Consider the following 72,089-nt stretch of genomic DNA (forward strand, 5'->3'; position numbering starts at 1 on the left):
AAGACAGGACCGAGGATGGCAATCTCTTCGACAAGGTGAACCAGGAGATGTGTCATAATATTGAAGAAAGATGGTGGAAACACCAACTCAAAGCTAACAAGACATTGCACCACATCCTTCTGTAACCTTGGAAGACTAGCTGGATCGATTACTGATGCGTGTGGTTGACACGTCCGTTGGGAACCCCAAGAGGAAGGTGTGATGCGCACAGCGGCAAGTTTCCCTCAGTAAGAAACCAAGGTTTAATCAAACCAGTAGGAGTCAAGAAGCACGTTGAAGGTTGATGGCGGCGGGATGTAGTGCGGCGCAACACCGGAGATTCCGGCGCCAATGTGGAACCTGCACAACACAACCAAAGTACTTTGCCCCAACGAAACGAGTGAGGTTGTCAATCTCACCGGCTTGCTGTAACAAAGGATTAACCGTATTGTGTGGAAGATGATTGTTTGCGAGAAAACGAGTAAAACGAGTATTGCGATAGATTGTATTTCGGTATAGAGAATTGGACCGGGGTCCACAGTTCACTAGAGGTGTCTCTCCCATAAGATAAACGAGCATGTTGGGTGAACAAATTACGGTTGGGCAATTGACAAATAAAGAGGGCATGACCATGCACATACATATTATGATGAGTATAGTGAGATTTAATTGGGCATTACGACAAAGTACATAGACCGCTATCCAGCATGCATCTATGCCTAAAAAGTCCACCTTCGAGGTTATCATCCGAACCCCTCCGGTATTAAGTTGCTAACAACGAGACAATTGCATTAAGTATTGCGCGTAATGTAATCGGTGACTATATCCTCGAACATAGCACCAATGTTTTATCCCTAGTGGCAACAGACACATCCACAACCTTAGAACTTTCACGTCATCGTCCCGAGATATCAATGGAGGCATGAACCCACTATCGAGCATAAATACTCCCTCTTGGAGTTACAAGCATCTACTTGGCCGAGCATCTACTAGTAACGGAGAGCATGCAAGATCATAAACAACACATAGACATAACTTTGATAATCAACATAACAAGTATTCTCTATTCATCGGATCCCAACAAACGCAACATATAGAATTACAGATAGATGATCTTGATCATGTTAGGCAGCTCACAAGATCCGACAATGAAGCACAATGGGGAGAAGACAACCATCTAGCTACTGCTATGGACCTATAGTCCAGGGGTAGACTACTCACACATCACTCCGGAGGCGACCATGGCGGCGTAGAGTCCTCCGGGAGATGAATCCCCTCTCGGCAGGGTGCCGGAGGCGATCTCCTGAATCCCCCGAGATGGGATCGCGGCGGCGGCGGCGTCTCGGTAAGGTTTTCCGTATCGTGGCTCTCGGTGCCGGGGGTTTCGCGACGGAGGCTTTAAGTAGGCGGAAGGGCAGGTCAGGAGGCGGCACGAGGGGCCCACACCACAGGGCCGCGCGGCCAAGGGGTGGGCCACGCCGCCCTAGGGTGCGGCTGCCTCGTGGCCCCACTTCGTCTCCTCTTCGGTCTTCTGGAAGCTTCGTGGCAAAATAGGACCCTGGGCGTTGATTTCGTCCAATTCCGAGAATATTTCGTTACTAGGATTTACGAAACCAAAAACAGCAGAAAACGACAAGCGGCATTTCGGCATCTTGTTAATAGGTTAGTTCCAGAAAATGCACGAATATGACATAAAGTGTGCATAAAACATGTAGATAACATCAATAATGTGGCATGGAACATAAGAAATTATCAATACGTTGGAGACGTATCAGCATCCCCAAGCTTAGTTCTGCTCGTCCCGAGCAGGTAAAACGATAACAAAGATAATTTACGGAGTGACATGCCATCATAACCTTGATCATACTATTTGTAAAGCATATGTAGTGAATGCAGCGATCAAAACAATGTATATGACATGAGTAAACAAGTGAATCATAAAGCAAAGACTTTTCATGAATAGTACTTCAAGACAAGCATCAATAAGTCTTGCATAAGAGTTAACTCATAAAGCAATAATTCAAAGTAAAGGCATTGAAGCAACACAAAGGAAGATTAAGTTTCAGCGGTTGCTTTCAACTTGTAACATGTATATCTCATGGATAATGTCAACATAGAGTAATATAATAAGTGCAATATGCAAGTATGTAGGAATCAATGCACAGTTCACACAAGTGTTTGCTTCTTGAGGTGGAGAGAAATAGGTGAACTGACTCAACAATGAAGGTAAAAGAATGATCCTCCATAGAGGAAAAGCATCGATTGCTATATTTGTGCTAGAGCTTTGATTTTGAAAACATGAAACAATTTTGTCAACGGTAGTAATAAAGCATATGTATCATGTAAATTATATCTTACAAGTTGCAAGCCTCATGCATAGTATACTAATAGTGCCCGCACCTTGTCCTAATTAGTTTGGACTACCGGATCATCACAATGCACATGTTTTAACCAAGTGTCACAAAGGGGTACCTCTATGCGCGTACGTACAAAGGTCTAAGGAGAAAGCTCGCATTGGATTTCTCGCTATTGATTATTCTCTACTTAGACATCCATACCGGGACAACATAGACAATAGATAATGGACTCCTCTTTTATGCATAAGCATGTAACAACAATTAATAATTTTCTCATATGAGATTGAGGATATATGTCCAAAACTGAAACTTCCACCATGGATCATGGCTTTAGTTAGCGGCCCAATGTTCTTCTCTAACAATATGCATGCTTAACCATAAGGTGGTAGATCGCTCTTACTTCGGACAAGACGAACATGCATAGCAACTCACATGAAATTCAACAAAGAGTGGTTGATGGCGTCCCCGGTGAACATGGTTATCGCACAACAAGCAACTTAATAAGAGATAAAGTGCATAATTACATATTCAATACCACAATAGTTTTTAAGCTATTTGTCCCATGAGCTATATATTGCAAAGGTGAATGATGGAATTTTAAAGGTAGCACTCAAGCAATTTACTTTGGAATGGCGGAAAATACCATGTAGTAGGTAGGTATGGTGGATACAAATGGCATAGTGGTTGGCTCAAGTATTTTGGATGCATGAGAGGTATTCCCTCTCGATACAAGGTTTAGGCTAGCAAGGCTTATTTGAAACAAACACAAGGATGAACGGCGCAGCAAAACTCACATAAAAGACATATTGTAAACATTATAAGACTCTACACCGTCTTTCTTGTTGTTCAAACTCAATACTACAAATTATCTAGACCTTAGAGAGACCAAATATGCAAACCAAATTTTCGCATGCTCTATGTATTTCTTCATTAATGGGTGCAAAGCATATGATGCAAGAGCTTAAACATGAGCACAACAATTGCCAAGTATCACATTACCCAAGACATTATGGCAATTTACTACATGTATCATTTTCCAATTCCAACCATATAACAATTTAACGAAGAAGAAACTTCGCCATGAATACTATGAGTAGAGCCTAAGGACATACTTGTCCATATGCTACAGCGGAGCGTGTATCTCTCCCATAAAGTGAATGCTAGGATCCATTTTATTCAAACAAAACAAAAACAAAAACAAACCGACGCTCCAAGCAAAGCACATAAGATGTGATGGAATAAAAATATAGTTTCAGGGGAGGAACCTGATAGTGTTGTTGATGAAGAAGGGGATGCCTTGGGCATCCCCAAGCTTAGACGCTTGAGTCTTCTTAGAATATGCAGGGGTGAACCACCGGGGCATCCCCAAGCTTAGATCTTTCACTCTCCTTGATCATGTTGCATCATACTCCTCTCTTGATCCTTGAAAACTTCCTCCACACCAAACTTAGAACAACTCATTAGAGGGTTAGCGACAATAAAAATTAACATGTTCAGAGGTGACACAATTATTCTTAACACTTCTGGACATTGCATAAAGCTACTGGACATTAATGGATCAAAGAAATTCATCCAACATAGCAAAAGAGGCAATGCGAAATAAAAGGCAGAATCTGTCAAAACAGAACAGTTCGTATTGACGAATTTTATCGAGGCACCAGACTTGCTCAAATGAAAATGCTCAAATTGAATGAAAGTTGCGTACATATCTGAGGATCACTCACGTAAATTGGCATAATTTTCTGAGTTACCTACAGAGAAAACAGCCCAGATTCGTGACAGCAAAGAAATCTGTTTCTGCGCAGTAATCCAAATCTAGTATGAACTTTACTATCAACGACTTTACTTGGCACAATAAAACACTAAACTAAGATAAGAAGAGGTTGCTACAGTAGTAAACAACTTCCAAGACACAAAATAAAAACAAAGTACTGTAGGTAAAAACATGGGTTGTCTCCCATAAGCGCTTTTCTTTAACGCCTTTCAGCTAGGCGCAGAAAGTGTGTATCAAGTATTATCAAGAGATGGTGTGTCAACCTTACCTTGGGCTTTACCCTTACCTTTCTTATTGTTTTTCTTTCCCTTTGATTTAGGAAATATATGATTTCCTCCCGGTGTAGAGGTGAATTCCAGGGTGCCTTCTCCCACATCAATGACTGCTCCCAATAGTTTCAGCAGAGATCTTCCGAGTGTGATTTTTCCTGTCCCTACGCATTCAATAACAAGATAATCAATGGATATTGTTCTTCCAAGAATGGTTGTATGCACACCTGCAGCTATTCACTTAGGAATTATAACAGAGTTATCAATGAGAGTTATTTCTTCTCCTCCTTCATCGACTCCCCAAAGTTTCAAAGATTTATAAATGCTCTCAGGTATAAGGCAAAATTCAGATATAATATCACAGTTGGCACGAAGAGTTCGATCACCGATAACAATTTTAACAGTAGGATCCCACAATGAAAGTTTAGAATTCACTAAAACTTGTTCAAGACGATTACGAACATGGCAATAGTTATCATCCAAGCGAGATGCACTTATCTCGAGATTGTTTAATCTATTATAAATGCTAGTGAGGGCTGAATCAAAGTTATTAGCTGAATCATGTGATGCAACCAACTTCTTTATGGCATTAAAAGCTTGATCCCCATTGCAATGAAGGAAATCTCCTCCCGATAAAGTATCCAAAGCATATCTATAGCGAATCATAAGACCAAAATAAAAATTACTAAGGAGCAAACTTAGAGTCATTTGAGGTTCGGTTTACGATAAGAAGTAAAAATTCTAGACCAAGCATCCTTAAAACTCTCCTCATCCCCTTGTTTAAAAGTGAAGACTAATTCTTCGGACGAAGAAGTAACGAGGTTCAGAGCTAGACATGGTAACAAAAGTAACTAATTTTTTTGTATTTTTAATATAGAGTGCAAGACGATAAATAAAGCAAACTAGATAAAGTAAATGCAAGTAACTAATTTTTGTGTTTTTGATATAGTAAACAAGATAGCAAATAAAGTAAAACTAGCAACTAATTTTTTTGTATTTTGATTTAGTGCAGCAAACAAAGTAGTAAATAAAACTAAGCAAGACAAAAACAAAGTAAAGAGATTGGGATGTGGAGACTCCCCTTGCAGCGTGTCTTGATCTCCCGGCAACGGCGCCAGAAATTTGCTTGATGCGTGTGGTTGACACGTCCGTTGGGAACCCCAAGAGGAAGGTGTGATGCGCACAGCGGCAAGTTTCCCTCGTAAGAAACCAAGGTTTAATCGAACCGAGTAGGAGTCAAGAAGCACGTTGAAGGTTGATGGCGGCGGGATGTAGTGCGGCGCAACATCAGAGATTCCGGCGCCAACGTGGAACCTGCACAACACAACCAAAGTACTTTGCCCCAACGAAACAGTGAGGTTGTCAATCTCACCGGCTTGCTGTAACAAAGGATTAACCGTATTGTGTGGAAGATGATTGTTTGCAGAAAACAGTAAAACGATATTGCGAGTAGATTGTATTTCGGTATAGAGAATTGGACCGGGGTCCACAGTTCACTAGAGGTGTCTCTCCCATAAGATAAACGAGCATGTTGGGTGAACAAATTACGGTTGGGCAATTGACAAATAAAGAGGGCATGACCATGCACATACATATTATGATGAGTATAGTGAGATTTAATTGGGCATTACGACAAAGTACATAGACCGCTATCCGAGCATGCATCTATGCCTAAAAAGTCCACCTTCGGGTTATCATCCGAACCCCTCCGGTATTAAGTTGCTAACAACGGACAATTGCATTAAGTATTGCGCGTAATGTAATCGAGTGACTATATCCTCGAACATAGCACCAATGTTTTATCCCTAGTGGCAACAAGCACATCCACAACCTTAGAACTTTCCGTCACTCGTCCCGGATATCAATGGAGGCATGAACCCACTATCGAGCATAAATACTCCCTCTTGGAGTTACAAGCATCTACTTGGCCAGAGCATCTACTAGTAACGGAGAGCATGCAAGATCATAAACAACACATAGACATAACTTTGATAATCAACATAACAAGTATTCTCTATTCATCGGATCCCAACAAACGCAACATATAGAATTACGGATAGATGATCTTGATCATGTTAGGCAGCTCACAAGATCCGACAATGAAGCACAATGGGGAGAAGACAACCATCTAGCTACTGCTATGGACCCATAGTCCAGGGGTAGACTACTCACACATCACTCCGGAGGCGACCATGGCGGCGTAGAGTCCTCCGGGAGATGAATCCCCTCTCCGGCAGGGTGCCGGAGGCGATCTCCTGAATCCCCCGAGATGGGATCGGCGGCGGCAGCGGCGTCTCAGTAAGGTTTTCCGTATCGTGGCTCTCGGTACTGGGGGTTTCGCGACGGAGGCTTTAAGTAGGCGGAAGGGCAGGTCAGGAGGCGGCACGAGGGGCCCACACCACAGGGCCGCGCGGCCAAGGGGTGGGCCGCGCCGCCCTAGGGTGTGGCTGCCTCGTGGCCCCACTTCGTCTCCTCTTCGGTCTTCTGGAAGCTTCGTGGCAAAATAGGACCCTGGGCGTTGATTTCGTCCAATTCCGAGAATATTTCGTTACTAGGATTTCTGAAACCAAAAACAGCAGAAAACGACAATCGGCACTTCGGCATCTTGTTAATAGGTTAGTTCCAGAAAATGCACGAATATGACATAAAGTGTGCATAAAACATGTAGATAACATCAATAATGTGGCATGGAACATAAGAAATTATCGATACGTTGGAGACGTATCAATTACCTTCTGAGATATCGCATTAAGGAATGCACATAGCTTCACAATGGGTATTCGAACATTTTCCGGCAGAAGTCCCCTCAGTGCAACCGGAACCAACTGCGTCATAATAATGTGGCAGTCATGCGACTTCAGGTACTGGAATGTTTTCTTCTCCATATTTATAATTCCCTTTATATTGGAGGAGAAGCCAGACGGGACCTTGATACTGTAAAGGACTTCAAAAAAGATATCCTTCTCTCGCTTTGGTAAGAGCGTAGTCGGCGGGACTTAAGCGACTCCTCGTATCCTTGTAATCCTGTTCTTGCTTGTCTTTTGGGACTTTCATACGATACTCGGTCCTCCCGTGCTTCGGTGTATCTTTTGTCTTCCCATACACGCCTAAGAAGCCTAGCGGGTTCACGCAAAGATTCTTCGTCACGTGCATCACGTCGATTGAAGAGCGGACCTCTAGGACTTTCCAATAGGGTAGATCCCAAAATATAGATTTTTTCTTCCACATGGGTGCGTGTCCGGTAACGTCGTCATTCGGAACAGATTGACCGCCAGGACCCTTTCCAAAGATTACTTTTATGTCCTTGACCATATCAAGTAAAGCATCACCGGTACGGAGTTCGAGGCTTCACCCGGCGATCTGCCTCACCTCCGAAATGATTGCCTTTCTTTCTGACGGGGTGCCTCTTTGGAAGAAATCGACGATGCCCCAGGTACACAACCTTCTTACATTTATGCAAATAGGCACCTTCGGTCTCATCTAAACAGTGCGTGCATGCATTGTATCCCTTGTTTGTCTGTCCTGAAAGGTTACTAAGAGCAGGCCAATCATTGATGGTCACGGAAAGCAATGCTCGTAGGTTAAATGACTCCTGTTTGTACTCATCCCATGCATGTACACCTGGTTTGCTCCACAACTGTAAGAGTTCTTCAAATAATGGCTGTAGGTACACATCAATGTCGTTGCCGGGTTGTTTTGGGCCTTGGATGAGCACTCGGCATCATAATGAACTTCCGCTTCATGCACAACCAAGGCGGAAGGTTATAGATACATAGAGTTACGAGGCCAAGTGCTATGACTGCAGCTCTGCTCCCCAAAAGGATTCATTCCATCTGTACTTAGGCCAAACCTTAAGTTCCTCGCGTCATCTGCAAAATCCGGGAACTCTCTATCGATTGTCCTCCACTGCGACCCATCAGCGGGGTGTCTCAGCATCTCGTCTTTCTTACGGTCTTCTTTGTGCCATCGCAACAACCTGGCATGATCTTTATTTCTGAACAGACGTTTCAACTGTGGTATTATAGGAGCATACCACATAACCTTGGCGAGAACCCTCTTCCTAGGGGCTCGCCCTCAACATCACCAGGGTCATCTCGCCTCGATCTTATACCGAAGTGCGGTGCATACCGGATATTTTTCCAAATTTTCATACTCGGTGCGGTAGAGGATGCGATCATTAATGCATGCATGTATCTTCAGACACCTCTAATCCTAGAGGGCAGAGAACCTTCTTTGCTTCGTACGTCATCGTCGGGCAATTCGTTATTCTTTGGAAACCTCCTCTTCATTATTTTCAGTAACTTCTCAAATGGCTTGTCACATATACCAGCCTCCGCCTTCCATTGCAGCAACTCCGGGGTGGCACCGAGCTTTGTGTTGCCATCTTCGCAATTTGGGTATAACTTCTTTTTGTGATCATCTAACATGCCCTTTAACTTTCGCTTCTCGTTTTCGTTTCGCATCTCTGTGTGCATCGGCGATGGCCCGACGAAGATCATCATCAACGGGCTCATCTGATGCCTCTTCATCTTGATCACCTCCTCTTGCATCTTCATCTTCATCATGCCCTGTTGCAGTATCACCGTAGTTAGGGTACATATCATCATCCTCTTCTTCTTCGTCGTCTTCCATCATAACCCCTCTTTCTCCATGCTTGGTCCAACAATTATAGCTGGGCATGAAACCTTTCCAAAGCAGGTGGGAGTGAATGACTTGCCATTCAGGGTATTGCTTCAAGTTATGGCAATCAACACATGGACAACACATAAAACCATCCGCCTGTGGGTTTTCCTGAGCCACACGGATAAATTCTTCCAGGCCCAATCTGAACTCGGGTAGACGTCGGTCAACGTACATCCATTGCCGCCGGTTCATCTACATCAAATAATTAATTAAGTTTATCAATAAACAATTACAAAACATCATAATATTTATAAATAGTGGAAATTAGCACCGTACAAATGAAAGGGTAAAGTTGTTGCTTAACCTTGATCGAGGAGGAAAGAAAGAGGAGAAAGCTTAAGTGTCGCTCCGGCACCTCATCTCATTTTTGTTGGGTGTAAAATCAAGCGGCATCACTCTCTCACACATTTCATCGAGCACCTTATGTGCATGCCAAAGAGAAGCAACTTAGCACTCAACACACACACCTTCTCCTAGCAAAATTGAAGTGAGTGGGCTGTTTGGCCGGGTAGCTGAGCTGAAATAGGGCTGGGGACCTTTAGCACCGGTTCGTGTTACGAACCGGTGCAAATGGTCTATCTTTTGCACCGGTTCGTAACACGAACCGGTGCTAAAGGTTCCTCGGCTGACACGTGCCTGGCGACGAACCTTTTGCACCGGTTTGTGTTACGAACCGGTGCAAAAGATAGATCATTTGCACCGGTTCGTAACACGAACCGGTGCTAAAGGTCCCTCGGCCGGCTGCGCCCCACGAACCGGTGCTAATGACCCCTTTTAGCACCAGTTCGTGCCAAATCCGGTGCAAATGATATCTGGGGCAAAAAACCAAAGCCCTTGTTTCTACTAGTGTTTAGCAGCAATTCACCTTTTTATATTTCAATGCTAAACCTAAATGCAAATTCAATTCCATGCAGAAATTAACTAAAGATTTCTCTCGTGGTAGTGCCAATCACAAACTATCATCTAAGAAACACTTAAGAATTGAAATCTGTAAATGAGAAATAGGAATAACAAATATCTTTTTATGACCGATGTAAAATCATCTCTCTTTTTTTTTCTTGGTTTTATATGTGTCATCACCGTGTTTGTTCTCAACTGGCTTGGCATAGTGTAACATTGAGAATTACATATGTAACTGAAATAGCAGGTCAATTTATAGTCACGTTATCCACGGAAAAATGCACGGCAAGTTTCCCTAAAAGACCCACAAACAAAGTTTTTCTAATCTGAAACTTCTTACGAAACAAGTGCAGACCGTGCAAATTGCAAATCATTCAAATAAAAGTTGTAGTTCCAACTTAATATGGCTGAGATATGGAATGACAGTGTCATGCTACCATATTTTGTGTTCCCTAAATGAAATCTATAGCTCACAATCCGTAAATGCATGGTAACTAAATGATGGGTTTACAATAGAGAATGAAATTCCACACCTGATTGTATTCTTTTAAACTTTGTAAGCGCATCCGGTTGGATATATTTATATAAAAATTCCACACCGCAGGGGATTCCCCAACGGTAATGTTATAAAAAAAAATAGAGAATGAAATATTGCGTAACAGGTATGACCTCATACGCTGATAGATGCAGCATACAGAAAACTCTACATACATTGATTGATGCTTTTTGGTGATGCAGTGTGCCTCTCTGCCATGATCCTATGGGGATGAGGTGTTGGAGCGAGCATAAAAAAATTGAAGTATTTTTCCCATCTATCTTTGACAATCTCTGTCAGGGTATTTGTCCTTTCTATCAAGAATGTGCAGTTAGCTGAAATGAGAATTCAGTTACAACTCGGTAGAAGTAGTCTTCAGATCATCAGTGGGTGCTATTATTTCTCTTACTGGTCTGCATACCGTTGTAATATCAATAGATCTAATGCAAACATGCTTATTACCTGGTACGAGTGAGGTAGCTAGAACCATGTGACATATTCAGAACCAGATTTGAGATTATATCTCACGTAGTTCGTAGACATATGGGCAAATCGGACTTTTGTTTACGGTTCTTTATTAATGTTGTTAGAGTTGTTCCCTTTTTTTTGTTACTGCCTTTGATCTACGTAGTTATAAGTTTGAATAGGATTTTGTGTTCTTTCATGAATATCAAAGAACGTCCACATTGGCGATCTATCTTGCATTTCTGAAGTAGACCATGTAAGTTATGAGACGTCTTCGAGGGAAAAAAAATATGATAAAATGTTTTAAAAAACAATATGTATGTATTTATTTATTTAATAAGCATGGATTGGATTTTTAGAACATAGTACTCCCTCCGTCCCAGTTCGCAAGGCAAAGTTTCAAAAAATATTTGTCCCAAAATGCTTCACCTCCTAGACACATTTGCATTTAATGTGGGAGTAAAACTGATTCATTATTGCATGCAAAAGACTCCTCATTTCGTATCCCACCGTGTAAAACGAGGCTCATTAGTACTTTGCATGCACCATGTGTAGTTAAAGGGTAGAATTTTTTTTTTTAATTTCCCAATTAATTGCAGCGCCGTGGAAATTTAGATCCAATGAGAATTCACCTTGAGCCAAGATATTTGAAAATTTTGCCTTGCGAACTGGGACGGAGGGAGTACAATATCTAGCACAATTTTTAAAAATATAAATAAAAACAAGTGGTGTGGGGATTTGAACCCAAGAACTAGGACTCAAGTGCAAAGGCTTCAACCAGCTAACCTAACATAATGTTCTATCAACTCTGGACAAACAGTATCTAAAGGTATAATTGCTGCACCTCCATGGAGAGCTCACAGCGATTTACGTTTGTGGACCGTTGGATATTGACAGCAGCTGTCAAAAGTTGAATCTCGTCCCTTCATTCTTGGAGCAGCGTGGCTTCCTGCTTGGCTGCGTGGGCGCGTGGGCGTTTTCCTATTTGGTTCCCCTCACTAGAGAAAGCCATGAAACGGCAGTGGTCTACCCGCTGCGGCTGTGCGTAGGACCCAGGCTTGGCCAGGTCCACTCGTTAGTCACTGGGTGTTTTTTCGGTTGGCCGCCCGTCGCTTCGGCCCGTGAAAAATATATTCTCTCCGCGGGTTAGTTTGGGGTTTTCGTCACGCGCCGTATCGCTGGTTCGCTGGTCAGCGCAGCTCCCCCAAATCCCCAATCCCCTACCGCAGTGCATCCTAGACCAATCCCCTCCGCTCCCGTGGTGCTCCTCCTCCCCAATCCCCTGCTGCTCCTCCTCTCCAATCCCCTACCTCCACTCCATCTCCGGCAAGCCGCCGTCGGACACGTCTTCTCGCTCGTGCAGCTATTTTCCTCTTGCAACCACGATCTCCCGTGCGGATCCCCAAGCAGCGAGCTATTCATGGCGACGTTGGTTGATGGTGCCAGGCGGAGCACGTTGGGGAGGAGCGCAGGTGGTCACCATCGGCGATAGGAGCGAAAGGCCGTTGTTGCCTATCTCCCTCCGACGATGCCTCTCCTCTCGCCCTTCCCTCCTCCGTAGAGGCGGACGTCTGCCATCGCCGTCGCGACCTCCGGCGATCTCGTCATGGCGTGGGCGGTTGGTGGTGCCGGGCGGAGCGCGATGTGGAGGAGCGGTAGGCTGACGCCCCCTCCGCCCGCGTCCTTCCCTCCTTCGCAGGGCTGGATGTCCACTATTGCCGAGCCGTTCTAGATGGCTCCATCATCCTTGCCCTCAAGCCTGCGAGTTGCAGCGCTCCGCCTCCCAGGTGCCTTCGCTGGTTCGCACGTGCAGAAAGGAGACACGGACATGGGAGTGCTTGCGGGAGCTTTGTTTGTTGGGTAGGACCACAGTCTGCATATCTCCCCTTGCTGCCAGAGGAACTGGTTGAATCTTCAGTTTTACATGAATTGTTAAAGGATATATTTGATTAAATAGCCAACCGTGATGATGACTTCCTATTTAATTTCTGCTATTTTTGATTGAATAACCAACCATTTTAGTTTTCGGTTATCAACGCCTTGTAATATGATATCTTCCTATTTTATTTCTACTATTTTGCGATGCAAGTTACTGTGAACAAATCAGTTCCGTTTATCTGTTCAAAGCATGTCAAATTTTCTCTATTAACTGAATTTTTCTATAAATAGGCTCATACAAGTGGATGTGACAAGCCTTTTGGAAATCTTCTCTATGCAGTGAGCACCCTTATCATTTTTTTGTTTGTAGTTTATACATTTGAGGTTTATGATGTTAGACTTACGAGGTTGCACTTCCCCTTGGATGAACTAGGTTGCCACTTTGTTCATCATCCTTCTCTCATCAACTATATTGTGTCAGTGAAGTATGTCTGGTACCTTTTTCGTTCTCCAATCGAAGTTCAGCAATCAGTTTGCACTATATGTTTCTTTTCGGAGCATAGATGAATAATGAATTCTGTGTCAAAGTTCTTTTGTCTTAATATTTTGTGTATCTGTCAATTTGATGTTTTTCTCTATGTCACTATTCAGACAAAGAGCCCTGCGCGGCTTGATGCTTCCCTATCATTTCTTTCTAATGTTGGTTCTGAATATTTGGATATCGGGAAGTTTGAAAAAGCATGTGGTGTAGGTATGCTTTTGCAGTAGAAGACCAGAAGTATATATGCTTCTGCAAATTATAATCAATGTATCCCTCCTTCATAATGTGAAAAAATAAATGTTCATTAGTTGGTTAGGTTGGGTGCAGGAAGGCTAAGTTTTCAGCCTTGTCCTTCTTTTTCCGTTTAATTGTCGTCGGTTTATTTATTATTTATTCATCTATTAATTTGATATATGTTTAGGCCAGGTTTCACTTTTCAGCAAGTTAATCTGGAATTTCATGTCTGCACCATGAAATTCTTACTGCCATTCTTGACTTTCTTTTTTACTTAGGTCTAATTAGGTAATAGGCAATGAATATGAGGTTCAGAGCACAGAAAAGCTTAGGGCCTTATCATGTTTTGATGTACAAGCATTTGCACTATCACATTCCAGTTACTTTGCTTTAATTTGGCTTTTCTATGTGTATTTCCTTTTACTCAAGAGTTCTTTATAATTCTTTTTTTCATATGCTCTACCTCAGGAATTTCTTCTAGACCTCTTTCTGTCCATTTCCAATTGTGAATGGTTTGTTTCAGGACCTGAAGAGGAATTTTTTGCACTGCAATTCAAATGGAGATTGATCAGGTTAGTATTTGGATTATCATTATCATTTACCACTGAAATATGTTTTTATTCAAAAATTAAGTTACTCGTTTTAATTGTGAAGATGTTGTATTGCTTTTATAGTCAAAAGTAGACTAACCGTTCCTTGCAATCTTTCAGCATGTACCAAGCATGATCAATAATAAACTAATTTAAAAAACACCACTTCTTTGTGTTCCGCTAGGCCGTCGGTCTTCTCCTACAGTCCTGCAGCAGCGATGGCCTGGCCATGCCACCAGCGGTAGGGCAGAGTAAATCGATGGTGATGGGATATCCGATGTGTTTTGCTCTCGATGGTCTGATGCATACCTTTGGGAGGAGAGGGTTGTCGCCATTGTATGAAATAGCGCCTGCCGCTGCTCCGTCGGAAGGAGACGCCGACACCATTGCTGCTCCATATGCTTCTTTACCTCTGTGTGTATTGGTATTTTTCCTAGGTGTTTGAGTTACAGTAAAATGGTTTTCCTCTTCCTTGAATTTATTTTTCCGCCATTCATGCCTCTTTGTGCCATATATTTTTCCAGGTTACTATAGGAGAAAGGCCAGGTGTATCCTTTTGAAAAATCTGATTATCAGCTGGTATATTGTTCTCCGTTTCTGATGGCTCAAATGTGACCTTGAACACGCTATACCGTACTTTAGGAATGTTCAGCCTTGTCCTGGAATTATTATTATGTGCCAATCAATCATAAATAATCTGGCCAAGAATTATGTGGTGTACAAATACTTAGTAAACTCTTTGGAGTTGATACAAATTAGAACTGATTTGTATAGTGAGCCCATGTTGCTGAGATTTGGGAGATAACTGGCCTCTTGTATGGGAGCTCGGCTTTCCTGTTTGTCTCGCCACATCCCCATCAAAGTTTCAGTATGTTTGACTCTAGGTGTGTGTAGAAGATATAATTAATTTATTAGGTGTGTGTACATGCATGATGATGTCTAATGGTATTATTCCTAGCATGTGGAAAAGTAAAATTATACCCTGGAATTTTTATGAAATTGAATTTTTTTTAGCATTGAAGGTATCATCCAAGTGGTATAAGGAGGAGTAGTTGTATGATATGTATGATATCCTCGCACTAGCTTCTGAGGCGGAACGATGCCTTGCTGGGCTTTGCTTATCTGAAAGTGAGATGCCCTAAATCCTAAACCCTAGGAGCGTGAGTGCCCACAGTCGTAGCTTTGCAAAGAGGCAGATGAGAACTTGAAAGGTGAGGTTCTGCAGCCTGACCTAGATAGCTTACAACGGTCAACACTTACACAATTGGAAAGTTCCTGGAGCTAGCTACGGTTCTATATGTGAATTATTAGTTGTGGAACTCTATTTGTTCATTACCAGGCTACCGGCCATGCCATGATTAGTTGGGATTGTACATGTTTGAGAGACAGTACAATTCACGAGCTTAATTATCAATTGCTAGAATATGGGCATTGGGAGGAGCTGTATGCTTGGTGCTACTTGGGAATATTGCACCTATGGCATTGTTTGACATTGTTTAATTACTTTCGGGTTTGTATATTTGGCCATATAAAGAGCATATGTATTCAGATAAAAAATCGTTAATTGCTGGATAACATCATTGGCATGTGAGGAAACACCAACTGTTATGCAAATTGCACAATACTGTCACTTTTCTCTTACATTCAGTTGCTGCTGATTTAGTGTTTTTTGTGAATATTATGACACCTTTTGTAGATTCCATAGTGTCACTGTTAATTTATTTGTTATCTTAGCTGGAACCTCTTGCTTTTTATCTAAATCAGGAAAGTCTTAAGACTAACACATTCAGTTATTTGTCTCCGGTGGCTTTTCACTAATGACACTCTTTTATTGGTACTTCATCTCATGGCAGGTCTTCTCAATATTATTTGCCTCCTGTGTAGGGATTCGTTGCATAGAAAACAAAAAATTTCCTACCGCGAGAACGCAATCCAAGCCAAGATGCAATCTAGAAGATGGGAGCAACGAGGAGATGATCGAGACTCACCCTTGAAGATTTCCAAAGCCTACAAGAGTAGGCTCTTGTTGCTGCGGTAGACGATCACTTGCGGCTTGCAAAAGCGCGTAGAAGATCTTGACGGTGCCACAATCGGGCAGCACCTCCGTACTCGGTCACACGTTCGGTGTTGATGAAGACGACGTCCTTCTCCCCGTTCCAGCGGGCAGCAGAAGTAGTAGCTCCTCCTTGAATCCGGCAGCACGACGGCGTGGTGGCGGTGGCGATGGAGATCTTCGGCGGAGCTTCGCTAAGTGTTGCGGGAGAGGGGGATGAATGGGGCGGCTAGGGTTTGGGGAGAGGGGGTGGCCGGCCTCTATGGGGTGCGGCCAGCTTGAGGGCTTGTGGTGGCCGGCCCCCTCCCCTATGCCCCTCATTATATAGGTGGAACCCCCAAGTGTTGGACTACAAATCTTACGAATAAGACCCCAACCCAAAACCTTCCATGTGTAGGGAAACCTACCCAAGGTGGGACTCCCACCTCAAGTGGGATTCCCACCCTTCCATGAGGGGGGGTGGCCGGCCCCCTTGGTGGAGTCCACCTTGGACTCCCCCCACTAGGGTTGGCCGGCCATGGGTGGTGGAGTCCCACCGGGACTCCGCCTTCCAAACTAATTTCTTCCGGACTTTTCTAGAACCTTCTAGAACCTTCCAAAAAATCACCGGACCATTTTAAATCTTATAAAATGACTTCCTATATATGAATCTTATTCTCCGGACCATTCCGGAACTCCTCATGATGTCCGGGATCCCATCCGAGACTTCGAACAATACTTCGAACTCCATTCCATATTCAAGTTCTACTATTACAACATCAAACCTTAAGTGTGTCACCCTACGGTTCACGAACTATGTGGACATGGGTGAGAACTCTCTCCGACCAATAACCAATAGCAGGATCTGGAGATCCATAATGGCTCCCACATATTCAACGATGACTTAGTGATCGAATGAACCATTCACATACGATACCAATTCCCTTTGTCACGCGATATTTTACTTGTCCGAGGTTTGACCATCGGTATCACTCTATACCTTGTTCAACCTCGTCTCCGACAAGTACTCTTTACTCGTACCGTGGTATGTGGTCTCTTATGAACTTATTCATATGCTTGCAAGACATTAGACGACATTCCACCGAGAGGGCCCAGAGTATATCTATCCGTCATCGGGATGGACAAATCCCACTATTGATCCATATGCCTCAACTCATACTTTCCGGATACTTAATCCCACCTTTATAATCACCCATTTACGCAGTGGCGTTTGATGTAATCAAAGTACCTTTTCGGTATAAGTGATTTACATGATCTCATGGTCGAAAGGACTAGGTAACTATGTATCGAAAGCTTATAGCAAATAACTTAATGACGTGATCTTATGCTACGCTTAATTGGGTGTGTCCATTACATCATTCATATAATGATATAACTTTGTTATTAATAACATCCAATGTTCATGATTATGAAACTAATCATCTATTAATCAACAAGCTAGTTAAGAGGCTTACTAGGGACTCTTTGTTGTTTACATATCACACATGTATCAATGTTTCGGTTAATACAATTATAGCATGGTATATAAACATTTATCATAAACATAAACATATATAATAACCACTTTTATTATTGCCTCTTGGGCATATCTCCAACAGTCTCCCACTTGCACTAGAGTCAATAATCTAGATTACATTGTAAGGTACCTAACACCCATGGCATTCGGGTGTTGGTCATGCTTTGCCCTAGGGAGAGCTTTAGTCAACGGATCTGCTACATTCAGATCAGTGTGTACTTTGCAAATCTTTACTTCTCCATCTTCGATGTACTCGCAAATCGAGTGATAACGCAGCTTGATATGCTTCAGCCTCTTGTGTGACCTTGGTTTTTGTGCATTGTCGATGGCACCCATGTTGTCACAGTAGATGACTAGTGGGTCCAATGCACTAGGAACCACACCGAGCTCTACAATGAACCTCTTCATCCATACCGCTTCTGATGAAGCTTCTGAAGCCGCTATGTACCCTGATTCTGTTGAAGACTTCGCCACCGTGCACTGCTTCGAGTTTGCCCAGTTTACTGCAGCACCATTCAATATAAACACGTACCCAGACTGTGACTTAGAGTCATCAGGATCAATGTTCCAACTTGCATCGGTGTAACCGTTTACAACGAGCTCTTGGTCACCTCCATAACAAAGAAACATATCCTTAGTTCTTTTCAAGTACTTCAGGATATTTTTGACCGCTGTCCAGTGTTCCAACCCTGGATCACTTTGATATCTGCTAGTCAAACTAACAGCATGTGTTATATCCGGTCTAGTACATAGCATGGCATACATAATAGAGCCTACTGCCGTGGCATAGGGGATCTGACTCATCCTTTCTCTTTCTTCTGCTGTAGCCGGACCTTGAGTCTTACTCAAGACCTTGCCTCGGTAACATAGGTAAGAATCCTTTCTTACTTTCGTCCATTCTAAACTTCTTTAGAATCTTGTCCAGGTATGTACTCTGTGATAGCCCTATTAGGCGTCTTGATCTATCTCTATAAATCTTGATGCCTAATATATACGATGCTTCACCAAGGTATTTCATTGAAAAACTATTATTCAAATAATCTTTTACACTGCTTAATAGTTCTATATCATTCCCAATCAATAATATGTCATCCACATATAATATCAGGAATGCTACAGAGCTCCCACTCACTTTCTTGTAAATACAGGCCTCTCCATGACACTGTATAAACCTGAAGTCTTTGATCACCTTATCAAAGCATCGGTTCCAACTTCTCGATGCTTGCTTCAGTCCATAAATTAAACGCTGAAGTTTGCATACTTTGTCAGCATTTTTAGGATCGACAAAACCTTTGGGTTGTACCATATACAACTCTTCCTCAATGTCTCCATTAAGGAACGCCGTTTTGACATCCATCTGTCAAATCTTATAATCGAAAAATGCAGCTATTGCTAACAAAATCCTCACAGATTTTAGCTTCGCTACAGGTGAGAAAGTCTCATCGTAGTCAACACCTTGAATTTTTCGGAAACCCTTTGCGACAAGTCGAGCTTTATAGACGATAATATTACAATCAGCATCTGTTTTTCTCTTGAAGATCCATTTATTCTCGACGGCCTTGCGGCTATCAGGTAAGTCTACCAAAGTCCATACTTTGTTATCATACATGGATCCCATTTCGGATTTCATGGCTTCTTGCCATTTGTTGGAATCTGGGCTCATCATCACTTCTTCATACGTCGCAGGGTCTTCATCATTGTTGTCCACAATCATGACATTTAGACAAGGATCATACCAATCAGGAGTGGTACGTTCCCTTGTTGATCTACGAGGTTCAGTAGTTTCCTCGTTCGAAGTTTCATGATCATTATCATTAGCTTCCTCTGTTGCCGGTGTATGCGGTACATGAACAACTTCCGGTACTGCGCTACTCTGATCAACGAGCAAAGGTTCATCAATCTCATCGAGTTCTACTTTTCTTCCAGTCACTTCTTTAGTGAGAAATTCTTTCTCAAGAAAGGTTCCGTTCTTAGCAACAAATATTTTGCCTTCGGATTTGTGATAGAAAGTGTACCCTATAGTTTCCTTAGGGTATCCTATGAAGACGCATTTCTCCGCTTTGGGTTCTAGCTTGTCCGGTTGTAACTTCTTTACATAGGCTTCGCAACCCCAAACTTTAAGGAACGACAGCTTAGGTTTCTTATTAAACCATAATTCATACGGTGTCGTTTCAACGGATTTTGATGGTGCTCTATTTAAAGTGAATGCGGTTGTCTCTAATTCATAACTCCAAAATGATAACGGCAAATCAGTAAGAGACATCATAGAACGAACCATATCTAAGAGAGTTCGATTACGACGTTCAGACACACCGTTTCGTTGTGGTGTTCCCGGCGGTGTCAATTGTGAAAGTATTCCGCATTTCTTTAAATGCATGCCAAACTCATAACTCGGATATTCACCTCCGCGATCAGATCGTAGAAATTTAATCATCTTGTTACGTTGATTTTCTACTTCACTTTGGAATTCCTTAAACTTCTCAAAAGTTTTGGATTTATGTTTCATGAAATAGATATACCCATATCTACTCAGATCATCTGTGAAGGTTAGAACATAACGATAACCACCGCGCGATGCTACACTCATTGGTCCGCATACATCGGTATGTATGATTTCCAATAAGTCAGTAGCTCGCTCCATAATACCAGAAAATGGAGTCTTAGTCATTTTTCCCATTAGATATGCTTCGCATCTATCAAGTGACTCAAAGTCAAGTGATTCAAGTAATCCATCGGTATGGAGTTTCTTCATGCGTTTCACTCCAATATGACCAAGACGACAATGCCACATATAAGTAGAATTATCATTCAATTTAATTCGCTTAGCATCAATGTTATGTATATGTGTATCACTACTATCGAGATCTAATAGAAATAAGCCATTCTTTTCAGGTGCTCGGCCATAAAGGATATTATTCATAAAAATAGAACAACCATTATTCTCAGACTTGAATGAATAACCGTCTTGCATTAAACAAGATCCAGATATAATGTTCATGCTCAACGCGGGTACAAAATAACAATTATTAAGGCTTGAAACTAATCTCGAAGGTAGATGTAGAGGAAGTGTGCCGACAGCGATCACGTCGACTTTGGATCCGTTTCCAACGCGCATCGTCACTTCATCCTTCAGTAGTCTTCGTTTATTCTTTAGTTCCTGTTTCGAGTTACAAATATGAGCAACCGAACCAGTATCAAATACCCAGGTACTAGTACGAGAACCAGTAAGATAGACATCTATAACATGTATATCATATATACCTTCTTTCTTCTTCTTGACAAGGCCGCTCTTCAGATCAGCCAGATACTTGGAGCAATTACGCTTCCAGTGTCCCTTCTCCTTGCAGTAATAGCACTCAGCATCAGGCTTATGGCCGTTCTTAGGTTTCACAGGAGGTGTGGCAGCTTTCTTGCCACCCTTCTTGAATTTTCCCTTAGACCTGCCCTGTTTCTTGAAACTGGTGGTCTTGTTGACCATCAACACTTGGTGCTCTTTCTTGATCTCAATCCCAGCAGCTTTTAGCATGCCAAAGAGTTCAGGTAACTCTTTGTTCATGTTCTGCATGTTGTAGTTCATCACAAAGTTTTTGTAACTAGGTGGCAGTGATTGAAGGACACGATTAATCCCCAGTCTGTTAGGAATCACTATTCCCAAGTCACTGAGTTTCTTCGCATGCCCGGTCATAACGAGCATGTGCTCACTAACGGAGCTGCCTTCTTCCATCATGCAGGCTGAAGAAGTGTTTCGATGCTTCATAGCATTCCACGGCCGCATGAGTTTCAAATATAGCTTTCAGCTCATTGACCAACTCATGAGGATCGTGGTGCTCAAAACGTTTTTGAAGATCGGCTTCCAGACTGCATAGGATGGCACACTGAACTTGAGAGTACCGAGCTTTCCGTGTAGCGTAAACATTCTTTACTTCATCGGTTTCAGTTTCTGCAGGAGGGTCACCTAGCGGTGCATCAAGCACATATTGCAGGTTTCCACCGACGAGGAAGATCCTCACATGACGAACCGATCGGTGAAGTTGCTACCGTTGCTCTTAAGCTTTTCTTTCTCTAGGAACTGGTTAAAATTGATTGGGGACGCCATATCTACAACATATATTTGCAATAGTTTAGACTAAGTTTATGACAAATTGAGTTCAAATTTTAATTCAACATAATTAAAAACTAGGTGAACTCTCACTCAAAACAATATCCCTCGAATTGTCTTAGTGATCACACGAACCAAATCCATCACACCTAAGTCCAATCATCACGAGACAAGATGTAACTTCAATGGCGAACACTCAAAGTGTTCATCATATCAATCATATGATTCATGTTCTACCTTTCGGTATCACGTGTTTCGAGACCATGTTTGTACATGCTAGGCTCGTCAAGGCCACCTTAGTATCCGCATGTGCAAAACTGGCTTGCACCCGTTGTATGCACTTGTTGATTCTATCACACCCGATCATCACGAGATGCTTTGAAACGACAAGTCTTGGTAACGGTGCTACTAAGGATGAACACTTTATTATCTTGATATTTTAGTGAGAGGGATCATCTTATAATGCTACCGTCGCGATCTAAGCAAAATAAGATGCATAAAAGGATTAACATCACATGTAGTTCATATGTGATATGATATGGCCCTTTTGTCTTTGCGCCTTTGATCTTCATCTCCAAGCACGGACATGATCTCCATCATCAACGGGCATGATCTCCATCATCGTCGGCGTAGCGTCAAGGTCAATGGCACCGTCTTCATGATTGTTCTCCATGTAGCAACTATTACAACTTCTTTGAAATACTACTCAACAAGAAATTTAAAGACAACCATAAGGCTCCTGCCGGTTGCCACAATACAATAATGATCATCTCATACATATTCATCATCACATTATGGCCATATCACATCACCAAACCACTGCAAAAACAAGTTAGACGTCTCTAATTTGGTTTGCATATTTTACGTGGTTTAGGGTTTTCGAGAGAGATCTAATCTACCTACGAACATGAACCACAACGATGATACTAGTGTTGTCAATAGAAGAGTAAATTGAATCTTCACTATAGCAGGAGAGACAGACACCCGCAAAGCCTCTTATGCAATACAAGTTGCATGTCGAACGAGGAACAAGTCTCATGAATGCGGTCATGTAAAGTTAGTCCGAGCCGCTTCATCCCACTATGCCACAAAGATGCAAAGTACTCAAACTAAAGACAACATAAGCATCAACGCCCACAAAACCATTGTGTTCTACTCGTGCAACCATCTATGCATAGACACGGCTCTGATACCACTGTAGGGATTTGTTGCATAGAAAACAAAAAAATTCCTACCGCGAGAACGCAATCCAAGCCAAGATGCAATCTAGAAGACGGGAGCAACGAGGAGATGATCGAGACTCACCCTTGAAGATTTCCAAAGCCTACAAGAGTAGGCTCTTGTTGCTGTGGTAGACGATCACTTGCCGCTTGCAAAAGCGCGTAGAAGATCTTGACGGTGCCACAATCGGGCAGCACCTCCGTACTCGGTCACACATTCGGTGTTGATGAAGACGACGTCCTTCTCCCCGTTCCAGCGGGCAGCGGAAGTAGTAGCTCCTCCTTGAATCCGGCAGCACGACGGCGTGGTGGCGGTGGCGATGGAGATCTCCGGCGGAGCTTCGCTAAGCATTGCGGGAGAGGGGGAGGAGTGGGGCGGCTAGGGTTTGGGGAGAGGGGGTGGCCCTCTATGGGGTGCGGCCAGCTTGAGGGCTTGTGGTGGCCGGCCCCCTCCCCTATGCCCCTCATTATATAGGTGGAACCCCCAAGTGTTGGACTACAAGTTTTCGAATAAGACCCCAACCCAAAACCTTCCATGTGTAGGGAAACCTACCCAAGGTGGGACTCCCACCTCAAGTGGGATTACCACCCTTCCATGAGGGGGGGCGGCCGGCCCCCTTGGTGGAGTCCACCTTGGACTCCCCCCACTAGGGTTGGCCGGCCATGGGTGGTGGAGTCCCACCGGGACTCCGCCTTCCAAACTGATTTCTTCCGGACTTTTCTAGAACCTTCCAAAAAATCACCGGATCATTTTAAATCTTATAAAATGACTTCCTATATATGAATCTTATTCTCCGGACCATTCCGGAACTCCTTGTGATGTCCGGGATCCCATCCGAGACTTCGAACAATACTTCGAACTCCATTCCATATTCAAGTTCTACTATTACAACATCAAACCTTAAGTGTGTCACCCTACGGTTCGCGAACTATGTGGACATGGGTGAGAACTCTCTCCGACCAATAACCAATAGCGGGATCTAGAGATCCATAATGGCTCCCACATATTCAACGATGACTTAGTGATCGAATGAACCATTCACATACGATACCAATTCCCTTTGTCACGCGATATTTTACTTGTCCGAGGTTTGATCATCGGTATCACTCTATACCTTGTTCAACCTCGTCTCTCGACAAGTACTCTTTACTCGTACCGTGGTATGTGATCTCTTATGAACTTATTCATATGCTTGTAAGACATTAGACGACATTCCACCGAGAGGGCCCAGAGTATATCTATCCGTCATCGGGATGGACAAATCCCACTGTTGATCCATATGCCTCAACTCATACTTTTTGGATACTTAATCCCACCTTTATAACCACCCATTTACGAAGTGGCGTTTGATGTAATCAAAGTACCTTTCCGGTATAAGTGATTTACATGATCTCATGGTCGAAAGGACTAGGTAACTATGTATCGAAAGCTTATAGCAAATAACTTGATGACGTGATCTTATGCTACGCTTAATTGGGTGTATCCATTACATCATTCATATAATGATATAACCTTGTTATTAATAACATCCAATGTTCATGATTATGAAACTAATCATCTATTAATCAATAAGCTAGTTAAGAGGCTTACTAGGGACTCTTTGTTGTTTACATATCACACATGTATCGATGTTTCGGTTAATACAATTATAGCATGGTATATAAACATTTATCATAAACATAAAGATATATAATAACCACTTTTATTATTGCCTCTTGGGCATATCTCCAACATCCTGAATTTCTGTGATCACTTATAGATCTTACATCTCATTGCAATGTGCTTAACTCTACAGGTTTTGTGGTCTTCTCAATGATTGTCCTCACCGTCCGTTCTAAAAAGAATCATCACAAAGTTTGGACAAGCTACCAGGACACTTTCCGTAGACTCTAAAGGTACATATGGCTGATGAATGGCCAGGCCTTATTGGCTATTGTTTATGATGCCATTATGGTTCAGAGTTGGGCTTCTCTTTTTAGGCTTTTTAGATTGCAGTTTTTTAATATATCTCTGGTCTCAAAAAGTTATCCTTGCTTTATCTTGATAAAATATTTGGTTATTCTTGCAATCTGTGAAGCACCAAATTTAGATAGAGGCACTGCATGTACTAACTATAACATGTAAGACCCTTACTGTGAGTTATAGTTTCGTTTTCACTCCATTAGTCATCTTTGAATTCCAACAATAGTTTGCATTGTCTGGTTTATCGGTACTATACATTTAGATGAGGTGAGCTTGGGTTGTTTTCTGTAATATTTGAGAACCTCATACTGTATTGAGCCCTGTGCTATATTAATTTCTGGAAATTGCACCCAGTTTAACACGCACTGATGGCATGCAAAGGACATAATGGTGGTAGTGATGGAGATGGCATGGTGGACGAGGGGGCAGCAGCCGGGTACACTCATATGAGGGCCAGGAGGGGTGAGGCCACATACCGCCACAAACATTGCACAGATGGAGATGGCATGGTGGACGAGGGGGTAGCAGCCGGGTACACTCATATGAGGGCCAGGAGGGGTGAGGCCACAGACCGCCACAAACATTGCACAGATGGTATGTATGTGCTTGCTTGTTTCTTCTCACGCCTAAGCTGATTGTACTGGTTGATATTTTCTATAAAAAAATATGGTTGATAATAGAAAATTGTTCAAACAGAAATAATCATTTGTTTCACCATTATAAGAAAGTATAAGCTTAATAGCATCAAGCAAAAATTCTATTGTAGATGCCAACATTTCTATTGACAAGATTGTCCATTAATTATATGGAGCGGAGGACAGATAAAAGGAATTGTCTGCATGATGTCCAGGGGTACCAAATAAAGCCCTGCAGTAGTTTGCGAGCGGGCGTTGAAATTTTGAATCGAATTGACTTCCATCTTTAGAGGAGGCTATACATGTCCTTTTTCTATGTTACTCCATGTTAAGAACGGAATCAAATTAAGCTAGCTTCAGGGTATTTGAGTGACACATGTTTTTACTTGCATATGGTTTATTTGTTGTACAGAAAAAAAAATTATCCAAGTTGACATTTTTTTTGCAGAACCCTCAAATAATTCTTGCAATTGTCACCACAAATCCTATATTGTTGCGTTCATGTATAATAGTATGTATGCTAATTCCTTATATAATGCCATGAATTACCTGCAGATAAGCGCCGCATGTGTGCCAGGACACCCAAGTTGTTTGTTCTTTGCCAGCGCCACATGTGCCATAACCATAAGCCACTTCTGTTTGTTCTTTTCCTGGACCAAAGATAGTGAAAAGGTTTGACATATTTCTCCAATGCAAAGTTGAAAAATAAAATGATAAATGCTATTCCTAAAAAACTTTTTACTGGAGGTAGTTAAGTTCCATTTTGTAATTTAAATATGGCTTACCAGGTAGGGAGTTCCCAACTACAAAATACGTTGGCAAATTACATTATGCAGATTTAGAATGTTAAGTGGTATTTTATTCGGCACCATCTTAATCACATGATAGTATTGTACTTCTGGGCTAACTACAATATATTGGCAGAAATTGTCAAGCTCTTCAATCTTAGGTTATTGATTTTACCCTCATGCTCCCTTAACTTCAAGTGATGCTCTGAATAGTGTATTATTATAGAGTAGATTTAAAGAAATTCTTGCTTACTTTCCAGGGTTTGTCCGTAGAAGATCCTGCTTTTGCTGCTGTAAACGAGCAATTTAAATTATAGTGAGTTAAACATGATGTTTAAGGTTAAAGATAAAATTTCAAGGATGGAATTAACGACAATCTACCTTTATTGGTGAACTATTACTTGCAATCCTTGTCCACTTTTCTTTAGCCATGGTAAGCTGTTCAATATCTCCGTCATTGTACAACACCTAGGCAGAGAGAATATTCGTAATTAGTATACCCAGTACAGCCACGATATCTTATCATCATGACTTAAAATTATCAACCATACAGTTGTTGCACACTGCAATATTAGGTAGCTATTCAAGATTCGTATTAGTGAGGATGAAGAAAATCCAGGAGCAGGAGAGAGTAAATTATATCAGTTCTATTTTTCATGTGTTTAAAGTCTCTGATTTGTTTAGTTTATGCATCAGAAAAATGCACTTTATTTGTAGGCTCCTACAAGTAACAATGAAGAAGAAAACTGTTTTGCTCTTCTGTTGTATAAATTGGTTTGCAAGATAGTGATCTGTCACCAATAGGATGGCCACTAATTTAGAGTTTAGACTCCCATGTCTGCACTACTTGCTAACCTTACTGAGCAGCATCAAGAACAATTTTTATTGATAATCCAAACATGCACAACAATGATTTTAGTTCTTAATTTACCATATAGTTTTGGTTAGTGTGACTATCCTAAATATATTGTTCTGACTATGGCATAAGTAAGTACTTCTCCATCTCTAAATATAAGCTTCAGAGATCTCCCATGTTTTTTGTCTAATTTTTATGCAGAGTTTTGGGACCTTCACACAGAAACAAGCATCAAGAACTCCAGATTTTGGGAGCTGCACAGAGAAACATAGCAGCAAGAGCACTTTGTTTTACTGGTAACCCAAACATGCAGAACTTTGTTTTCAGTTATTGCTTTACATGTAATTTTCATGTGTATGATCACCGCAAATATACTGTTCTGAATATGGCTTAAATAAGTAGTCATCTATCCTGAAAAGTAAGCTTGGAAGGTCAACCTTGTTTTTTTATCCATGGAATGACACACGTGTGGTGCATGTGTAACAGATGGGCACTATTTTTTCTCTTAGCCAAATGGAGAAAAGGATTAATGGGAAAATGAAGAGGTCACCTTTAATTACCTTTTTGCTGCTGAAAACTTCGGCGATTCGTCTCGGGGCAGACCTAATAGCATGACAACGGCATATGGCAACGGTCACTCGCCAATGGCTGGTTGTTGATAATGATCCAAGCCGTCAAGCTGGGATTCACAGAGAAACCTGCTCCTTTTTTTACCTTCCACCACACACCATTTGGAGGAATCTGGGCATGCCCCACGCTGGTGCTTGCACGGGCGCTTCAAGCTCCTCCAAAATCGTTAGGGTGTAGTAAATGAAGATACATTGTCAGCAACCCCATGTCGATCAACGCCGGAGTTCGCTGAATTTGGGAAGAGGGGGAGCTGGTCGTCGGGCCAAAGTGAGAAAAGGGGATCTGTAGTTCTGGGTAGGTACATGTGAGTATGCGATATGGAAAGAGATAACCCAAACCTTTTTTGGAAGAGATGACAGAACCAGACCTGTATGGCTGCATGTGAGTGGCCAGCTTGGGAGGCACGTTGTCGGTTTCTGCGTCCGTGTGCTGCTGGGCCATGTGTAAGATGCATGTGTGATTAGTGGCATCTGCATACACTAAAAGTTTGCTCCTTAATTTCTATACACAAAATAGAAGTGTAAATAACTGTTAGCTTTCATCTAATGGCAGAACATCACTTAATTTGCAACAAAGATTGCTTCTGTTATTTACTTGATTAGCTGTGTTAGTGCTTAACATGCACATCATTGTTTTCTCTACATTTACCTAGCAAATGACTAAATTACAGAAACATCAGCTTTTGTCAACTGGCCTTACATTTAATCGATAGTAATATGGACGATGTTTAAATTTGTGCAAAGTATAACAGTGTATGGCAGATGTATTCTCTATGTAGACTTCCACTGATATTTCTTATACCATGTACAAGATCAACCCTGAAAAAATAGTAGTCGATCTTATCTTTCACAAGCTCATTAGGTACCATTTTCAGCCTAAAGTTAAAAATGTTAGAAATAGCTAGATGTTTTATGCTTTCTATTGTTCCTCCTGTTAAGTATTTAACTAGATATATTTTTGTGCTTCAAAATCCTAATGTTAAGTATCAAATGGCCAACCATTTTTTCATCATGAGTGGTCGTCGATGCGGATTGCTCGATGTTGAGACCACCTGCTGAGTGGCGAGACAAGAGGAAGGGGATCATGTGCCAAGTCGTGCACCAAGATTTCATATTGCAACTGCATATATTCCCAAGGATTTTTTTTGCATGCAAATTAGGATAGGGCTCTACTGTATATATTCCGAACAAGATCCATATTACAATTGTGCACTGATTCATAGAAAATTGATTACTTAAATAATTCCAGTCTCAAACAAAATTATTCTTCGAAGTTGATTTCTTTTATCTTTGGATAATGGATTCATATTGTATGGGATATACATATGCCAAATGCTTTTTAATGTATATGGATTGCTAAATATTATAGACTTGTATAAATACTAATCTAATTCGTGCAGTGTGCCGGTTTTACATTTGGTCGTAGATTTGAATTTTCTCAGAGATCCAATCATCTGATTTATTCATTTGTTTTAGAGTCCAATCTCTTGGCCTGTGATATAGGGGATCTGCTTACACAACCAATAAGGTCTTCTTTTCGTAGCCGACAGTTTGTTTCTGTACTTGTGAGTATTGTAGAGAACTACAAGTGTGCCCTTAGATTAATAGTATATATTTAATATATGTGGTTTTGTTTCGAATGTGTGGCAGAATCACCAATTGTTAGTTGCTATAATATATTTTCTTGGTTGTATATAAATGTTTTTCCTTTGTAATTTACTATGGTTCACTACACGTTCTGTAAAACCTAAACATATTATTATCATTTTTCCATCTATACACGAGTCTCACGGGATCGTGCGCCAAGGCGCACATCTAAATATAGTATATAAAGAGTAGTGTGGTGCCTTTGGCATATGCGCCATACATGGCTTCCACGTCGGCAGCTGCACGCCACGCACGCAAAATGTGTGACGCCCCTCTCATAGGCGCCACACAAAAGGGTTAGTAGAGTGAAATATTTTCCCCAGAGGGTTATTTTGTGCTATACTTGCACCAAAGGGTTATTTTTATGTAAATCGCCTCCAGGTAAAGCTTTAGTTACCTTTGCTTTTTAACTTTCATTGCACACATTCCTTAGTTGGTTTGTTATGGGAACCATATATGATATTCTTTTTCCAGAAGCTGACTACCCAATAAATGTTAGCCCTTAAAAAAATAGAGGGTCCAGATTTGTTTTGAAAGTTTACAGCATATTTGTGGAAGATGAAGGTGTGCTTATTGTATCCTTTGGTATTTCCTTTTGCACAAATGAACCTTAGTTTTACAAAATTCAAACTTTCCCATCTAGATTTCTGAAAATGAGCTCCTTTCTAAATATGTGTACACTTAAGATTACTTCTACTATCTTGAAGTAAAGATTACATGATCGCACATTTAAGTTGATGAATACTTGGCAGCAAATCTAGCGATATTCTTGTCTGAGCTCCCCCCTTCCTGCATTGCCTTTTTGGCCTTTTGCATCCACTTCACAGCATTTCTTTTATACTCATCCTTCCTTTTTCCATCCATAACTTCACTGATGCACCTATTGACCTCGTCCCTCTTTATCCATCCATTTTCACCCGGTTGTGCTCGTACACCCATGCCCCATACACTTTGAACGTACTTTGCAATAGTGGGTTGGTCTGCCCAATGTGGAATCGCAACGAGAGGCACGCCACAAGCAATGGCTTCCAATGTCGAGTTCCATCCACAATGTGTAACGAAACAACCTATACATACCAATGAAAAAAATAGCGCGCTAACATAAATAGCGTGGGCTTCAGAAAAACGCTATAGATGCTATAGCGTGCTAATAGCGTGCTATTTTTCAAAATAGCGCTTAACAAAAAAATATGAAAATTAAGGATTTCAGCATATATATAATAATAGATATAGCACTCTGCAGCTATAAAATCTCGGATATGATATTTTGCAGCCAAACATCAACCAGAGATAGTTCACATAGTCCATAACTTGATATGACATAGTCTCAAAATCACAAACCATAGTTCATATTCACATTGTCCCAAACTAGAAAGATTGAAGGAGGGAAAAGGAGGCACGGGGAGAAGGCGTGAAGGTGAAGCTAGGCGTGGTCGCTTACCACCGACTGACAGAGGAGAAGGGGGCGGAGCTGCGCCGTCACGTCGTCGCCTGCCGGGCAGAGCAGGTGACAATGAATTGGGGAGTGCGCGATCTGAGTTTCTTAGTCTAGGGTTGCATGGATTTGGAATTTAGGATACGCAAGTGGGTTAAAATATGGAATGAGCTACTAAAAAACTACTCTGCAAAATAGCGTGCTATGCGGAATAGCGAATAGCGCCAAATAGCGTGAAATAGCGCGTCTTTAGCGCGCGTAGCGTCATAGCGTGCCTAGAATGCATAGCGTAGCGTCCAACTCGCAAATACGCTATAGCGCCGCTATTAGCGTGAAATAACGCGCTATTTTTTTCATTGATACATACACGATTGATTGTGATGTTTTCCTTTTGTACAAATATATTTGTATCTACAATACAAGATGTAAAAATAAATTTGAAAAGTCATGCTTACCGATGGACTTGTGTGCCAGAACCTCAAGCTGGGGGCACCAAGAAACAATTAAGCCGTTCTCCTCGCATTTTGCCTTGAGCTTTTCAGATAGTTTGTGTGCCTCGCTGGACCTGACGACCCATAGAAAAGGTTTGCCGGAACTGCACAATCCATTACCAAGCTCCTCTAGCCGGGGAGCTTCGTACTCGGAGAAGGTTCCATAGGATACAAATACGACAGCGTTAGCACTTTGCTTCTCCAGCCAATCCATGCACGACTCTCCACCACTAAGGTAGTTGAAACCGTAAAACTTGTTGGATGGAGAACGATGGTCGTCGAGGTAGAAGGATGGAACGGCCGGGCCTATCATCTTTGCTCTCCATGTAGACTCCATGTATTTTGCCTCCTGCTCGTTAGGCATGTTTTACATGTCAAATGATACTGTTGGCATACAGTACAAGTATGAGAGATTCTCACCTTTGGCTCGATGTCGTGGAATGAGTTCACGAGCACGTCGTCGGCGTCCTCCAGCCCCTCGAACTGCGTGATCGACATGTTACAGAACTCTGGGTACTGCTCCGGCAGCGCCACGAAAGGCGGCACGTCTTCCGGCTCCAGCTCCACGCTCAGCGCTCCTCTCGCGAACAGCGCGCGGCCGTCCGTCACCGGCAGCGCCAGCCGCCCCGCGCACAGCTCCGCATAGACGATGTTCACCGCGCACGGCTGGGAGAAGAAGGCCGCGGCGGGCACGCCAGCCGCTCGCGCCACCCGCGTCGCCCACGCCAGGAGAGGGTCGTACACCAGCACGCGCACTGGCCGCCCTGCGCGCGCCTCCGACAGGAGGAGCTCCCGTAGTGTCTCGGATCCCACGGCCTCCAGCCGGGACATGTACTGCGCGATGCTCGCGGACGAGGCGCCGCCGCTGCTGCCGGCGCCGGCGTCGAAGCCGTCGGAGATGGCGGCCACGCGGAAGGGGTCGCCGGGAGGCGGAGTGGTGGAGAGCACGTAGCGGGTCGCGACGAGGGTGGGGCGGAGGCCGTGGTACGCGAGGCGGCGGCCGAACTGGAGCATCGGGTTCGTGTGGCCCTGCGCCCCCGGGAACGGAAGAAGCAGGACGTTGGCGCCTCCACCGCCGCCGCTCGAGCTGGCGTCGGCGGACGGCGTGCTCTCCATGCTTCTGTTTGGTCAGGAATTCTTGGGTGTTCCCAGACCCAGTGGTGTTCGCATTGAAATAGGCATCGAAGCAGAGTAGCGCGCAAGATTTCTCTTCGTTGTGGTCAAATTTGTGGTACGCTCCTGTTTGTCTCGACTCTGCAAGAGAAACTGGATTTCGCACTTAGAGCATCTTCACCGGCGGTCTGTCTATTTTAAAGGCTGACATAAAAAATAGGCTCGTATCGGCGCCCCTTAAAAGCACCGGCGCGTCTTAAAATGCGCTGACGCTTTTTCGGGCCCAATAGAAGCGCCGGCAATCCCGTGTCGGCTCCTTCATGAAAGGCGCAAATTGGGCGCGTCGGCGCCTCGCGGTACGACGGTTTTTATGGATGGGAACGCCTTATCAGCGAGAGGACGCGACGGTTCATATCGGAAGTTGAAGGAGGAGGAGCGAGAGTTCTTCAACAGCGTGAACCTCGAGCACGCCGTCGAGATCTCGCGCCAGCGAGTGGCCACGGAGGAGGCAGGACGCCTCCTCATGGCGGCGGAGCGACAAAAGCTCATCGCCACGCCGAGGTGTTCGCCCGCGAGCAAGCGAAGCTCGCCCAGAATGAGGCGTCTCGGCAATGGTTGGCAACACTGAGGGGACACCGCCGCCGGCAAGCTCCTGCGACACCGGCCGCCATGCTCCACCGCCAGACGCGTGAAGCAAGGGCGGAGAGGTGGGCACGGACGCAGACGGCAAAGGGGAAGAACGACGACGAGGCTAGATTAGGATTAAGTTTAAGTTTTTATTTAGGTTTATATTCGAGTAACTTTTATATAAATTTCATATGAATTTCGGTTTTTAATGTCATTACATTTTTTTATTTTTTATTTGGGATGGTATGGGGGGCGCCGGTGTGGGAACATCATCCCCAAATAGAGGATGCTCTGCCGGCGTCCTTCATACGACAATGTCGGTATCCCTGCCGGCGCCTATTTGGAGATCGCCGGCGAAGATTCTCTTAGCTCGCTCCATGTGTCTGCATCCTGGCCGGAGTCTGGACCATGCACATACATATCTTTCTAGTAGCTAGGGACACAAACAGAACAATCTATTATGTCCACAGAAATTGCAGGAGAGACAATGACACAATTTGCCATTTGTTTGTGGTCTATTTCTGGTTCGATGGTCCCTGGTTGGCTAAGAGATCCCAATGACCTCGAATTGCACAACACCAGGCATACAAATGTGCTGCAACGAAATGTGTACTACTATGAGCAAGATTTCACTGCAATTTCCAGTCTATCCAGTTCTTGTTAAGGGTTTGTTCTTTGTAAACAATTCATTCTGCTTTTGTCTTTTTATCCTTTTGATTTTATCTTTTGGAGCTTATAAGTTAAAAGTACTACCTCCGTCTAAAAATATGTGTCTTATGTATCTAGACACATTTTAGTTGTAGATACATCCGTATCTAGAAAATGTTAAGACACATATTTTCAGACGAATAGTGTAGTAATTTTGTATTCACAAGAATCATTTCACCGTAAAGAATGGGATGATAATGGAATGATTAATTTTGTACCCACACCCTAAGAAATATGATTTCATCTATGATAATCTCGAATTGGCTAAAGCTAACTTAATACCTGGATAATGCTATTCTCGGTAGCCTGTGAAAACACATATAGCCCGCTATAGCCACCTTTTAGCAAGCTAGTATACTTAGCCACACCATGCGAAAATGTCATAGTCCCACTACAGTTGGTACTTAAAACTATGGCTAGAACACATTGAATTGAATAATTTTGTATCCACTTGCTGGCAGCGATTGTCGAGCTGATTTCGCCAAGTGCTTTTCGCATGGAACTTGACTCTGGACATCGTAGGGCCCAAACTTGACTCCGGACAACGTAGAGCTCAAGGACACATTGGAACATCAAGGACATCCTAGAGGGTAGAGACTTGACACATTGGAACATCTAATTAAGTCTCTGTCCTCTAGGATGTCCCAGAGGCAAAAAGAGATACCGACGGTGCTCAATAAATGGATTGAAATCTTGATATCGTAAAAGCTGCTCTCACTTGCCTCTGGATAGTATATGCCGAAAGAAAAAGCTGCACCCCAACTTAGAACCAGTGTATGCCTTCAAAGCTCGAAAAGAAGCTTGATAAGTATTGCGAGCCACATCTCGTTTATACCGTAGTTCGTGTAAGATGATGATGGGGGAATAGTACCGCGAGTGGCGTGTGTTCTAGAATTGATGGTGTCCACGGTGTATTCTGGAAATGCTGACTAAGTGGGACTTATAAAACGAGAAGAGCGAAAGGGATTAGAGCTAAGGATCCTATATGAGAAACATTAACATTTCGATTAGTTGGTTGGACACCATAATAAAGCGCAGAGAAGGCAAAACGGTTCAATTCCCCTTAGCTTTCTGAAGGAATATGAACGACAGTTGCTTCATGGGCAATGTTATGTTGAAAAGGAAGAAATAGGCATCGACGCAGAGTAGCGCGCAAGATTTCTCTTCGGCATGGTCAAATTTGTGGTAGGCTCCTGTTTGTCTCGACTCTGGAAGAGAAACTGGATTTCGCACTTGGCTCGCTCCGTGCCTGGACCATGCACATGCATATCTTCCCAGGGCAGGAACAGAGCAATATACTCCGTATTATGTCCACGGAAATTGCAGGAGAGACAACGACACAATTTGCAATTTGTTTGTGGCCTATTTCTGGTCCATGGTCCCTGGTTGGCTAAGAGATCCCAATGACCTCGAATTGCACAACACCAGGCATACAAATGTGCTGCAACGAAATGTGTACTACTACTATGAGCAAGATTTCGCTGCAATTTCCAGTCTATCCAGTTCTTGTTAATGGTTTGTTCTTTGTAAACAATCCGGTCCGCTGTCCTTCTGATTTTTCTTTTGGAGCTTATATCAGTTAAAAGTACTACCTCCTTCTAAAAATATGTGTCTTAGTTTTGTTTAGTTATAGATGTATCTAGATATATCTTAGTTGTTGTATCTAGATATGTCTTAGTTATATATACTTTCGTATCTAGAAGTTAGGATACCTATTTTTAGATGGATGGAGTGGTAATTTTGTTTTCACAAATTCGTTTAACCATACAGAATGGGATGAGAATGGAATGATTAATTTTGTATCCACACTACGAAATATGATTTCGTCTATGATAACCTCGAATTGGCTAAAACTAACTAAATAGCCGGATAATGCTATTCTCGGTAGTTTGCGAAAACACATATAGCCTGGTATAGCCACCTTTTAGCAAGCTAGTATACTTAGCCACACCATGCGAAAATGGTATAGCCCAACTACAGTTGGTTACTTAAAACTATGGCAAGAACACATTGGATTGAATAATTTTTTATCCACACATTGTCGCCATTAGAGCCGACGCTGCCCTCATTGTCGGCGTCGACGTAGCCGGTGAAGATGACAATGCTGATTGTATGATGATGTCGCGGATCCTGGGTGGAGTCTTCTACTCTAAAGTTGAGGCTCCCAAACTGGATTTACTTGATGGCAGTGATTGTCAGACTGATCTCGCCAAGTGCTTTTGCCTGGAACTTGACTCCGGACATCGTAGGGCCCAAAGTGGACGCTAGATTGAAAGTGCATTGAGCCCCCATGTGTGATTTTGGTTTTCATAATTCATGACAATCTCTATGGACTAATGTTTGCATTGAGTTATATTTGTAGAAGTTGTCCTTAGGTAATGCTTGAACCATATGTTGGCTTCAAGGTTGCATTAAAAATAAATTTATGAAGAATATCAAGTGTCAAGTATGTCGTGAAGATAAAGATGAAGTAAGCCCTCAAACTTAACTTCAAGACATCAACATGATGAAAAATGAAGAAATGAAGTGCAAGTTCAAGATGAGGCAACTCGAAGAGATCATATGCTTGAAGCTTTCTATCCATATGGTGATTATGGATATGTGAAGATGCGCTGAAGAAGAAGCTCTCCCATGGTGAGTTATGGGATAGCAATCCACAAGACTTCGTCAAGAAAGCACAATCAAGAAAGCAGTTCCATCTTGTTGCGATCAAGATGGTCATCATCGACCTCAAGAGGAACACACAAGGTTAAGGTTTTCTCTTGATAGGGTTTCTTTCTTACCGGTCTCATGGTGTAGTTGGAGACCGGTTTATAGTTTAATTGCCGTACTATCAAGAGGGCTCTCGAGTGAGTAACTCGATCGTATCCTTTGGAGAGCTTAAACCCATTTGCATCCTTGCATCATCTTTCTTGGTTTTTATTTGGATCTTATCCATGTGATGTTTTACAGCTTGTGCTTATTCTCATCACAATCTCTAGTCATTGAAAATGGTTTTGCACGGAAAAATTGTTGCATTTTCGAGGTTGGAGGTTTTATCGGTATGTCTTTTTTAGATAGGTCAAATCTTTAATCATTTATTTCTATCCTCCCTTACTGGAATATGATGGTTCCCTGCATGATCTTGTTACTAGCTTAGAAACGAGCACAAGATCATCAAAATCAGAATCTGGATGCTCAAGTTATGGTCTTTCTCGTTTTGCTAATTGCTGGTAGTTTTCTCCACGCTGGAAATTTGCGAAAATGGCTAAGGACTTTGCGGTCGGGCTTAATGGACCCCCCACCCCCCAGAAATTTGGCCGGAACGGTGGGGGTAGCATTTTCGGCCCTCACTTAGGCCGGAAATTCCGGCATGGTATTCCCCAACGGCTCGATTTTCTGGGGATATACCCCCCTTCTTACTCCTTGGGATATTGCTCCTTCTTTCTCTCTCTCTCTCAAGCTTGTCGCCACCATTGTTGTTCATCCTTGAGCTTGAGTTCTTTCTCCCCTTCCAATGATTGTTGTATCTATTTGAGAAAAAGATTCAGGAGATCTAGATCCACACTTTGACCAAACCAAATCATCTCTTTGTGAGTGAATCTTTGGGATCTAGATCTTGAAGAACTTTGTGTTCTTATTTCGTTCTTCCTCTTTTATTCCCCCAATAGCTTTTGTAGCTTTGTTGGAATTTGAGAGAGAGGGATTAGAGCATTGATACGTCCAATTTGCATCACTATTCTATATCATAATTTACTGTTATTCATTGATATATTTCATATTTAGAGGTGATACTTATTTATTCCATCTATTTTTGCATGTTTGATGATTATTGGAGAATTACCGCCGAAGCCAGGAATCTGATGGAAAAAGGACCATCAAGACACCATACTTCTGAAGACCAAAAATTCCCAGCAAAGATACGGAAAATCCTATTTTTCTAGATGATGGAGGAAGCTAGAAAGGGAGGCCGGGATGGGCCAGGGGAGCTCCAGACCACCCCTAGGCACGGGCCCACCCCAGGCCGTGCCTAGGCATGGTGTGAGCGCCCTGGCCCACTTCTGACGACGCCCCCTCACGTATTTCAACCCCTCGGTAAACCTAAGATCGGGGGAGCGACTAGAGAAATGTGTACTACTATGAGCAAGATTTCACTGCAATTTCCAGTCTATCCAGTTCTTGTTAAGGGTTTGTTCTTTGTAAACAATTCGTTCTGCTTTTGTCTTTTTATCCTTTTGATTTTATCTTTTGGAGCTTATAAGTTAAAAGTACTACCTCCGTCTAAAAATATGTGTCTTATGTATCTAGACACATTTTAGTTGTAGATACATCCGTATCTAGAAAATGTTGGGACACATATTTTCAGACGAATAGTGTAGTAATTTTGTTTTCACAAGAATCATTTCACCGTAAAGAATGTGTTGGCGTCCGAAACTCACCGGCGAGCTACGGCTGGCAACACGAAGAGCCGGGAACAACCTTAGGGCTGCGGCTGGCCCTGGTCCCTCCGAGCGACGGCCCGCAAAGCTCCTGGTACACACGTCCCGATGCTGGTGCGAAATATTTTTGTAGGTCTAGTTCATCTATATTGTGTATATTTTGTAATCTTGAAGGCATTTAGCCCCCGAGCGTGTCGAAGAACAAGAAGTATATCTCCACTATCTTTTTTATATTGCAGCACCGCGGGCCCGCCCCATCCCCAATTCCAGTGAATATCAACAACTAGTAGTAATTAAATAACTTCAAATTATTGACATGGATTTAACAACTGAAAATCTAAGGTGCCCAGGTTTCCATATACAAACATAGCTACTTGTGAACATGTCACAATTGAGACCTTAAGCTTCTCACATTTCACAAACTAGCATAATTGGCATGTCCAGGTTCTTCACCATGCGGGTGAAACTACCAACGTAACTCAACCGGTACCTCTCCCGCAACTTTTGATCATGTTTTGATCACATCATTTTTAAATTTACTCTTGTTTCTCCCCCACTATAACCACATTAGGTAACATTTTTTGAGCCAAACGGCTCACTTTTGCTCCTATGGCAGCATTTTTTAAACAAATTACTCATTTTGCTGCCATGGTAGCATTTTTATCAAAATGAATCATTTATCAAAATGAATCATTTATTCTGCCCGCTGCTCTGTCGTCGCGTCCTCCCAAAACTCTCTAGCCCCTGCACTTGTCGACGCGCTGATGACCGTCCAAAGCGGGACATAGACGAATCTGCAGAGAAATTAACTGAAGATTAGGAATACTGAAGCGACCGGGGACTTTCTTCCATTGCCTCGACACTGTAGCCGCCGGCCATTGCTACATGGATAACTACTAGCAAAACCAAGATCGATGAAGGCATTTTTAAAAAGTAAACCGAACAGAAAACTCCAGGATTTGACGATTCCGCCATGCTCTGCTCCACCTAAGTACATAATCAGAGCAAGCTGTGATAGGGAGTCAAATACCTGCTAGAATTCAGAGATGATCCGCCCGCTCCCCACGCCATGTCTTTGGTACTCATCTCGCCTCCGATCTGTCAGCAGAGGGATCCGGCCATAGTGCCGACACCTTCTCGCCTCCGACCCGTCGCCCAAGTGATCCTGCCGGAGTGCCACACCCTCTCCTCTCCTCTCCTCGCCAAAGTCCAAAGTCACAAGTCACACACGATACCGCACGCGGAATAGTGAGAGTGGACTGATATATATAGACGTCTTTAGAAGGAAATGTATAATTCTTTTTTAGTTTTCTCCTTGCTGGCTACTTGTTGAGAGGGAGAGATCTACACAAGATGAACGGTAGAGATGCCTTGTTACACGGATCGCTGACATGGAGTCTCCCTATTAATTTCCTCTTGTCCCTTCCACCAGCTAGGTGACGATACACATTTCAAGGGGACTGGCTCACTTTGGTAGTTCCCAATGTAGTATTAACTACAAAACGTGTGGCACTCTCTCTCAGTAACTACATAGCCCTCTCTCCAAGGGTTCTATTTTATACAGCCAGAGAACTCAATTCATACACGTAAAATCAGAACAACCAGAATTCAACTCTTGTCCAGCTTTAAATTTCTAGAATTCTCAACAAGTCTTGAGGTAGTAGTCCGGAGAAATTTTCTAGAATTCTCAGTAAGGAGTCCTCTTCTATAAAAAGTACGCGTACGTATATACCACTAAAAGCTAGCCCTGGTTGGTCTTCTTTATTCATACACCTACATATACTCACTTTTTTTAGTACGCGTACATACACTCACCTTTTTTTCGTACACGTACACATACTCAGCTTTCAAAAGGCACGTAGATAAACAACAATTACTGATAGACTCTCAAGAACAACCAAAAACAGTAATTATTATTCTGATCTACAGGATCAATAATTTTGCGCACACACCAATGTAGCATAGGCAAATGAAATTTCCAACAGAATTGCGCGCACACACACTGACGACAAAGTAAATATGACAAAGCTAGCTAGTTAGCTACAAGAACCAACACCATACTCAGCCGCTGCCGTGTTTAGCTCAACATAACATCAGCTAGTCATCAAAATATAGTCTTGTAGCTACCCTGAAACTTCCAGGACACATCCATCACCCACATCGCTACATCACATAAATCCATCAATTTCAAGAACAAGTCCGTCTCGAATGAAAATCTCACGGCCCAAACAAGCAACCATTTTAGCTCACTTGCAAAAATCACATTGGTGCCTGGAACAATCTTCTCTTCTCTTCCACCTCTTCGTACGAAATCCAAATAGACCACCACCGGTTAATTCCTTGCCAGATTCATAAACACAATAATTGAGTGCTTGTTCCCATCCAATCCAGTATACTGTATATAAGGTGTACACTAGCCAACTCCTTCACAAGTCTAACCAATCATTACCTCAAGTTCAAAGGAAGCAGTTACAGGTCCTTACTGGCATCATTACAATACCAAACTAAAAATGATGTTTAAAAATGTCAACTAGTACTCACATTACAAGGACCGAAATAGTATAACATTTATGTAGCTGTTGGGGCTGGGACAACTTTCATGGTGACACTTCTGGACTCCGCAACAGTCCGATTAGATACAGAAATAAGAAGGATCTAGCTGTGATGTGTGATCCTTCCAAGTCTTGTTCATCTTCTTACTTTAGCTGCTGAAATGCAAAGACTCAAGTTAATCTGACACGCTGGTCTACTTCCAAATTCCTTATTGAAGGATGGAATTGATGAAGCAATTAACATGATTAGAAGGTGATACTGTTATGGTCTGACCAAAACCAACATATGGTACTGCAGTACAAGAGTGGAAGGTGATTCTGTGTAACTAGAGCCAACGACAATGATGGTGCATGGAAACAAAGTTAAATAGACCCTCAGTAGCACTCATGCCTGCAAGGAGAAGTCGAGGAAGGCCAGCGAGGTCAGATGTGAAGGAGGAAATCAGATGCTCCCTTCTTGGCTATGCACACGAATAGCTTCGCCACCTAGAGGTTGGAGACCAGGCCACCGACATATGTGTCGCGCCGCAGCGCTGGTTCTTCCACCCAGCTCCAGCAGCTCCATGCTCTAGACAACGTTCTGTCACAAAAAAAAATTGTGGTCGGAAAAAGGCGGAAGATGGATAGCATTTTATCACAAATATTTCACATATTAGCACCGTCATTTGAGTATACAATGGAAATCAACTATCACACAACTATAGAATATGTAAACTTATACAATACATGGTCATTAGCATCAAGGTACCACCTTTTGATTGTAGTTCAAATTATGGAACCGAAGTAAAAAAAACATATGCTGAAAACATGACTGCGCATATGTCAAAGCGGTGCCATATCCATGCATCTGCTACTGTTATGCCAAACTGCATTGCCCCCTGACTTTCTTCCCTCGAACATATTCAGTAACTACAATATGGGAACCAGGAAGTGAAACACAACTTCTGGAGCAACAAACTAGAAAAATGAAACAAGAAACATCACTAATCATCAAGACATTGGATATAGCACCTACAACTTTTGAGGCTAAAATACCTAGGTCATACAAATTCTCCACAAAATATTCTCGGATTCTTAGTAGTATTTATGCATGATCCAAATCTAGTTTTCATCACAATACTAGGACAACTTCAACCAGGTTTGGGTCATTCATAAACATACCACACTTTTTACCCAACTATCAAGCTAATTGGGGAAGATATGAAACAAGTAAACTGGCTCTATGAGCACATCCTGGTTCTCAAACAACACGCTTATTCAAGGTGTTCCAGTAATGCTACAAGCAGGATTTCACATATATAGAGCTAAGCAATCATATCTAGAGACTGAAATTCAACACTACAGCCCCAACATAAACGGAACAAGGAACCAACATGTTGCACAGCTCGTTGAAGACATCCTGCAGCCAAAACAATACAAGAGAAGAGCACCAGCTCCATGCCCCAGGGCACACTCTCACAGGATGATCGAATTAGCGTGGGGGGGGGGGGGGGAGTGAACCTGCTGTATGATGTGTCGCTTGTTAGGAGCTAGTTACTTTGGAATGTGAGCTTCACAATTTTTAGACAACACCAACACCATGGGTAAGTTGTCTCTCCAGCAACCTACAACAGCAACAACATGAAATGGAATAAGGGAAGGTTAGATGTCATGAAAGGGAATAGAACTAGCATGTTTATGTTAGGAAAACTAAAATGCTCAAAACACATATAGCGCACTCATGCATTCTACAAAAAAAAACTCCACTTGGTTAAGATTCCAAAATAGTAAGATTATTCCGGAGTATACACAAGCTAAGGTCGCAGTAGGGAGCTAGCTGCAGCAGCTCAGGGCAGGGGAGCACGAGCTCTCCCTCCCTCCCTCCCTGCCTCCCCGCCTCCATTGTTGCATTGCCGTGAGATCCCGTGCCCCACCGGCTGTGCACACCCGCCATCAGCGAGAGACATCATCACCCCACCCTACTCGTCCCCCGCTAGTGGGAGCAGTGACATGTCGGGCAGAAATGCAAAGCAGAAGATCATTTATGTTGTTATCCTTCATATCGTGAGAATCAAATCACAACAACAAAACAAGTTTTGAGCAAGATTAAATGATTAATACACAGCACAACTCCAACGTCTACAAGAAATTGGCATGTTTAAGTCATCAATTAAACATTGACTATTAATTAGTATCCCTCCTGGAAACTCCTTGACAAGACAAGAGGTCAATTTCTCACTAGTTAATGTAATATAACCTTGTTGTTATCCTCACCAGAATCACACATTGGGATCGATGCCCTGAGAAAATAGAGCTCGTGGAGGAGATAGAAACTATAGCTCACCCCAGCTGGTTGGCCGGGGATCAGCACGGCCTCTCCGTCGACACGGTCAGCAGCATGACTTGGCGTGCAGATGGTCTGCGAAATCCCGCTCCCTGCCGGTGGTTCCAAATCAGTAGTTACTTTGAGATATCGTTTCGAGGGGAATTAAATAGCAAGCAGTGGCTTCGATTCGAGCTCGAGTAAGGGAAAAAAAATCTGACCTTGTTGTCAATGAGGAGCTCCTCCTGAACGGCGCCGTCGCGATGGAGCTTTGGGGGAGCTCCTGCATGACGTAGACGCGTCCCTCCCGGTCTTCAGATGCGCCGCTGATGGCCGCGTCGACGGGCTCCCTTCCGTCACGAAGACGGTGCCGGAGCTCCCGCGCGGCGGCGGCCTCAGAGGCAGACCATGACCGATGATGGCGAGCCGTCGACGCGCTAGATGCCGAGGACGATCAGCGCCTTACACGTCCTGTAAATGGACGGAAAGTCCTAGCCGAAGTCGAGCAAAACAACGAGGTCGGCCCCCGTCGTTGTCGACACCAGCCGGCAGGCCCGTAGCTCGAATGCTCGATCTAACAAAATTGCACAATTGGAGGCGCGTGGATGCAGCTTAGCAAGGGATTCATAGTTGTTGGATGCCGGCAAGGACCAAGAACGGTGAGTTGCGGCGCAGAAAGTGCTCGGGAGAAAGGAGATGCGAGAGGAGGAGAAAAGCCGATGGTTCGATACACTGCTGGCTGCTCATCGCTCACAGGCGAACAATTTCGTCTTGGTAGTTTTCTCTCTTGTCTCGGTATAATTATGGCCAAGATTTCCGCTCGGTTTAACTCTAATTTTCTGTGTTGTCGTGGTAGCCTAGGAGGGCAGAATCGAGGAGACATTTACTGGGTGGGGAATCGAGGAGTATGGCTTATGCCTTTTCCAATTTTCATATCAATCGAGATACTCCCGAGCTAGCCTGTACCTACCTCATTTATATAACTTTATGCGTGTGTGGGACATTTACTTAACTTCGGAAGTTGCATAGGTAGAAAAATCATGCATCAAGTTCGAGGCTCGAATCGTACATGTATAGCATGCTGGTCATTTCATGAGCATGTACATCTAGTATGACTGAACCCAGTATATTTGAGAAGAGGAGATATATATGGCTAGTCAATCAAGAACTTGTGCATGTTTGTATATAGGGTCTATGCATGCACGTGTTGTATATACTCCCTCCGTCAGGTAAAAGATATCTTAAATTTGTTAAAATTTGAATATTTATATATACTAAGATATTCTTTACAGGACGGAGGGAGTACTTCATATTGCTCTCTTGTTATATCAGATTTTTTTTACTACCGGTGCTACAAAATCACATCCAAGTATCCAACACCACCGCTCCGGTCATCGGACAAAACTCTTTGGTATAAGAAAAACTTGATGCCCATGTACTTTCTGAAAACAAGGTTGATTCGTGCCATCAAAAGGCGATCTTAGTTTGATTTAAGGGTCCGAGGGTTGATGGTCTAGGTCCTACAGATCAGTGCTCCGGGGGATGAGTATATGAAGAAACACCTGGTCCCACACGTTTGAGTGCACCTAGAGTTATTAATTAATCAAATTATGTAAACATGACTCATAAAATTAAAACGGATAAAACATGTCACTATGTAGGAGAAGCTTGGGGCGAACCCTAGCGTGGGCCATGAAGTTTTGGAATCCATGTGTTAGCACGTGACATGACATATTGAAACGAGATTGTCACGTGCGTGAAGAAATCGGTTGGGCGTCCGCTCGTACCTTTTGATGTCTAACCACAAAATTTCATCCATTCCTCTCTTAAATTTATATTTTTCGACTCTATTTTGCTACTTGTGCAAATTAGCCATCTAGCTAGGCAGTTCATGAGTCATGACTATATATCTTACCATGCATTTTTCTTAAAAAAAATAAGATCTAGTTGTATGAAACTACTATCCTAAGGTATGTTGCTACTAACCTAGGGGTGGAAACTGGTAGTGAATAATCCAAATTACCTTACGTTCGTATTCGAAAAATTGAAAATGGAAGTGGTAATATCTTGATCTAGACGTCTACGGAAATGGATTCTGGTAAATATCCGGATTCATTTTAGTGATACAAAAACATATGTGGTATTGAATTTTGAAGCAAATGTGGAGAAGAAAATGGATATTTCCGGATTTCACATTCCAGCCACTTTTAGCTATTATATCCCCATATGCCACTTGGCTAACCTAGAAAGACTAACAAATTGGTTTTATGATTGAACTTGAAACAATTGTGTATTATATCAGTATGTTTATCTCTCCACCGCTATATAGTTGACTCATTTTAAGACATGAGTCTATTATTTTTCTTTATTCATGTATATCGTAAAGTGACAAAACGTCTGATCCGGATCTGTGTCCGAGTACATCCGCATGTGTAGAATTTGACAGAAAACACGACAAGATGGACGACGTTGAATGTGATTGGTGAAACTCTCTGGTAAATATAAAATGAAATAAAGTAGGGATTATGTAGTATCTAAGCGCAAAAATATCAATTTTTCATGCAATACATATCAATTTACATGCATAATAATAATTGTAATGCACATGAAACAACATGCATTAACAATGATATACCACATGTTTAACGGCGTGAGAATAAAGATTATCAAAAGTAACATATCATAAAATAATAGTAGATATGTTCACATTATCGCTTCGTCATTAAAGCACCCCCTCCCATTCTTTCAATATTTTTGGTGTATTAGCGTTATCTTATGTAAACAAGTCTAGAACTCTAACAAATAAACCACTCCCCGCCTTCTCGGGCTCTAAAGCTACCCTCCTCTAGAGAGTCGTGACTCAGAGGAAATTCCGGAGCTCCACCACCATCAGTGTCGCCCACATAAAATCCAGTCATAACAACAATAGATCCATGCTCTTGTGTGATAGACACACGCAGACACACTCGCCATATCCTACAACGTCTGGTGCCTCCTAACTCAATCATCTAACACGAGTCCAAAAGTTCAAGATATAAATTCTACTTTCATACTCAAAATCACATAAATCGTGATCCAAGCACAATATTTCACACATACATCACATGTCCTCGCGTGGCCACCACCTCCAAAGCCTCCTCCCCGTCCGCAACATCTGCTATGGTTTCATAATCCCCAAAATTCCCCCGCTTTTAGTAGTTAAGTACTTGTATAATTTCATATGAGATCATTCACAATCATTTGATTCAAAATTTATAGTTAGATTTCTCGCATGCATGGGCTGCCTTGTGATTTCGTTGCATCTGAGACTACACACGCTCGGTTAACTTTACTTCGATTAAAACCAAGGTTTTCCGTCTCTTAATTGGGATGCAAAATCTATCGTTATGATTTCATACTCAAGGGGGGGAGGTGAATGGTTCTATGATAATTTTATCGTAGTTTTTTAGGGTTGTTTCTAATGTTTTGGAGGGAATTTTTATTCAGAAAATGTTTGAATTAAATAGGAAATATTGCCGTGAGTCTACTGGGCTAAAAGGTAAAGAAGGAGCCCACTCGGACAACCGAAACCCCCATCTGGCCTGTTACGAGTTAGGGCTTTACCCACAACCAGCAGCGGCCGCCGTGTCCCTCCCAGATCGATCCCACCCACCACCGCGGCACCGCCCCAGCCTCGCCGGCCACCTCCGGCTCCTCATCTCCTCCACCTCCGGCGGGTCCTCCCCTCCTCTTCCATTTCCTCTCCGTCGCCAACTCCCGGACCAGCAGCGCCCTGGTGCCCCTCCTCTGTGGACCAGCACCCCACAACGAGGGAAGTGCCCCTCATACTCCTCGCGCTGCCACGGCGAGCAGGCCGAGGGAAGCGGGCGAGTCGAGGTCAGGGGACGAGAAGGGCGGCGCGATGGCGGGTAACCACGACCGGCGTCATCCCGTACCAACTCCCCGAGGTGCTGCTGCTGCCGACGACGTCCCCGACCTGCTGTTGCCGGCCACGGCTTGAACATTCTGCTGCACGCCACCTCCCCAACCTGCTGCTGCCCGGTGAGCTCCGTCTAGTCCTCATCCATCCATCCTTGCTGAAAAAAATGCATCTTTTATCATGTTAAATGTTTAGACAGTAGAGAAATCATGCGTGCATGGATTGAAATTTTTGTCTCACTCAATTAAAGTTTACTGTGTGCATAGTGTACAGGCAATGGATGCGCCATTTTCTTGTGATTGTTTGATTTTTAATATGTGTAGACAGTGCTGAATCTTGTACATTATGAGGTTGGAAGCATATAGGCAAACGATTTGGACTGTTATAATGCTTGCAAGCTTCTATTTTCTTTGGTCAGAGTAGCTACGAGTTAATTTTTGTGTCAGCTTTCACTATGGTTTGTTTGTTTCTATATTGCAGCTATCCGTTGCTGCTGGCTTGTGGTGCCTGGTTGCTGATTACGGGAACCTAGTGTTTCTGGCCTGGCAGCTCTCGTACTGCCGGCACAGCTTCCCTGACCTCAGATGTGCCCTGAGACTCCCGCGTCGACGACGTGTTGGTAGACAGGTGGTTGATTCATCGGCTTCAGTCCATGTGAGCATCATCATGCTTGCTCTTGTGAAATTGATGAACCACTTATTCTTAATTGTACATGAATACTACTGGAGTTGTCGGTACAAGGTCGGTTTCCAGCTCCCTCTGACTGCTTTTGAAGTGTGGCGCAGCGTTTAAAAGATGTGGTGCGGGTGCTAGTTTCTTGTGTCGGAACATGTATATTGCAGATCTGGTTTCTTGTGCTGGATGGCATGCTATCCAATTCATGTTAATCTTCTTCTTTGTGTAGTGCATCCATACATTGACCATGTTTGTCCTGTTGCTGTGCTCTTTGTGAATTTGGTGGTCTGGTACAGCGTAGTAATTATCTGTATGCTTTCAATAGTGCTAACATGCTGTTTCATTTGTTGTGTGCATGCTTTGCTTGGTCTTGTGCACCGGGACCTGAGGGAGAGGTGATTTGTTATGATGCGGACTGGTTCATTTCTGGCTGTGACTTGGCCGTTGCGGTTGTGGCTGCTTCTTATGTAATACTACTATACTGTATGAACTCTTGTAATATGCAGTCGAACTGAACCTTCTTAATTTGAGGGGTTAATAGTTAGGTTAACCTCTACCTATTGCACGCGGTGGTATACAGGTGGTGGTCTTGCTCGCTGATGAGACGGCGCCTTCACACGCATTGATGTGGGCATTGGCTACAATCCTTGTGAGTGCAATCATGCTTGGGCTCCTGGAATTGATGAACCTGCTTTTTGTTAGCAGCTGCGCACAGAAAAATCATGGTATGCATTTCCGTGTATTAGCTAAAGCATTGCGTATGTCTGGGGGAGATCATATCCACTCCGGTACAGTAGTAGGTAAGTTAGAAGGGGAACGCGAAATGACTTTAGGTTTTGTTGATTTATTGCGCGATGATTTTATTGAAAAAGATCGTGCTCGCGGTATCTTTTTCACTCAGGATTGGGCATCTATGCCAGGTGTTATACCGGTAGCTTCAGGTGGTATTCATGTTTGGCATATGCCAGCTCTGACCGAAATCTTTGGGGATGATTCTGTATTACAATTTGGTGGAGGAACTTTAGGACATCCTTGGGGAAACGCACCTGGTGCAGCAGCTAATCGAGTGGCTTTAGGTTCTAGGTTTGATTTGCAGCTCTGATTGGCATTCCTGGTAAGGATGCGTGATTGCTTTTGAAGTGTGGTGCTTGATGCTAATGCACCGCTTAAAAGATGTGGAGCAGATGACCACCAATGCCAGTTTCTTGTGTGCGTATAGGATTATGTGTATATATTGCAACTCTGGTTTGATTAGCCAGGCAGCATGATGTTTTTGCGGCTTTGGATGGTGCTTTTGTAGTGTACTGCTGGCTAGTCGAGCTGTTGTTATCAAAATAAATAAATAAAAGTGTAATTTGCAAATATTCATTTTGGTAACTTGTAATTATACATCAAATTCGTGAAATGTTTGAAAATTATGCGCAAGTGACCTGCTTTTATCATGGATCAATTCCAAAGCCCGGAAGCAGAACAAGTCATCCTAGTGGTTCTGAGAGGGGATATGAGTTTTTGATTTATTTTCCCAATTAGTTCGATTTTCGGGGATCTTCAGTTTTTTTTTGGGTCTGCACAAGAATGAAAGAGTCAAACAAACCATTATTGAGGCGCTTCGGTTTCGGGGAGAAGAGTGAAAAAAATGAGGCTTAATGAGAGCGTGAGATCCCGCGCGAGGCCGGATCAATATGAGTAGTTAATTTGATCGTTTGGCGGCGGGCGGCCATAAAACAGCGAAGAATAATTAATACGGACTCCAACCAACAATCGAAACCAGCTGGGAAAAAGAAAGAGAAGAATATTTAATCCCGGCGCCGTGTCCTTCAGTCCAGTAACCTGACATATATTGATCACCGTGTTCGGGCGCCGTGTCCTCCAGTCCAGTAACCTGATCCATCTGTGGCTTAAATTTGGATCGTAAAAGTGTCGACGTCGTAAAGACAAGTACACCCCTTCTTCCGCTGGCTCGCCTGCTAGCGGTGCGCCCGTTTCACCACTTGTGCGCCAGTACTGATGGGCGGCGTCGCTGGGCCCTTTGAGCTTCCTCGTCTTCCGTGTGCCAATGCTAGGGCGGGCGGCGCTGGGCTTCAACACCATGCATTGAAGGATACGCACGCGCCCACCCTTTTAAGGCAAGTTGGACGCTGGCATTTTCGCCCACACCACACCATTGGCACCACCCTTCTCCCCCACGTCCACCTCCTCTAAGCTGATCGCCACCGCCTCCATGGGCAAGGGCTGGTCTTCCGCATGTCGAAGAACGACCATGAGTCATGCTCATCCCGTGGAGGCAATTAGGAGGAGCAGCACCGACATTACCCGCCAGCTATTCGGCTAGGCCGCTTGAGCCGAGGTGGGTGTCGGTGCCTCTTGTGCCAGTGGGAGACAGCTGCTGCAGGGATGACGATCTCTTTGACAACTACGGGCTCACCGCTTTGTCGGTAGACGTGAACCCAATGGTTCAACCACCTGACCTAAAGGAGGACGAGGCCATGGATAGCCATCTCGAGAAGCTCACCCAGTAGCATGAACTCGCCGTCTAGTTGTAGGAGTTTGTGCTGGCTGAGGGTAGGCCGGTGCTACCTCCGGTCACCCTTACGTGTGGCCAGATGCGTGCACCGCCACCTCCTCAAGCACCAACGCTGCTGACACCGTCGCCTTAGCTGGCTTTGTACCGTCACTGGCCGTGTGCTCCTCCGATCTTCGTCGATTGCGTCGACGACGATAAGTAGGCATCCTTTTTCAATACAAGGAGTAGGGACTTAGTTGTTCTTTCTATTTCTTTTTGAAAAAATTATGAAAAGTAAAATGATATAGAATGCTATGGAAAAATCACTTCCTGCAGTGACTATTGTATGGTGGTATTGGAGGAAGAGAAAGAAAAACGGGAGCTTATCTAGCTGGGTAGCTGGCGCGTACGTATATGGATGGGTTCGATTTTTCATAAACGTACGTACGTACACATACGTCGGGAGCTAATTAAGGTATTGGTTGGATTCGTAAATAAAGAATGATTGGCTGGGTCGCATTTTTTTTTGGGTTCGAAAAAGAAACAAGGAAAGAAAGAGTGAAAGCATTGACTGACTGCATGCATTCTGCGCGGTATTCGTTTGGCGAGTGAAAAAAATGGTGGCACATGGACTAGGTAGGAGAAATGGAGAAAAAGAAAAGAATCCCGGCGGAGTCGCTTCGGTTGCGTACGTCAGGAGGAGACCAACCTGCTGCCAGCTTCGATGTATCGCCTTTTTCTTTCCGTGCTGTGCGTGCGTGCAAACATCGCGCTGGATCCATGGGACAGCCACGCCCACGCGCGCCATGCATCCGGCCGGGGATGGAAACGCACGCACGCACGCACGACGTGTCTCCCGGGCGGGCGGGCGCGCGCACCCCTCCCACTTACGTACGGTGGTTGCTTGCATACGGACCGACTGTCTGACACTTGCTGCTGCTACAATACGAGAGACATGTTCACCCTTGGCTCCATGTCGTGGAATGAGTTGACGAGCACGTCGTCGGCGTCCTCCAGCCCCTCGAACTGCCCGATCGACATGTTACAGAACTCTGGGTACTGCTCCGGCAGCGCCACGAAAGGCGGCACGTCTTCCGGCTCCAGCTCCACGCTCAGCGCTCCTCTCGCGAACAGCGCGCGGCCGTCCGTCACCGGCAGCGCCAGCCGCCCCGCGCACAGCTCCGCATAGACGATGTTCACCGCGCACGGCTGGGAGAAGAAGGCCGCGGCGGGCACGCCAGCCGCTCGCGCCACCCGCGTCGCCCACGCCAGGAGAGGGTCGTACACCAGCACGCGCACTGGCCGCCCTGCGCGCGCCTCCGACAGGAGGAGCTCCCGTAGTGTCTCGGATCCCACGGCCTCCAGCCGGGACATGTACTGCGCGATGCTCGCGGACGAGGCGCCGCCGCTGCTGCCGGCGCCGGCGTCGAAGCCGTCGGAGATGGCGGCCACGCGGAAGGGGTCGCCGGGAGGCGGAGTGGTGGAGAGCACGTAGCGGGTCGCGACGAGGGTGGGGCGGAGGCCGTGGTAGGCGAGGCGGCGGCCGAACTGGAGCATCGGGTTCGTGTGGCCCTGCGCCCCCGGGAACGGAAGAAGCAGGACGTTGGCGCCTCCACCGCCGCCGCTCGAGCTGGCGTCGGCGGACGGCGTGCTCTCCATGTGTCTATTTGGTCAGGAATTCTTGGGTTGATGTTCGCTAGAGGCTCATCGGATAAATAGGCATCGACGCAGAGTAGCGCGCAAGATTTCTCTTCGGCATGGTCAAATTTGTGGTAGGCTCCTGTTTGTCTCGACTCTGGAAGAGAAACTGGATTTCGCACTTGGCTCGCTCCGTGCCTGGACCATGCACATGCATATCTTCCCAGGGCAGGAACAGAGCAATATACTCCGTATTATGTCCACGGAAATTGCAGGAGAGACAACGACACAATTTGCAATTTGTTTGTGGCCTATTTCTGGTCCATGGTCCCTGGTTGGCTAAGAGATCCCAATGACCTCGAATTGCACAACACCAGGCATACAAATGTGCTGCAACGAAATGTGTACTACTACTATGAGCAAGATTTCGCTGCAATTTCCAGTCTATCCAGTTCTTGTTAATGGTTTGTTCTTTGTAAACAATCCGGTCCGCTTTTCTATTCTGTCCTTCTGATTTTTCTTTTGGAGCTTATATCAGTTAAAAGTACTACCTCCTTCTAAAAATATGTGTCTTAGTTTTGTTTAGTTATAGATGTATCTAGATATATCTTAGTTGTTGTATCTAGATATGTCTTAGTTATATATACTTTCGTATCTAGAAGTTAGGATACCTATTTTTAGATGGATGGAGTGGTAATTTTGTTTTCACAAATTCGTTTAACCATACAGAATGGGATGAGAATGGAATGATTAATTTTGTATCCACACTACGAAATATGATTTCGTCTATGATAACCTCGAATTGGCTAAAACTAACTAAATAGCCGGATAATGCTATTCTCGGTAGTTTGCGAAAACACATATAGCCTGGTATAGCCACCTTTTAGCAAGCTAGTATACTTAGCCACACCATGCGAAAATGGTATAGCCCAACTACAGTTGGTTACTTAAAACTATGGCAAGAACACATTGGATTGAATAATTTTTTATCCACACATTGTCGCCATTAGAGCCGACGCTGCCCTCATTGTCGGCGTCGACGTAGCCGGTGAAGATGACAATGCTGATTGTATGATGATGTCGCGGATCCTGGGTGGAGTCTTCTACTCTAAAGTTGAGGCTCCCAAACTGGATTTACTTGATGGCAGTGATTGTCAGACTGATCTCGCCAAGTGCTTTTGCCCGGAACTTGACTCCGGACATCGTAGGGCCCAAAGTGGACGCTAGATTGAAAGTGCATTGAGCCCCCATGTGTGATTTTGGTTTTCATAATTCATGACAATCTCTATGGACTAATGTTTGCATTGAGTTATATTTGTAGAAGTTGTCCTTAGGTAATGCTTGAACCATATGTTGGCTTCAAGGTTGCATTAAAAATAAATTTATGAAGAATATCAAGTGTCAAGTATGTCGTGAAGATAAAGATGAAGTAAGCCCTCAAACTTAACTTCAAGACATCAACATGATGAAAAATGAAGAAATGAAGTGCAAGTTCAAGATGAGGCAACTCGATGAGATCATATGCTTGAAGCTTTCTATCCATATGGTGATTATGGATATGTGAAGATGCGCTGAAGAAGAAGCTCTCCCATGGTGAGTTATGGGATAGCAATCCACAAGACTTCGTCAAGAAAGCACAATCAAGAAAGCAGTTCCATCTTGTTGCGATCAAGATGGTCATCATCGACCTCAAGAGGAACACACAAGGTTAAGGTTTTCTCTTGATAGGGTTTCTTTCTTACCGGTCTCATGGTGTAGTTGGAGACCGGTTTATAGTTTAATTGCCGTATTATCAAGAGGGCTCTCGAGTGAGTAACTCGATCGTATCCTTTGGAGAGCTTAAACCCATTTGCATCCTTGCATCATCTTTCTTGGTTTTTATTTGGATCTTATCCATGTGATGTTTTACAGCTTGTGTTTATTCTCATCACAATCTCTAGTCATTGAAAATGGTTTTGCACGGAAAAATTGTTGCATTTTCGAGGTTGGAGGTTTTATCGGTATGTCTTTTTTAGATAGGTCAAATCTTTAATCATTTATTTCTATCCTCCCTTACTGGAATATGATGGTTCCCTGCATGATCTTGTTACTAGCTTAGAAACGAGCACAAGATCATCAAAATCAGAATCTGGATGCTCAAGTTATGGTCTTTCTCATTTTGCTAATTGCTGGTAGTTTTCTCCACGCTGGAAATTTGCGAAAATGGCTAAGGACTTTGCGGTCGGGCTTAATGGACCCCCCACCCCCCAGAAATTTGGCCGGAACGGTGGGGGTAGCATTTTCGGCCCTCACTTAGGCCGGAAATTCCGGCATGGTATTCCCCAACGGCTCGATTTTCTGGGGATATACCCCCCTTCTTACTCCTTGGGATATTGCTCCTTCTTTCTCTCTCTCTCTCAAGCTTGTCGCCACCATTGTTGTTCATCCTTGAGCTTGAGTTCTTTCTCCCCTTCCAATGATTGTTGTATCTATTTGAGAAAAAGATTCGGGAGATCTAGATCCACACTTTGACCAAACCAAATCATCTCTTTGTGAGTGAATCTTTGGGATCTAGATCTTGAAGAACTTTGTGTTCTTATTTCGTTCTTCCTCTTTTATTCCCCCAATAGCTTTTGTAGCTTTGTTGGAATTTGAGAGAGAGGGATTAGAGCATTGATACGTCTAATTTGCATCACTATTCTATATCATAATTTACTGTTATTCATTGATATATTTCATATTTAGAGGTGATACTTATTTATTCCATCTATTTTTGCATGTTTGATGATTATTGGAGAATTACCGCCGAAGCCAGGAATCTGATGGAAAAAGGACCATCAAGACACCATACTTCTGAAGACCAAAAATTCCCGGCAAAGATACGGAAAATCCTATTTTTCTAGATGATGGAGGAAGCTAGAAAGGGAGGCCGGGATGGGCCAGGGGAGCTCCAGACCACCCCTAGGCACGGGCCCACCCCAGGCCGTGCCTAGGCATGGTGTGAGCGCCCTGGCCCACTTCTGACGATGCCCCCTCACGTATTTCAACCCCTCGGTAAACCTAAGATCGGGGGAGCGACTAGAGAAATATTCCGCCGCCCCTACGGGGCGGAAAACCATAGAGAGAGATAAGCTCTCCGACAGGAAGAAATCTGTCGGGGAAATTCCTTCCTGTAAGGGTATTTTACCCTTATCCATTATTTTGGTAACAATGACACCGTGCTAGAGTATTTGACCTAATACGTTTATAAGGATTATCTCAGGTATTAGGTAAAGAGGCATAAATGGTGTATCAAAGGAACAAGAAGGCTAAAGGAGACCCCCCACTTCAACAACAATCGAAAAGGAGTCTACAGAAGAAATCCGATATATCACCCGGTTGGACCGGGCTCCAGACCGGCTGGTCCGGCGTGCGGTCCAGTCGACCGGGCGCCAACCGGGCGCCAACCGGGCGCCAACTGTGATGACCCAGCGTACCAATGCATGGTGTAGTACACAAGTCGTTGACATAACACAAGTGAAACACCGTTCCACTCATATTACATCTCTCAGAGTGGTACAACAGAAACATATGCGAGTCCAAGGCATGTCTATAGAATTACAACACTGACTCTTTACAAAAGATCCACACAGCCTCCTACTATACAATGAGGTAAAACTGCAAATAACTCCAGAAGAACGACTCGTAGTCTAGTCTTATCACGAACTCTATTTGTAGAGTATTTAACTAGCTATAGAGGCTAAGAATAGATTCTAGCTAAATAGGAGCTAGGTTTAGGAAGCTAGTTCCCTTCTATGGCTAATCTTGATTTTTCTCCTTGTTGGATGTGGTATTTGACTCTTCTGATATGGTCCTGCCTCTTGAAGTAGTTGTTGACTCCTCGGCCTTCGAGTTGCACTGTAGATCCTCCTTCGATGCCTCCATATCTAAGCGAGGGATTTAAGAGTGGGATGAGTACGAGCGTACTCAACAAGTTCATTATAGGAAAGAGGTGTTTAATGCACTAGCTACGGCATTAGACCGAAAGTCCAATACCGATGCGTGTAGTTGACACGTCCGTTGGGAACCCCAAGAGGAAGGTGTGATGCGCACAGCGACAAGTTTCCCTCGATAAGAAACCAAGGTTTAATCGAACCGATAGGAGTCAAGAAGCACGTTGAAGGTTGATGACGGCGGGATGTAGTGCGGCGCAACACCAGAGATTCCGGCGCCAACGTGGAACCCGCACAACACAACCAAAGTACTTTGCCCCAACGAAACAGGTGAGGTTGTCAATCTCACCGGCTTGCTGTAACAAAGGATTAACCGTATTGTGTGGAAGATGATTGTTTGCGGAAAACGAGTAGAACAAGTATTGCAGTAGATTGTATGCGATGTAAAGAATAGGACCGGGGTCCACAGTTCACTAGAGGTGTCTCTCCCATAAGATAAACAGGCATGTTGGGTGAACAAATTACGGTTGGGCAATTGACAAATAGAGAGGGCATGACCATGCACATACATATTATGATGAGTACTGTGAGATTTAATTGGGCATTACGACAAAGTACATAGACCGCTATCCAGCATGCATCTATGCCTAAAAAGTCCACCTTCAGGTTATCATCCGAACCCCCTCCAGTATTAAGTTGAAAACAACAGACAATTGCATTAAGTATTGCGCGTAATGTAATCAGTAACTACATCCTCGAACATAGCACCAATGTTTTATCCCTAGTGGCAACAGCACATCCATAATCTTAGAGATTTCTGTCACTTCCCCCATTCACGGAGACATGAACCCACTATCGAGCATAAATACTCCCTCTTGGAGTTACAAGCATCTACTTGGCCAGAGCATCTACTAGTAACGGAGAGCATGCAAGATCATAAACAACACATAGACATAACTTTGATAATCAACATAACAAGTATTCTCTATTCATCGGATCCCAACAAACACAACATATAGAATTACGAGATAGATGATCTTGATCATGTTCGGCAGCTCACAAGACCCGACAATTAAGCACAATGGGGAGAAGACAACCATCTAGCTACCGCTATGGACCCATAGTCCAGGGGTAGACTACTCACTCATCACTCCGGAGGCGACCATGGCGGCGTAGAGTCCTCCGGGAGATGATTCCCCTCTCCGGCAGGGTGCCGAAGGCGATCTCCCGAATCCCCCGAGATGGGATTGGCGGCGGCGGCGTCTCGGAAGGTTTTCCGTATCGTGGCTCTCGGCACCGGGGGTTTCGCGACGGAGGCTTTAAGTAGGCGGAAGGGCAGGTCGGGGACCACACGAGGGGCCCACACTATAGGTCGGCGCGGCCAAGACCCGGGCCGCGCCGCCCTATAGTCCGGCCACCTCGTGGCCCCACTTCGTCTCCTCTTCGGTCTTCCGGAAGCTTCGTGGCAAAATAGGACCCCGGGCGTTGATTTCGTCCAATTCCGAGAATATTTCGTTACTAGGATTTCGAAACCAAAAACAGCAGTAAAACAAGAACCGGCTCTTCGGCATCTTGTTAATAGGTTAGTTCCGAGAAAATGCACGAGTATGACATAAAGTGTGCATAAAACATGTAGATATCATCAATAATGTGGCATGGAACACAAGAAATTATCGATACATCGGAGACGTATCAAGCATCCCCAAGCTTAGTTCCGCTCGTCCCGAGCGAGTAAAACGATAACAAAGATAATTTCTAGAGTGACATGCCATCATAACCTTGATCATACTATTTGTAAAGCATATGTAATGAATGCAGCGATCAAAACAATGTATATGACATGAGTAAACAAGTGAATCATATAGCAAAGACTTTTCATGAATAGTACTTCAAGACAAGCATCAATAAGTCTTGCATAAGAGTTAACTCATAAAGCAATAATTCAAAGTAAAAGCATTGAAGCAACACAAAGGAAGATTAAGTTTCAGCGGTTTCTTTCAACTTGTAACATGTATATCTCATGGATATTGTCAACATAGAGTAATATAATAAGTGCAATATGCAAGTATGTAGGAATCAATGCACAGTTCACACAAGTGTTTGCTTCTTGAGGTGGAGAGAAATAGGTGAACTGACTCAACATAAAAGTAAAAAGAATGGTCCTTCAAAGAGGAAAAGCATCGATTGCTATATTTGTGCTAGAGCTTTGATTTTGAAAACAAGAAACAATTTGGTCAACGGTAGTAATAAAGCATATGAGTTATGTAAATTATATCTTACAAGTTGCAAGCCTCATGCATAGTATACTAATAGTGCCCGCACCTTGTCCTAATTAGCTTGGACTACCGGATCATCGCAATACACATGTTTTAACCAAGTGTCACAATGGGGTACCTCCATGCCGCTCGTACAAAGGTCTAAGGAGAAAGCTCACATTTTGGATTTCTCGCTTTTGATTATTCTCAACTTAGACATCCATACCGGGACAACATGGACAACAGATAATGGACTCCTCTTTAATGCATAAGCATGTGGCAACAATTATTATTCTCATATGAGATTGAGGATATATGTCCAAAACTGAAACTTCCACCATGAATCATGGCTTTAGTTAGCGGCCCAATGTTCTTCTCTAACAATATGTATGCTCCAACCATTAAGGTGGTAGATCTCTCTTACTTCAGACAAGACGGACATGCATAGAAACTCACATGATATTCAACAAAGAATAGTTGATGGCGTCCCCGTAAACATGGTTATCGCACAACAAGCAACTTAATAAGAGATAAAGTGCATAAGTACATATTCAATACCACAATAGTTTTTAAGCTATTTGTCCCATGAGCTATATATTGTAAAGGTGGAGAATGGAAATTTAAAGGTAGCACTCAAGCAATTTACTTTGGAATGGCAGAGAAATACCATGTAGTAGGTAGGTATGGTGGACACAAATGGCATAGTGGTTGGCTCAAAGATTTTGGATGCATGAGAAGTATTCCCTCTCGATACAAGGTTTAGGCTAGCAAGGTTATTTGAAACAAACACAAGGATGAACCGGTGCAGCAAAACTCACATAAAAGACATATTGTAAACATTATAAGAATCTACACCGTCTTCCTTGTTGTTCAAACTCAATACTAGATATTATCAGACTTTAGAGAGACCAATTATGCAAACCAAATTTTAGCATGCTCTATGTATTTCTTCATTAATGGGTGCAAAGTATATGATGCAAGAGCTTAAACATGAGCACAACAATTGCCAAGTATCACATTATCCAAGACATTATAGCAATTACTACATGTATCATTTTCCAATTCCAACCATATAACAATTTAACGAAGAAGAAACTTCGCCATGAATATTATGAGTAGAGCCTAAGGACATACTTGTCCATATGCTACAGCGGAGCGTGTCTCTCTCCCACAAAGTGAATGCTAGGATCCATTTTATTCAAACAAAACAAAAACAAAAACAAACCGACGCTCCAAGAAAAGCACATAAGATGTGATGGAATAAAAATATAGTTTCAGGGGAGGAACCTGATAATATTGTCGATGAAGAAGGGGATGCCTTGGGCATCCCCAAGCTTAGACGCTTGAGTCTTCTTGATATATGCAGGGGTGAACCACCGGGGCATCCCCAAGCTTAGAGCTTTCACTCTCCTTGATCATGTTGTATCATCTCCTCTCTTGATCCTTGAAAACTTCCTCCACACCAAACTTAGAACAACTCATTAGAGGGTTAGTGCACAATCAAAATATACATGTTCAGAGGTGACATAATCATTCTTAACACTTCTGGACATTGCACAAAGCTACTGAAAGTCAATGGAATCGAAATATCCATCGAACATAACAAAACTGGCAATGCGAAATAAAAGGCAGAATCTGTCAAAACAGAACAGTTCGTATTGACGAATTTTATCGAGGCACCAGACTTGCTCAAATGAAAATTCTCAAATTGAATGAAAGTTGCGTACATATCTGAGGATCACTCACGTAAATTGGCATAATTTTCTGAGTTACCTACAGAGAAAACAGCCCAGATTCGTGACAGCAAAGAAATCTGTTTCTGCGCAGTAATCCAAATCTAGTATGAACTTTACTATCAACGACTTTACTTGGCACAACAAAACACTAAACTAAGATAAGGAGAGGTTTCTACAGTAGTAAACAACTTCCAAGACACAAAATAAAACAAAGTACTGTAGCAAAAACCATGGGTTGTCTCCCATAAGCGCTTTTCTTTAACGCCTTTCAGCCTAGGCGCGAAAAGTGTGTATCAAGTATTATCAAGAGACGAAGTGTCAACATCATAATTTGTTCTAATAATAGAATCAAAAGGTAACTTCATTATCTTTCTAGGGAAGTGTTCCATACCTTTCTTGAGAGGAAATTGATATTTAATATTACCTTCCTTCATATCAATGATAGCACCAACGGTTCGAAGAAAAGGTCTTCCCAATATAATGGGACAAGATGCATTGCATTCAATATCCAAGACAACAAAATCAACGGGGACAAGGTTATTGTTAACGGTAATGCGAACATTATCAACTTTCCCCAAAGGTTTCTTTTTAGCATTATCAGCGAGATTAACATCCAAATAACAATTTTTCAATGGTGGCAAGTCAAGCATATCATAGACTTTCTTAGGCATAACAGAAATACTTGCACCAAGATCACATAAGGCATTACAATCAAAATCTTTAACCTTCATCTTAATGACGGGCTCCCAACCATCCTCTAGCTTTCTAGGAATAGAGGCTTCGCGCTCTAATTTCTCTTCTCTAGCTTTTATGAGAGCATTTGTAATATGTTGCGTGAAAGCCAAATTTATAGCACTAGCGTTAGGACTTTTAGCAAGTTTTTGCAAGAACTTTATAACTTCAGAGATGTGGCAATCATCAAAATTCAAACCATTATAATCTAAAGCAATGGGATCATCATCCCCAATGTTGGAAAAAATTTCAGCAGCTTTATCACAAGCAGTTCAGCTAGCTTTAGCAGCTTCGGGTAATTTTGCGCGCTTTGCATTAGAAGTGGAAACATTGCTAACACCAATTCTTTTATTATTAATAGTAGGAGGTGCAGCAACATGTGTAGCATTAGCATTACTAGTGGTGGTAATAGTCCAAACTTTAGCTACATTCTTCTCTTTAGCTAGTTTTTCATTTTCTTCTCTATCCCACCTAGCACGCAATTCAGCCATTAATCTTATATTCTCATTAATTCTAACTTGGATGGCATTTGCTGTAGTAACAATTTTATTTTCAATATCCCTATTAGGCATAACTTTCGATTTCAAAAGATCAACATCGGAGGCAAGACTATCAACCTTAGAAGCGAGAATATCAATTTTCTCAAGCTTTTCTTCAACGCATTTGTTAAAGGCAAGCTTTGTGTACTAATAAATTCTTTAAGCATGGCTTCAAGTCCAGGGGGTGAATTCCTATTATTGTTGTAAGAATTCCCATAAGAATTACCATAACCGTTACCATTATTATAAGGATATGGCCTATAGTTGTTACTAGAATTGTTCCGATAAGCATTGTTGTTGAAATTATTATTTTTAATGAAGTTTACATCAACATGGTCTTCTTGGGCAACCAATGAAGCTAACGGAACATTATTAGGATCAACATTAGTCCTATCATTCACAAGCATAGACATAATAGCATCAATCTTATCATTCAAGGAAGAGGTTTCTTCAACAGAATTTACCTTCTTACCTTGTGGAGCTCTTTCCGTGTGCCATTCAGAGTAATTGATCATCATATTATCAAGAAGCTTTGTTGCTTCACCAAGAGTGATGGACATAAAGGTACCTCCAACAGCTGAATCCAATAGGTTCCGCGAAGAAAAATTTAGTCCCGCATAAAAGGTTTGGATGATCATCCAAGTAGTCGACTCCATGGGTTGGGCAATTTTTAACCAGAGATTTCATTCTTTCCCATGCTTGTGCAACATGTTCAGTATCTAATTGTTTAAAATTCATTATGCTACTCCTCAAAGATATAATTTTAGCAGGGGATAATATCTACCAATAAAAGCATCCTTGCATTTAGTCCATGAATCAATACTATTCTTAGGCAGAGATAGCAACCAATCTTTAGCTCTTCCTCTTAATGAGAAAGGGAATAATTTTAATTTTATAATGTCACCATCTACATCTTTATATTTTTGCATTTCACATAGTTCAACAAAATTATTAAGATGGGCAGCAGCATCATCGGAACTAACACTCAGAAAATTGCTCTCGCATAACAAGATTCAAGTAAAGCAGGTTTAATTTCAAAGAATTCTGCCGTAGTAGCAGTGTGGAGCAATAGGTGTGCATAAGAAATCATTATTATTTGTGGTTGTGAAATCACACAACTTAGTATTTTCAGGGGTGGCCATTTTAGCAGTAGTAAATAAAGCAAACTAGATAAAGTAAATGCAAGTAACTAATTTTTTTTGTGTTTTTGAGATAGCAAACAAGATAGCAAATAAAGTAAAACTAGCAACTAATTTTTTTGTATTTTGATTTAGTGCAGCAAACAAAGTAGTAAATAAAACTAAGCAAGACAAAAACAAAGTAAAGAGATTGGGAAGTGGAGACTCCCCTTGCGAGCGTGTCTTGATCTCCCCGGCAACGGCGCCAGAAATTTGCTTGATGCGTGTAGTTGACACGTCCGTTGGGAACCCCAAGAGGAAGGTGTGATGCGCACAGCGGCAAGTTTCCCTCGTAAGAAACCAAGGTTTAATCGAACCAGTAGGGAGTCAAGAAGCACGTTGAAGGTTGATGGCGGCGGGATGTAGTGCGGCGCAACACCGGAGATTCCGGCGCCAACGTGGAACCCGCACAACACAACCAAAGTACTTTGCCCCAACGAAACAGCTGAGGTTGTCAATCTCACCGGCTTGCTGTAACAAAGGATTAACCGTATTGTGTGGAAGATGATTGTTTGCGAGAAAACAGTAGAACAAGTATTGCAAGAGATTGTATGTCGATGTAAAAGAATAGGACCGGGGTCCACAGCTCACTAGAGGTGTCTCTCCCATAAGATAAACAGCATGTTGGGTGAACAAATTACAGTTGGGCAATTGACAAATAGAGAGGGCATGACCATGCACATACATATTATGATGAGTATCGTGAGATTTAATTGGGCATTACGACAAAGTACATAGACCGCTATCCAGCATGCATCTATGCCTAAAAAGTCCACCTTCAGAGTTATCATCCGAACCCCCTCCAAGCATTAAGTTGCAAACAACAGACAATTGCATTAAGTATTGCGCGTAATGTAATCAATAACTACATCCTCGAACATAGCACCAATGTTTTATCCCTAGTGGCAACAGCACATCCATAATCTTAGAGATTTCGTCACTTCCCTGATTCACTGGAGACATGAACCCACTATCGAGCATAAATACTCCCTCTTGGAGTTACAAGCATCTACTTGGCCGGAGCATCTACTAGTAACGGAGAGCATGCAAGATCATAAACAACACATAGACATAACTTTGATAATCAACATAACAAGTATTCTCTATTCATCGGATCCCAACAAACACAACATATAGAATTACGTATAGATGATCTTGATCATGTTCGGCAGCTCACAAGACCCGACAATTAAGCACAATGGGGAGAAGACAACCATCTAGCTACGGCTATGGACCCATAGTCCAGGGGTAGACTACTCACTCATCACTCCGGAGGCGACCATGGCGGCGTAGAGTCCTCCGGGAGATGATTCCCCTCTCCGGCAGGGTGCCGGAGGCGATCTCCTGAATCCCCCGAGATGGGATTGGCGGCGGCGGCGTCTCGCGGAAGGTTTTCCGTATCGTGGCTCTCGGTACTGGGGGTTTCGCGACGGAGGCTTTAAGTAGGCGGAAGGGCAGGTCAGGGGACCACACGAGGGGCCCACACTATAGGACGACGCGGCCAAGACCTGGGCCGCGCCGCCCTATAGTGCCGGCCACCTCGTGGCCCCACTTCGTCTCCTCTTCGGTCTTCCGGAAGCTTCGTGGCAAAATAGGACCCCGGGCGTTGATTTCGTCCAATTCCGAGAATATTTCGTTACTAGGATTTCTGAAACCAAAAACGACAGAAAACAACGAATCGGCTCTTCGGCATCTTGTTAATAGGTTAGTTCCAGAAAATGCACGAGTATGACATAAAGTGTGCATAAAACATGTAGATATCATCAATAATGTGGCATGGAACACAAGAAATTATCGATACATCGGAGACGTATCAGCATCCCCAAGCTTAGTTCTGCTCGTCCCGAGCAGGTAAAACGATAACAAAGATAATTTCTGGAGTGACATGCCATCATAACCTTGATCATACTATTTGTAAAGCATATGTAGTGAATGCAGCGATCAAAACAATGTATATGACATGAGTAAACAAGTGAATCATATAGCAAAGACTTTTCATGAATAGTACTTCAAGACAAGCATCAATAAGTCTTGCATAAGAGTTAACTCATAAAGCAATAATTCAAAGTAAAAGCATTGAAGCAACACAAAGGAAGATTAAGTTTCAGCGGTTTCTTTCAACTTGTAACATGTATATCTCATGGATATTGTCAACATAGAGTAATATAATAAGTGCAATATGCAAGTATGTAGGAATCAATGCACAGTTCACACAAGTGTTTGCTTCTTGAGGTGGAGAGAAATAGGTGAACTGACTCAACATAAAAGTAAAAAGAATGGTCCTTCAAAGAGGAAAAGCATCGATTGCTATATTTGTGCTAGAGCTTTGATTTTGAAAACAAGAAACAATTTTGTCAACGGTAGTAATAAAGCATATGAGTTATGTAAATTATATCTTACAAGTTGCAAGCCTCATGCATAGTATACTAATAGTGCCCGCACCTTGTCCTAATTAGCTTGGACTACCGGATCATCGCAATACACATGTTTTAACCAAGTGTCACAATGGGGTACCTCCATGCCGCTCGTACAAAGGTCTAAGGAGAAAGCTCACATTTTGGATTTCTCACTTTTGATTATTCTCAACTTAGACATCCATACCGGGACAACATGGACAACGGATAATGGACTCCTCTTTAATGCATAAGCATGTGGCAACAATTATTATTCTCATATGAGATTGAGGATATATGTCCAAAACTGAAACTTCCACCATGAATCATGGCTTTAGTTAGCGGCCCAATGTTCTTCTCTAACAATATGTATGCTCCAACCATTAAGGTGGTAGATCTCTCTTACTTCGGACAAGACGGACATGCATAGAAACTCACATGATATTCAACAAAGAATAGTTGATGGCGTCCCCTGAAACATGGTTATCGCACAACAAGCAACTTAATAAGAGATAAAGTGCATAAGTACATATTCAATACCACAATAGTTTTTAAGCTATTTGTCCCATGAGCTATATATTGTAAAGGTGGAGAATGGAAATTTAAAGGTAGCACTCAAGCAATTTACTTTGGAATGGCAGAGAAATACCATGTAGTAGGTAGGTATGGTGGACACAAATGGCATAGTGGTTGGCTCAAAGATTTTGGATGCATGAGAAGTATTCCCTCTCGATACAAGGTTTAGGCTAGCAAGGTTATTTGAAACAAACACAAGGATGAACCGGTGCAGCAAAACTCACATAAAAGACATATTGTAAACATTATAAGAATCTACACCATCTTCCTTGTTGTTCAAACTCAATACTAGATATTATCTAGACTTTAGAGAGACCAATTATGCAAACCAAATTTTAGCATGCTCTATGTATTTCTTCATTAATGGGTGCAAAGTATATGATGCAAGAGCTTAAACATGAGCACAACAATTGCCAAGTATCACATTATCCAAGACATTATAGCAATTACTACATGTATCATTTTCCAATTCCAACCATATAACAATTTAACGAAGAAGAAACTTCGCCATGAATATTATGAGTAGAGCCTAAGGACATACTTGTCCATATGCTACAGCGGAGCGTGTCTCTCTCCCACAAAGTGAATGCTAGGATCCATTTTATTCAAACAAAACAAAAACAAAAACAAACCGACGCTCCAAGAAAAGCACATAAGATGTGATGGAATAAAAATATAGTTTCAGGGGAGGAACCCGATAATATTGTCGATGAAGAAGGGGATGCCTTGGGCATCCCCAAGCTTAGACGCTTGAGTCTTCTTGATATATGCAGGGGTGAACCACCGGGGCATCCCCAAGCTTAGAGCTTTCACTCTCCTTGATCATGTTGTATCATCTCCCTCTCTTGATCCTTGAAAACTTCCTCCACACCAAACTTAGAACAACTCATTAGAGGGTTAGTGCACAATCAAAAATATACATGTTCAGAGGTGACATAATCATTCTTAACACTTCTGGACATTGCACAAAGCTACTGAAAGTCAATGGAATCGAAGATATCCATCGAACATAACAAAAGCGGCAATGCGAAATAAAAGGCAGAATCTGTCAAAACAGAACAGTTCGTATTGACGAATTTTATCGAGGCACCAGACTTGCTCAAATGAAAATTCTCAAATTGAATGAAAGTTGCGTACATATCTGAGGATCACTCACGTAAATTGGCATAATTTTCTGAGTTACCTACAGAGAAAACAGCCCAGATTCGTGACAGCAAAGAAATCTGTTTCTGCGCAGTAATCCAAATCTAGTATGAACTTTACTATCAACGACTTTACTTGGCACAACAAAACACTAAACTAAGATAAGGAGAGGTTGCTACAGTAGTAAACAACTTCCAAGACACAAAATAAAAACAAAGTACTGTAGTAAAAACCATGGGTTGTCTCCCATAAGCGCTTTCTTAACGCCTTTCAGCCTAGGCGCGTAAAGTGTGTATCAAGTATTATCAAGAGACGAAGTGTCAACATCATAATTTGTTCTAATAATAGAATCAAAAGGTAACTTCATTATCTTTCTAGGGAAGTGTTCCATACCTTTCTTGAGAGGAAATTGATATTTAATATTACCTTCCTTCATATCAATGATAGCACCAACGGTTCGAAGAAAAGGTCTTCCCAATATAATGGGACAAGATGCATTGCATTCAATATCCAAGACAACAAAATCAACGGGGACAAGGTTATTGTTAACCGTAATGCGAACATTATCAACTTTCCCCAAAGGTTTCTTTTTAGCATTATCGCCGAGATTAACATCCAAATAACAATTTTTCAATGGTGGCAAGTCAAGCATATCATAGACTTTCTTAGGCATAACAGAAATACTTGCACCAAGATCACATAAGGCATTACAATCAAAATCTTTAACCTTCATCTTAATGACGGGCTCCCAACCATCCTCTAGCTTTCTAGGAATAGAGGCTTCGCGCTCTAATTTCTCTTCTCTAGCTTTTATGAGAGCATTTGTAATATGTTGCGTGAAAGCCAAATTTATAGCACTAGCGTTAGGACTTTTAGCAAGTTTTTGCAAGAACTTTATAACTTCAGAGATGTGGCAATCATCAAAATTCAAACCATTATAATCTAAAGCAATGGGATCATCATCCCCAATGTTGGAAAAAATTTCAGCAAGCTTTATCACAAAGCAGCTTCAAAGTAGCTTTAGCAGCTTCAGTAGCTTTTCGCGCTTTGCATTAGAAGTGGAAACATTGCTAACACCAATTCTTTTATTATTAATAGTAGGAGGTGCAGCAACATGTGTAGCATTAGCATTACTAGTGGTGGTAATAGTCCAAACTTTAGCTACATTCTTCTCTTTAGCTAGTTTTTCATTTTCTTCTCTATCCCACCTAGCACGCAATTCAGCCATTAATCTTATATTCTCATTAATTCTAACTTGGATGGCATTTGCTGTAGTAACAATTTTATTTTCAATATCCCTATTAGGCATAACTTTCGATTTCAAAAGATCAACATCGAGGCAAGACTATCAACCTTAGAAGCGAGAATATCAATTTTCTCAAGCTTTTCTTCAACAGATTTGTTAAAGGCAGTTTGTGTACTAATAAATTCTTTAAGCATAGCTTCAAGTCCAGGGGGTGAATTCCTATTATTGTTGTAAGAATTCCCATAAGAATTACCATAACCGTTACCATTATTATAAGGATATGGCCTATAGTTGTTACTAGAATTGTTCCGATAAGCATTGTTGTTGAAATTATTATTTTTAATGAAGTTTACATCAACATGTTCTTCTTGTGCAACCAATGAAGCTAACGGAACATTATTAGGATCAACATTAGTCCTATCATTCGCAAGCATAGACATAATAGCATCAATCTTATCATTCAAGGAAGAGGATTCTTCGATGCAATTTACCTTCTTACCTTGTGGAGCTCTTTCCGTGTGCCATTCAGAGTAATTGATCATCATATTATCAAGAAGCTTTGTTGCTTCACCAAGAGTGATGGACATAAAGGTACTCTCCAGCAGCTGAATCCAATAGGTTCCGCGAAGAAAAATTCAGTCCCGCATAAAAGGTTTGGATGATCATCCAAGTAGTCGATCCATGGGTTGGGCAATTTTTAACCAGAGATTTCATTCTTTCCCATGCTTGTGCAACATGTTCAGTATCTAATTGTTTAAAATTCATTATGCTACTCCTCAAAGATATAATTTTAGCAGGGGGATAATATCTACCAATAAAAGCATCCTTGCATTTAGTCCATGAATCAATACTATTCTTAGGCGAGAGATAGCAACCAATCTTTAGCTCTTCCTCTTAATGAGAAAGGGAACAATTTTAATTTTATAATGTCACCATCTACATCTTTATATTTTTGCATTTCACATAGTTCAACAAAATTATTAAGATGGGCAAAGCAGCATCATCGTAACTAACACTGTAAAATTGCTCTCGCATAACAAGATTCAAGAAAGCAGGTTTAATTTCAAAGAATTCTGCCGTAGTAGCAGGTGGAGCAATAGGTGTGCATAAGAAATCATTATTATTTGTGGTTGTGAAATCACACAACTTAGTATTTTCAGGGGTGGCCATTTTAGCAGTAGTAAATAAAGCAAACTAGATAAAGTAAATGCAAGTAACTAATTTTTTTGTGTTTTTGATATAGCAAACAAGATAGCAAATAAAGTAAAACTAGCAACTAATTTTTTTGTATTTTGATTTAGTGCAGCAAACAAAGTAGTAAATAAAACTAAGCAAGACAAAAACAAAGTAAAGAGATTGGGAAGTGGAGACTCCCCTTGCAGCGTGTCTTGATCTCCCCGCAACGGCGCCGTAAATTTGCTTGATGCGTGTAGTTGACACGTCCATTGGGAACCCCAAGAGGAAGGTGTGATGCGCACAGCGGCAAGTTTCCCTCGCAAGAAACCAAGGTTTAATCGAACCAAGTAGGGAGTCAAGAAGCACGTTGAAGGTTGATGGCGGCGGGATGTAGTGCGGCGCAACACCGTAGATTCCGCGCCAACGTGGAACCCGCACAACACAACCAAAGTACTTTGCCCCAACGAAACAGTGGAGGTTGTCAATCTCACCGGCTTGCCGTAACAAAGGATTAACCGTATTGTGTGGAAGATGATTGTTTGCAGAAAACAGTAGAACAAGTATTGCAAGAGATTGTATGTCAATGATAAAGAATAGGACCGGGGTCCACAGCTCACTAGAGGTGTCTCTCCCATAAGATAAACAAGCATGTTGGGTGAACAAATTACAGCTTGGGCAATTGACAAATAGAGAGGGCATGACCATGCACATACATATTATGATGAGTATTGTGAGATTTAATTGGGCATTACGACAAAGTACATAGACCGCTATCCAACATGCATCTATGCCTAAAAAGTCCACCTTCAGTGTTATCATCCGAACCCCTCCAAGCATTAAGTTGCAAAACAACATGACAATTGCATTAAGTATTGCGCGTAATGTAATCAGCAACTACATCCTCGAACATAGCACCAATGTTTTATCCCTAGTGGCAACAAGCACATCCATAATCTTAGAGATTTCTGTCACTTCCCAGATTCACTGGAGACATGAACCCACTATCGAGCATAAATACTCCCTCTTGGAGTTACAAGCATCTACTTGGCCGCAGCATCTACTAGTAACGGAGAGCATGCAAGATCATAAACAACACATAGACATAACTTTGATAATCAACATAACAAGTATTCTCTATTCATCGGATCCCAACAAACACAACATATAGAATTACAGTATAGATGATCTTGATCATGTTCGGCAGCTCACAAGACCCGACAATTAAGCACAATGGGGAGAAGACAACCATCTAGCTACCGCTATGGACCCATAGTCCAGGGGTAGACTACTCACTCATCACTCCGGAGGCGACCATGGCGGCGTAGAGTCCTCCGGGAGATGATTCCCTCTCCGGCAGGTGCCGGAGGCGATCTCCCGAATCCCCCGAGATGGGATTGGCGGCGGCGGCGTCTCCGGAAGGTTTTCCGTATCGTGGCTCTCGGCATCGGGGGTTTCGCGACGGAGGCTTTAAGTAGGCGGAAGGGCAGGTCAGGGGACCACACGAGGGGCCCACACTATAGGTCGGCGCGGCCAAGACCTGGGCCGCGCCGCCCTATAGTCTGGCCACCTCGTGGCCCCACTTCGTCTCCTCTTCGGTCTTCTGGAAGCTTCGTGGCAAAATAGGACCCTGGGCGTTGATTTCGTCCAATTCCGAGAATATTTCTTTACTAGGATTTCTGAAACCAAAAACAAGCAGTAAAACAAAGAATCGGCACTTCGGCATCTTGTTAATAGGTTAGTTCCGTAAAATGCACGAATATGACATAAAGTGTGCATAAAACATGTAGATATCATCAATAATGTGGCATGGAACACAAGAAATTATCGATACATCGGAGACGTATCAGCATCCCCAAGCTTAGTTCTCGCTCGTCCCGAGCAGTAAAACGATAACAAAGATAATTTCGGAGTGACATGCCATCATAACCTTGATCATACTATTTGTAAAGCATATGTAGTGAATGCAACGATCAAAACAATGTATATGACATGAGTAAACAAGTGAATCATATAGCAAAGACTTTTCATGAATAGTACTTCAAGACAAGCATCAATAAGTCTTGCATAAGAGTTAACTCATAAAGCAATAATTCAAAGTAAAAGCATTGAAGCAACACAAAGGAAGATTAAGTTTCAGCGGTTTCTTTCAACTTGTAACATGTATATCTCATGGATATTGTCAACATAGAGTAATATAATAAGTGCAATATGCAAGTATGTAGGAATCAATGCACAGCTCACACAAGTGTTTGCTTCTTGAGGTGGAGAGAAATAGGTGAACCGACTCAACATAAAAGTAAAAAGAATGGTCCTTCAAAGAGGAAAAGCATCGATTGCTATATTTGTGCTAGAGCTTTGATTTTGAAAACAAGAAACAATTTTGTCAACGGTAGTAATAAAGCATATGAGTTATGTAAATTATATCTTACAAGTTGCAAGCCTCATGCATAGTATACTAATAGTGCCCGCACCTTGTCCTAATTAGCTTGGACTACCGGATCATCGCAATACACATGTTTTAACCAAGTGTCACAATGGGGTACCTCCATGCCGCTCTGTACAAAGGTCTAAGGAGAAAGCTCACATTTTGGATTTCTCGCTTTTGATTATTCTCAACTTAGACATCCATACCGGGACAACATGGACAACAGATAATGGACTCCTCTTTAATGTATAAGCATGTGGCAACAATTATTATTCTCATATGAGATTGAGGATATATGTCCAAAACTGAAACTTCCACCATGAATCATGGCTTTAGTTAGCGGCCCAATGTTCTTCTCTAACAATATGTATGCTCCAACCATTAAGGTGGTAGATCTCTCTTACTTCGGACAAGACGGACATGCATAGAAACTCACATGATATTCAACAAAGAATAGTTGATGGCGTCCCCGTAAACATGGTTATCGCACAACAAGCAACTTAATAAGAGATAAAGTGCATAAGTACATATTCAATACCACAATAGTTTTTAAGCTATTTGTCCCATGAGCTATATATTGTAAAGGTGGAGAATGGAAATTTAAAGGTAGCACTCAAGCAATTTACTTTGGAATGGCAGAGAAATACCATGTAGTAGGTAGGTATGGTGGACACAAATGGCATAGTGGTTGGCTCAAAGATTTTGGATGCATGAGAAGTATTCCCTCTCGATACAAGGTTTAGGCTAGCAAGGTTATTTGAAACAAACACAAGGATGAACCGGTGCA

The 72,089-nt window shown here is 42.7% G+C and overlaps 2 protein-coding genes across 3 annotated transcripts; both read right to left on the minus strand.

Moving 5' to 3' along the window:
* Nucleotides 1-30,225: 30,225 nt before the first annotated feature.
* LOC124676017 (UDP-glucosyltransferase UGT13248-like) lies at nt 30,226-32,691 on the minus strand. Of its 2 annotated transcripts, none has more exons than XM_047212097.1 (3): nt 31,958-32,691; nt 31,502-31,886; nt 30,226-30,678 (listed from the first exon to the last, which is right to left on the minus strand). In XM_047212097.1, the coding sequence occupies exons 1-3, from the start codon at nt 32,651-32,653 to the stop codon at nt 30,341-30,343; spliced, it is 1,419 nt and encodes a 472-aa protein (XP_047068053.1). In that variant the 5' UTR covers nt 32,654-32,691; the 3' UTR covers nt 30,226-30,340. The 2 variants fall into 2 exon arrangements, with proteins under 2 accessions (XP_047068053.1, XP_047068054.1); XM_047212098.1 differs by having other exon boundaries at nt 30,582-30,688; nt 31,414-31,886.
* Nucleotides 32,692-51,293: 18,602 nt separating this feature from the next.
* On the minus strand, nt 51,294-52,049 carry LOC124673204 (UDP-glucosyltransferase UGT13248-like). Its single transcript, XM_047209324.1, has one exon. The coding sequence runs from the start codon at nt 52,011-52,013 to the stop codon at nt 51,294-51,296; it is 720 nt and encodes a 239-aa protein (XP_047065280.1). The 5' UTR covers nt 52,014-52,049.
* Between the last annotated feature and the right edge of the window lie 20,040 nt (nt 52,050-72,089).

Source organism: Lolium rigidum, chromosome 7 (assembly GCF_022539505.1).
Source record: "Lolium rigidum isolate FL_2022 chromosome 7, APGP_CSIRO_Lrig_0.1, whole genome shotgun sequence".
NCBI lineage: Eukaryota > Viridiplantae > Streptophyta > Magnoliopsida > Poales > Poaceae > Lolium > Lolium rigidum.

Coding starts and splice junctions, on each gene's coding strand:
- LOC124676017 (XM_047212097.1), bottom strand. CDS start 32,653: ATGGAGAGCACGCCGTCCGCCGACGCCAGCTCGAGCGGCGGCGGTGGA. Junction 31,887..31,957: donor TCCACGACATCGAGCCAAAG/GTGAGAATCTCT, acceptor CCTAACGAGCAG/GAGGCAAAATACATGGAGTC. Junction 30,679..31,501: donor TCTGGCACACAAGTCCATCG/GTAAGCATGACT, acceptor TGGTATGTATAG/GTTGTTTCGTTACACATTGT.
- LOC124673204 (XM_047209324.1), bottom strand. CDS start 52,013: ATGGAGAGCACGCCGTCCGCCGACGCCAGCTCGAGCGGCGGCGGTGGA.